The sequence below is a fragment of the Salmo salar genome, chromosome 11, assembly GCF_965601325.2.
Source record: "Salmo salar chromosome 11, fSalSal1, whole genome shotgun sequence".
NCBI lineage: Eukaryota > Metazoa > Chordata > Actinopteri > Salmoniformes > Salmonidae > Salmo > Salmo salar.
In genome coordinates this window covers 107,530,513-107,584,360 of record NC_138301.1, presented here as the reverse complement: position 1 = coordinate 107,584,360, position 53,848 = coordinate 107,530,513, and the positions used below count along the sequence as shown (strand labels likewise).

Here is a 53,848-nt window from a genome sequence, read left to right as displayed (position 1 = left end):
AGAGTCTTGGTGGTTCCAAACTTCTTCCATTTAAGAATGATGGAGGCCACTGTGTTCTTGGGGACCTTCAATGCTGCAGAAATATTTTGGCACCCTTCCCCAGATCTGTGCCTTCGACACAATCCTGTGTTGGAGCTCTACGGACAATTCCGTCGACCTGATGGCTTGGTTTTTGCTCTGACATGCATTGTCAACTGTGGGACCTTATATAGACATTTGTGTGCCTTTCCAAATCATGTGCAATCATTTGAATTTATCCCAGGTGGACTCCAATCAAGTTGTAGAAACATCTCAAGGATGATCAATGGAAACCAGATGCACCTAAGCTCAATTTTGAGTCTTATAGCAAAGAGTCTGAAAACTTATGTAAATAAGGTATTTCTGTGTTTTATTTTTAATGCATTTGCAAAAATGTAAAAAAAACTGTTTTTGCTCTCTCATTATGGGGTATTGTGTGTAGATTGATCAGGATTTTTATTTATTTAATCCATTTTAGAATAAGGCTGTAAAAATGTGGGAAAAGGGAAGGGGTCTGAATACTTTCCAAATGCACTGTATATCAACGAACTGGCGAGAGCACTAGAACAGTGTGCAGCACCCGGCCTCACCTTACTAGAATCTGACGTCAAATGTCTATTGTTTGAAAATTATCTGGTGCTTCTGTCCCCAACCAAGGAGGGCCTACCGCAGCATCTAGATCATCTGCACAGATTCTGTAAGACCTGGGCCCTGACAGTAAATCTCAGTAAGACAAAAATAATGGTGTTCCAAAAAAGGTCCAGTTGCCAGGACCACAAATACAAATTCCATCTAGACACCGTTGCCCTAGAGCACACAAAAAACTATACATACCTCAGCCTAAACATCAGCACCACAGGTAACTTCCACAAAGCTGTGAACGATCTGAGAGACAAGGCAAGAAGGGACTTCTTTTTATTTATTTTTCCTTTATTTAACTAGGCAAGTCAGTTAAGAGCAAATACTTATTTTCAATGATGGCCTATGAACAGTGGGTTAACTGCCTTGTTCAAGGGCAGAATGACAGATTTTTACCTTGTCAGCTCAGGGATTCGATCTTGCAACCATTCGGTTACAAGTCCAACGCTCTAACCACTAGGCTACCTGCCCCCCTATGCCATCCAAAGGAACATAAAATTCGACATACCAATTAGGATCTGGCTAAAAATACTTGAATCAGTTATAGAACCCATTGCCCATTACGGTTGTGAGGTCTGGGGTCCGCTCACCAACCAAGAATTCACAAAATGAGACAAACACCAAATTGAGACACTGCACACAGAATTCTGCAAAAATATCCTCCGTGTACAACGTAAAACACCGAATAATGCATGCAGAGCAGAATTAGGCAGATACCCGCTAATTATCAATATCCTGAAAAGAGCCATTAAATTCTACAACCACCTAAAAGGAAGAGAGTCCCAAACCTTCCATAATAAAGCCATCACCTACAGAGAGATGAACCTGGAGAAGAGTCCCCTAAGCAAACTGGTCCTGGGGCTCTGTTCATAAACACAAACAGACCCCACAGAGCCCTAGGATAGCAACACAATTAGACCCAACCAAATCATGAGAAAACACAATGATAATTACTTGACACATTGGAAAGAATTAACAAAAAAGTGAGCCAACTAGAATGCCATTTGGCCCTGAACAGAGAGTACACAGTGGCAGAATACTTGACCACTGTGACTGACCCAAAATTAAGGAAAGCTTTGACTATGTACAGACTCAGTGAGCATAGCCTTGCTTTGAGAAAGGTCACCGTAGGTAGACCTGGCTCTCAAGAGCAGACAGGCCATGTGCACACTGACCACAAAATGAGGTGGAAACTGAGCTGCACTTCCTAACCTCCTGCCAAATGTATGACCATATTAGAGACACATATTTCCCTCGGAATACACAGACACACAACGAATTTGAAAATAAATCAAATTTTGATAAACTCACATATCATTGGGTGAAATACCACATTGTGCAATCACTGTTCACTTTGTTTATCCATTTCCACTTGCTTTGGCAATGTAAACATATGCTTCCCGTGCCAATAAAGCCCCTTCAATTGAAATTAAATTGCTGTCACATATGCTATAATGGCACAGATATAATGATGAGTCCTCTATCCATCTCTATATATGAAACCAATCAGTATGTCAAACAAAGCTCTTAACTCTGCCTGAAAATATTGAATGCCATGCGGTACACAGGACGCACCGCAGCCTAGTGCGGCTCCCCTAAGGTAGCGTTGCTAACTGCTCCATTGACAACAAATGAGTTCCACTGGAAGGCAAAGACGTTGATGTATCGATCGGGTGGACATGAGACGTTCATTTCTATTCAGTTGACTCGCCATAAATTCGGCGTCTGAACTGTGCGTACATAGGCTAACCTCTCCCGTCGTATATAAATATAATATGCTCTCTCTTTCCCATTGTGTCATATGTGGGTATTTGATCTACTAGGCTACACAACTTCATCTGTCAGAGTGACTGTGCACGTTCCTTTGTTTGCAAAAGTAGCCAATAAGGTTGACTTTCCTCTAACTAAACATTATCTTCTCCCAGATCAGCGTAGGCTACACGTCAGCCCACTACAACCACGGTGCGATTAATTACATGATTTAAATAGTTAGGCTACTTTAACTATTTACTTTACAAAAATAAAGTTTTGGAGAGCGAATGAAATGTCGAAAAAAGTGGCAGTAGTTACCGGTGCCAATAAAGGCACAGGATTTGCGATTGTGAGGGAGCTTTGCAAGGCAAAATTTACCGGGGATGTTATTCTTACTGCTCGAAATGAGAAACTTGGAAATGAGGCAGTGAAGATGCTAAAGTCCGAAGGATTTGAAGTTGCTTACCACCACCTTGATATCTGCGACCAGGGCAGCGCCAAGCAACTGAGTAACTTTCTGCAGAAGACGTATGGCGGATTGGATGTGCTTATTAACAACGCGGGAATGTCCTTTAAAAGTTCAGTACGGTAGCCTATTCTACTATTTTGGCGCAACATGCTATGCAATTTTGTTTGGCGGCTTTGCTAGGATAGCCGATTGTAACATTGAGGGGATTAGATTAATCTTGCCCGGGCGCCCGTTTAGGCGTACAGCGGGGTAAACTTGATTGCGTTCTATTTGGAACCAGGCTGCCTCCCAGACGTGAGCCAGTTGCCCCGCTCTATCCAACAGCGAAGTCTGCTCATAACAAAAGTTATGTAATTTAAACACATGTCATAATTAGTAGAATTCGGTGTTTTCACATTTAAAATTGATTCATTTTGATATAAACGCTTTATCTGCCTTCGCAATGAAAACGAGTTAGAACATTCAAACATTTTATTTTATGGAAAAGAGATGTTTCTGGATGACACAATGACCAAGCAGCACAGATTGCTGTTAATTTGAGAAGGGCGCTATTCCTTTCCTGCTTTCGCCCGAGGCCGTGACTGGTTTTTGACGGGTTCAATCCGGGCAAGTTTAAAAGATCTCCCTCACTCCAGATAGCGAGAGGTTTGTGGGCGGATCTTGTGCCACAGCTTGGTCTCATAGGCTAGACGTAACATAGTATGATATGTTACTTTTGGTATGGTTACATGAGACAGATAGGCCGCTGTGCCCCTCGGGAGCTAAGGCACTGCATCTCAGTGCAAGAGGCGTCACCACAGTCCCTGGGCTGGCGTGGTTACAAGTGGTCTGGGGTTGTGAGACCGGTTGGACATACTGCCAAATTCTCTAAAATGTCATTGGCTTATGGTAGATAAATTCATATACAATTATCTGGCAACAGCTCTGGTGGACATTCCTGCAGTCCGCATGCCAATTGCACACTCCCTTAAAATTTGAGACGTCTGTGGCATTGTGTTGTGTGACAAAACTGCACATTTTAAAGTGGCCTTTTATTGTCGCCAGCACAAGGTGCACCTGTAATGACCATGCTGTTTAATCAGATTCTTGGTATGCCACACCTGTCAGGTGGACGGACTATCTTGGCAAAGGATAAATAGTCACTAACAAGGATGTAAACACATTTGTGCACAACATTTTAGAGAAATAAGCTTTTTGTGGATATGGAACATTTCTGGGATTTTTTATTTCACCTTTATTTAACCGGCAAGTTGAGAACAGGTTCTCATTTACAACTGCGACCTGGCCAAGATAAAGCAAAGCAGTTCGACACATATAACAACACAGAGTTACACATGGAGTAAAATAAACATAGTCAATAATACAGTAGAAAAATAAGTCTATATACAATGTGAGCAAATTAGGTGAGATATGGGGTGCTCTGGCACCCCAATGGTGGAACAAGCTCCCTCACGACGCCAGGACAGCGGAGTCAATCACCACCTTCCGGAGACACCTGAAACCCCACCTCTTTAAGGAATACCTAGGATAGGATAAAGTAATCCTTCTAACCCCCCCCCCCCCCCCCCTTAAAAGATTTAGATGCACTATTGTAAAGTGGTTGTTCCACTGGATATCATAAGGTGAATCCACCAATTTGTAAGTCGCTCTGGATAAGAGCATCTGGTAAATGACTTAAATGTAAAGGCAATAAATAGGCCATGGTGGCGATGTAAATACAATATAGCAATTAAAACACTGGAATGGTACATTTGACAGTAGATGAGTGTGCAAAGTAGAAATACTGGGGTGCAAAGGAGCAAAATAAATACAGTAGGGGAAGAGGTAGTTGTCTGGGCTATTTATAGATGGGCTATGTACAGGTGCAGTGATCTGTGAGCTGCTCTGACAGCTGGTGCTTAAAGCTAGTGAGGGAGGTAAGTGTTTCCAGTTTCAGAGATTTTTGTAGTTCGTTCCAGTCGTTGGCAGCCGAGAACTGGAAGGAGAGGCGGCCAAAGGAGGAATTGGCTTTGGGGGTGACAAGGGAGATATACCCGCTGGAACGCATGCTACGGGTGGGTGCAGCTATGGTGACCAGCGAGCAGAGATAAGGTGGGACTTTACCTAGCATGGTCTTGTAGATGACCTGGAGCCAGTGGGTTTGGCGATGAGTATGAAGCGAGGGCCAGCCAACGAGAGCGTACAGGTCGCAGTGGTGGGTAGTATATGGGGCTTTGGTGACAAAACGGATGGCACTGTGATAGACTGCATCCAATTTGTTGAGTAGGGTGTTGGAGGCTATTTTGTAAATTACATCGCCAAAGTCGAGGATCGGTAAGATGGTCAGTTTTACGAGGGTATGTTTGGCAGCATGAGTGAAGGATGCTTTGTTGCGAAATAGAAAGCCAATTCTATATTTAACTTTGGATTGGAGATGTTTTATGCGAGTCTGGAAGGAGAGTTTACAGTCTAACCAGACACCTAGGTATTTGTAGTTGTCCACATATTCTAAGTCAGAACCATCCAGAGTAGTGATGCTGGATGGGCGGGCAGATGCAGGCAGCGATCGGTTGAAGAGCATGCATTTAGTTTTACTTGTATTTAAGAGCAGTTGGAGGCCACGGAAGGAGAGTTGTATGGCATTGAAGCTTGTCTGGAGGGTTGTTAACACAGTGTCCAAAGAAGGGCCAGAAGTAAACAGAATGGTGTCGTCTGCGTAGAGGTGGATCAGAGAATCACCAGCAGCAAGAGCAACATCATTGATATATGCAGAGAAGAGAGTCGGCCCAAAAATTGAACCCTGTGGCACCCCCATAGATACTGCCAGAGGCCCGGACAACAGGCCCTCAGATTTGACACACAGAACTCTGTCGGAGAAGTAGTTGGTGAACCAGTCGAGGCAATCATTTGAGAAACCAAGGCTGTTGAGTCTGCCGATGAGGATGTGGTGATTGACAGAGTCGAAAGCCTTGGCCAGGTCAATGAATACGGCTGCACAGTACTGTTTCTTAATGATGGCGGTTAAGATATCGTTTAGGACCTTGAGTGTGGCTGAGGTGCACCCATGACCAGCTCTGAAACCAGATTGCATAACGGAGAAGGTACGGTGGGATTCGAAATGGCCGGTGATCTGTTTGTTAACTTGGCTTTCGAAGACCTTAGAAAGGCAGGGTTGGATAGATATAGGTCTGTAGCATTTAGGGTCAAGAGTGTCCCCCCCTTTGAAGAGGGGGATGACCGCAGCTGCGTAGAAAAATGCTTATTGAAATTCTCAATTATAGTGGATTTATTGGTGGTGACAGAGTTTCCTATCCTCAGTGCAGTGGGCAGCCGGGAGGAGGTGCTCTTATTCTCCATGGACTTTACAGTGTCCCATAACTTTTTTGAGTTTGTGTTGCAGGAAGCAAATTTCTGCTTGAAAAAGCTAGCCTTGGCTTTTCTAACTGCCTGTGTATATTGGTTTCTAACTTCCCTAAAAAGTTGCATTTCACGGGGGCTGTTCGATGCTAGAACGCCACATGATGTTTTTGTGTTGGTTAAGGGCAGTCAGGTCTGGAGAGAACCAAGGGCTATATCTGTTCCTGGTTCTAAATTTCTTGAATGGGGCATGCTTATTTTAGATGGTGAGGAAGGCATTTAAAAAAAATAGCCAGGCATCCTCTACTGACGGGATGAGGTCGATATCCTTCCAGGATACCCGGGCCAGGTCGATTAGAAAGGCCTGCTCGCTGAAGTGTTTCAGGGAGTGTTTGATTGTGATGAGTGGAGGTCGTTTGACCGCTGACCCATTACGGATGCAGGCATTGAGGCAGTGATCGCTGAGATCTTGGTTGAAAACAGCAGAGGTGTATTTAGAGGGCAGGTTGGTTAGGATGATATCTATGAGGGTGCCCGTGTTTACGGCATTGGGGTTGTACCTGGTAGGTTCATTGATAATTTGTGTGAGATTGAGGGCATCAAGCTTAGATTGTAGGATGGCCGGGGTGTTAAGTATGTCACAGTTTAGGTCACCTAGCAGCACGAGCTCTGAAGATAGATGGGGGGCAATCAGTTGACATATGGTATCCAGAGCACAGCTGGGGGCAGAGGGTGGTCTATAACAGGCGGCAACAGTGAGAGACTTGTTTTTAGAGAGGTGGATTTTTAAAAGTATAAGTTGAAATTGTTTGGGTGTAGACCTGGATAGTAGGACAGAACTCTGCAGCCTCTCTGCGGTAGATTGCAACACCGCCCCCTTTGGCCATTCTATCTTGTCTGAAAATGTTGTAGTGTGGTTTTCCACTTTAATTTTGAGTGTGACTCCAAATCCAGACCTCCATGGGTTGATAACTTGGATTTCCATTGATTATTTTTGTGTGATTTTGTTGTCAGCACATTCAAATATGTAAAGAAAAAAGTATTTAATAAGATTATTTCTTTCATTCAGATCTAGGATGTGTTGTTTAAGTGTTCCCTTTATTTTTTTGAGCAGTGTATTTTTGTTCACTATAAATGGGGTGTCGCGGATTTACGTACAGAATAATACAAAATGCTCTGAGGCCAGGTTGTGTACAATGTTTAGCAACAATCAGCCAGCCTACTGTTCAGTTTAAACTGCCTAGCAACAATAGTAGGGCTAGTTGATTGCAACTTATGTGTAACATGAATGATAGTCATATGTATCAGTGTGATTGCATTGGAAAAATGATGCTCGGCAAATATGATGGGTGAGGGTGACGCTATATTGACACAGCCTCCCCCCCATCCCCCACTCTCTTTCTCTCCCTCTCTTGTACAAAGCAATAATTGATCATCACATTTTTTCCCTAGATGATGCGACTGAGCCTTTTGGGGAACAGGCTGAGGTGACCATGCGCACCAACTTTTGGGGCACCCTGTGGGTGTGCCATGCTCTCCTACCCCTCCTCAGACCAAATGCCAGAGTGGTGAATGTCTCCAGCTTTGTTAGCAAGAAGGCTCTTGATACATGCAGCCCTCAACTACAAGCCAAGTAAGATCTTCATTCTGTATCGAAAACCTCATTCATCCTTAACTTAATTCTGAATTGTGATCTACGGAGGGAGAAATATACACTGATGTCATTATATATCCATCTAGCCGCAAACCTGACCAACTTGAACAAAAGCCCTATTCATCCCTTCAATAGCAGCTGATGCATTAGCAGATATGAAGAACATTTTGCTGTTGTGGCCTTAATCATAATTGGACAATCAAATCAGTTTATTGTCAGTTGCTACTACAGATCATAGGCAATATTTAGAAATGAAACCATTACTGTGATCATCACATGCAGTCATAAACTACTGTATTACAAGGTCTTTTTTCTGTGGTGTCTTGAAGGTTCCGTGATACTGAGCTCTCTGAGGAGGAGCTGTGCTTGCTGATGGGGCAGTTTGTTATTGCTGCTCAGCAGGGAAACCATCAGGCCCAGGGGTGGCCAAACACAGCCTATGGCACAACAAAGGTAGGGTTCTGTCTGTCCACACAACTATTAAGGGGAAAGGGCAAATGTGACCCACCGCCTCAATTTGGTCTTATGTAGCGAAATTGTGTTTTTGGATAAAAGTAGAGACTCGGAGCTCCAAAATGGTATGTCATACACTGCAGTTGAGGAAAAATTGGGAAAGTAATTCTGCTTCGAAAGTTGATAGACTTGTAACCTCACTTTTGAGAAAATGGCCCTTGAATGTGTTGGTTAACCTACTGGAGAGCTCTTCTTTGTCTACACCTATTCAGCATCATTCACACCCACTTAAGCCTTAGCCTCACCCATCTCTTTAAGGATTCACATGGGAGGCCATGTGCTAAACAGAGTGAGTTAGGTAGTGTAGTAAACAACCAAAGATTTCATGACTAAAAGTGGTGAAAGTAGTAGCCTACAATATGAAAAAACTCCAGGTAAAAATGCACTTGATCTTGGCCTATATTCTCATCTGACTTTGAAAGTGTCCAGATAAAGTATTGTATAAATATTGTTAGATGATGTTCACCCCCCCCCCCCCCCCCCCCCCCCAGCCACATCTAGCTAAGTGGATGGGTCACTATTGTTAGACATGTACACATGTTCGTGAAATACAATAAACGGCCGTAATTACACCCAGACACACCTGGCTAACTGGATGGGTCAGGTAATCATTCTCTTATGAAGTGGAGTCTTTTGTTTAGACATGTAGCTAGCTAGCTAAACAATGAACCATAATCCCAACCCATAGCTGCAGTACAGATGGATTGTCATAGCTAGCCACTATGCATGAAATACTGGAGTATGAATCTGCAGGTAGCTAAAGCTAACCAACTAGGTTCAATGGTAGCTAGCTAACATTACGCTATAACTAACAATGCAATATAACTAACAATGGCTTTCTGTGATACGAATAATATTACTATACAGATCATACACGTAAAGTTAGCTAGCAAGCAAGCAAGTTAACATTCGCAAGTTAGTCAACAGTACACTTTAACTTGCAATGAAAACGACTTTGACAAAATGAGAAACATCTAATATCTGAAAATATAGCTAGACTCTTACCATATACATGGATGAACGCTTCACGGCAGTGTCTTTTCCGTTTGGTTTGTAGCTAGCTACAGCTTGTTTTGCCCGTTGTTGTGTCAAGTCATTCCGGTTCACACTGACCTTTTGCAGAAAAGTAGTCCATCACAACTTATCCCACTAATCTTTGTCGATAGCTCCTGCTAAATCCTGGGCAGTGACGTTATTGAGAGCAGTAGCAACACTTTTGCAGGTCTCCATGGCTAACGTTGTATCTTTCAAAAACGCAGTGGTAGCAAGGATTATCTACACGTACTGAGAAGCTCATGTTATAGACAGAAGCATGCTACATGGCAGACCAATCAGAACTCAAATCTCGGCATGTCCAGCCCATCCATTATCTCAGCTAATCATGGCTAGCGGGAAGGTTCCTGTATTTTTCCATGGCTCAACCAACAAGGCTCATAATTAAAAATGTGTATTCAAATTTACAGATGGCATACACGTTTCTTATTAAGGCACATGAAAGTTCACATATTCCAAAAAGGCATAAAAAAATAATTTTTATTTGATTTATTTTTTATCTCGAATGCCTCTCCTGTGAAGTAGTGACTTGTGACATACACCTAGCTTCTTGAAACAGGTCACAAATGGCAGATTTATCATACTGTTTTTTTCACCTCTGTTTAGATTGGAGTGACTGTGCTGTCCAGGATTCAGGCTCATATTCTGACTAAGACCCGGGCAGCTGATGGAATCCTGCTCAACGCCTGCTGCCCTGGCTGGGTCCGCACTGACATGGCAGGCCCCAAGGCCCTCAAGAGCCCTGAGGAAGGAGCACAGACTCCTATCTATCTGGCACTTCTTCCTGAAGGGGCGAAGGAGCCACATGGACAGTTGGTGTGGGACAAGACCGTTCAGGAATGGTAGAGTGGAGGCAGCAGGAAGTTTACCTCATCTCAATCAGAGACTTGAGGAAAATTGCACAAAAAGGTTCCGCCAAATTCACATGACAAAAAACACATTGCAACAGAGGGTTGTGGAGATATCTTTGCTTTTTTTTCTTTATATGATTTAATGTGATTAATTTACATAAATAACGCTCTGGAGTACTTTGATTGTATTGAAGGCCTGTTATTCTTTCAAAAAGTTCAATGATGTAAAGAAATAAAATAGATTGATAATAATGTCTGAGACAGTGATTTACTGGAAACTCTTGTTCAAAGTTGGAACTTGGTTTATTGAATTGAGCCTCTAGGGCATAGTTCCCCAACTGGCGGCCTGATTTTTATTTGGCCCCAACAGTTTTATTTGTTATTGCACTGAGAAGAGGGAAATGTGAAAAGAAGTGTGGCGCAGGTGTCTGCAAGCACAAAGACTCTCACATGCACTCAACCTTGAGTGAGAGCCAACCCTATCACATTGACCTGACATAGCATAACAATTTCATTCAAGCTGCCTGTTGAGATGGTGACATATTCAGAGTGTGAATTAAGGCATGAGCCCCCCTAAATGCAACAAAAACAAACTTAATAATGCTAATTTAACCATTATCCTATTGGTATTAAATGCAATGTGCACTGCTACAGTGGTAAATATTAAAATAAAAACATATTCCAAATTAAACAAACACCCCCACCTCTGTGTCCATAGCCGCAGGAAGTAGGGGTGCTGTAGCACCCCGTGATAAATTTCAATAATATAGCCAAAATGAGGCTATTAAAAAATAATTTCCCCCTACATTAAATTACTCCTGTCCGAACAGACATAAATAAAATATTTTGAAATACTACACCAGAGAGCATAATTTTGCTGGAGGATCAATAGCTTCTAAAAAATTGCTGTGGATTAAGTTTCATCACAACCACTTGCAGTCGGGAAGGATGCAATTTGGGCAGCATGCGTGCCAAATATAGAACAGCTTGTTAAATTGTGGCCATTGATATAATCCATAGAAGGACTTCAGAACCTCTAACCCTGGCACTTTGACTGTTAAATTCATGGGTTCACTAGCAATGGCTGCCAGTCCTGACTTGAATGGGAACTGCCTATCTATGGGATATACAGTATTCTACTGTACAGTCGTGGCCAAAAGTTTTGAGAATGACACAAATATTAATTTTCACAAAGTTTACTGCTTCAGTGTCTTTAGATATTTTTGTCAGATGTTACTATGGAATACTGAAGTATAATTACAAGCTTTTCATTAGTGTCAAAGGCTTTTATTGACAATTACATGAAGTTGATGCAAAGAGTCACTATTTTCAGTGTTAACCCTTCTTTTTCAAGACCTCTGCAATCCGCCCTGGCATGCTGTCAATTAACTTCTGGGCCACATCCTGACTGATGGCAGCCCATTCTTGCATAATCAATGCTTGGAGTTTGTCAGAATTTGTGGGTTTTTGTTTGTCCACCTGCCTCTTGAGGATTGACCACAAGTTCTCAATGGGATTAAGGTCTGGGGAGTTTCCTGGCCATGGACCAAAAATATCGATGTTTTGTTCCCCGAGCCACTTTGGAAAGGTGCTCCATCATGCTGGAAAAGACATTGTTCGTCACCAACTGTTCCTGGATGGTTGGGAGAAGTTGCTCTTCGAGGATGTGTTGGTACCATTCTTTATTCATGGCTGTGTTCTTAGGCAAAATTGGGAGTGAGCCCACTCCCTTGGCTGAGAAGCAACCCCACACATGAATGGTCTCAGGATTCTTTACTGTTGGCATGACACAGGACTGATGGTAGCGCTCACCTTGTCTTCTCCGGACAAGCTTTTTTCCAGATGCCCCAAACAATCGGAAAGGGGATTCATCAGAGAAAATGACTTTACCCCAGTCCTCAGCAGTCCAATCCCTGTACCTTTTGCAGAATATCAGTCTGTCCCTGATGTTTTTCCTGGAGAGAAGTGGCTTCTTTGCTGCCCTTCTTGACACCAGGCCATCCTCCAAAAGTCTTCGCCTCACTGTGCGTGCAGATGCACTCACACCTGCTTGCTGCCATTCCTGAGCAAGCTCTGTACTGGTGGTGCCCCGATCCCGCAGCTGAATCAACTTTAGGAGACGGTCCTGGCGCTTGCTGGACTTTCTTGGGCACCCTGAAGCCTTCTTCATAAAAATGTAACTGCTCTCCTTGAAGTTCTTCATGATCTGATAAATGGTTGATTTAGGTGCAATCTTACTGGCAGCAATATCCTTGCCGGTGAAGCCCTTTTTGTGCAAAGCAATGATGACGGCACGTGTTTCCTTGCAGGTAACCATGATTGACAGAGTAAGAACAATGATTCCAAGTACCACCATCCTTTGGAAGCTTCCAGTCTGTTATTCGAACTCAATCAGCATGACAGAGTGATCTCCAGCCTTGTCCTTGTCAACACTCACACCTGTGTTAACAAGAGAATCGCTGACATGATGTCAGCTGGTCCTTTTGTGGCAGGGCTGAAATGCAGTGGAAATGTTTTTTGGGGGATTCAGTTCATTTGCATGGCAAATAAGGACTTTGCAATGAATTGCAATTCATCTGATCACTCTTCATAACATTCTGGAGTATATGCAAATTGCCATCATACAAACTGAGGCAGCAGACTTTGTGAAAATTAATATTTGTGTCATTCTCAAATCTTTTGGCCAACGCTGTATTCTAGTCAATGCCACGCCGACATTGCTCATCCTAATATTTATATATTTCTTAATTCAATTTTTTTACTTTTAGATGTGTTAGATACCACTGCACTGTTGGAGCTAGGAACAAGCATTTCGCTACACCCTTTGATGGCACCCTGGAGAAGTGTGCCCTTCACTGATGAATCCCGGTTTCAACTGTACCGGGCAGATGGCAGACAGTGTGTATGGTGTCATGTGGGCAGGCAGTTTGATGATGTCAACGATGTGAACAGAGTGCCACATGGTGGCAGTGCGGTTATGGTATGGGCAGGCATAAGCTACGGACAACGAGCACAATAGTATTTTATCGATGGCAATTGGAATGCACAGAGATACAGTGACGAGATCCTGAGGCCCAATGTCATGCCATTCATCCACCGCCATCACCTCATGTTTCCGCGTGATTATGGATGGCCCCATGTCGCAAGGATCTGTATACAATTACTGAAAGCTGAAAATGTCCCAGTTCTTCCATGGCCTGCATACTCACCAGACAAGTCACCCATTGTGCATGTTTAGGATGCTCTGGATCGACGTGTACGACAGTGTGTTCCAGTTCCCGCCAATATCCAGCAATTTCGCACAGCCATTGAAAAGGAGTGGGACAACATGCATGAAACAAAATGTTGGTTACACCATATACTGACTGGTTTTCTGATCCACGCCCCTACTTGTGTTTTAAGGTATCTTTGACCAACAGATGCATATCTATATTCCCAGTCACGAGAAATCTATAGATTAGGGCCTAATGAATTGACATTTTTTTTTAAATAATTTAAATTTACTGATTTCCTTATGTGAACTGTAACTTAGTCAAATATAAAAAATTGTTATATGTTACGTTTATATTTTTGTTTGGTGTAATTCTAAATATAGCATCAACATTTTGAAAATCTGATTTCCACCTGATTGTCTGCAGCCGGCTCTGATCGTAGGGTAGGTCTAATGAAACAGGCAGGGAGAGCTGTTAGCTCATCCGTGGTGTTCGGCAAACCCTCAATTTGCTAGCCCTTAGCTCTACGTGACATCGACTGTGCCAAAAATTCATGCTGAAGTAGCAAAGTTGATATCCATATTTAAAAACACAGGGTAGCTACAGTTATTGTTATGTGGTCTTAAACATTATTTTGAGTTAATAGGGGGAGTACAAGGGGAGGGTCCTGTGAAAATATTTTTAACGTTGGGGGGTTTAATGACACCAAGAGTTGGGCCAGCCCCCCTTCCCCAAGTAAATGTTGAATTGTCCCTAATTGTCGGCTGTCGGAGATTTTAGCACTAAATTACTCATGGCATTGCATGCATAGGCCTATAGGCTTAGGCGTCCACTGTATGATAATATAAAAAATATATATTTAGATATGTCGGCGGCATGTTACAACACACCAACATGCATTTCTTTATCCTTGTAAGACAGGATACTGCGTCTGCTATACAAATATACACGTACAGAAGGAGGCTAATTCATTTTTTTTATTATCAGAATTTAAAAAAATAAAGATTAGCATTATATTGTTTGATTATAGGAGTAACTCTGGTAAGCCTAAAACATTCTTCCTCACCTCAGGTTCAACTGCAAAAGGCCAATAATCAAATCAAATTTTATTTGTCATATACACGTTTAGCAGATGTTATTGCGGGTGTAGCAAAATGCTTGTGTTTCTAGCTCCAACACTGCAGTAATATCTAACAATTCACAACAATACACACAACCTAAAAGTAAAATTATGGAATTAAGGAATAAATATTAGGATAGGCAATGTCGGAGTAGCATAGACTAAATACAGTAGAATATTATACAGTATATACATATGAGATGAGTAAAGCAAAAATATGTAAACATTATTAGTGACTAGTGTTCCATTATTAAAGTGGCCAGTGATTTCAAGTCTATGTATATGGGGCAGCAGCCACTAAATAGCCGCCTAGCTATTTAACACTCTGATGGCCTTGAGATAGAAGCTGTTTTTCAGTCTCTCGGTGCCAGCTTTGATGCACCTGTACTGACCTCACCTTCTGGATGATAGTGGGGTGAACAGGCAGTGGCTCGAGTGGTTGTTGTCCTTGATTATCTTTTTGGCCTTCCTGTGTTATCAGGTGCTGTAGGTGTCCTGGAGAGCAGGTAGTTTGCCCCCGGTGATGCGTTGGGCAGACTGCACCACCCTCTGGAGAACCCTGCAGTTTCGGGTGGTGCAGTTGCCGTACCAGGCGGTGATACAGCCCGACAAGATGCTCTCAATTGTGCATCTGTAAAAGTTTGAGGGTTTTAGGTGCCAAGCTGTTGCACTGTTGCGCCTTCTTCACTGTCTGTGTGGACCATTTCAGATCGTCAGTGATGTGTGCGCCAAGGAACTTGAAGCTTTTCACCTGCTCCACTGCAGTCCCTTCGACGTGGATAGGGGCGTGCACCCTCTGCTGTTTCCTGAAGTCCACGATCAGCTCCTTTGTTTTATTGACATTGAGTAAGAGGTCATTTTCCTGGCAGCACACTCCCAGGGCTATCACCTCCTCTCTGATGGCTGTCTCGTTATTGTTGGTAATCAGGCTGTGTTGTGTTGTCTGTGGATCTATTGGGGCGGTAAGCAAATTGAAGTGCGTCTAGGGTGTCAGGCAAGGTAGAGGTGATATGATCCTTAACTAGCCTCTCAAAGCATTTCATGATGAAGTCATGAAGACCTTTGCTTTCTTGGGTACAGGAACAATGGTGGACATCTTGAAGAAAGTGGGGACAGCAGACAGGGATAAGGAGAGATTGAATATGTGCGTAAACCCTCCAGCCAGCTGGTCTGCGCATGCTCTGAGGACGCAGCTAGGGATGCCGTCTGGACCGGCAGCATTGCGAGGGTTAACACGCTTAAATGTCTTACTCACGTCGGCCACGGAGAAGGAGAGCCCACAGTCTTTGGTGGCGGCCTGCGTCGGTGGCACTGTGCTATTCTCAAAGCGGGTGAAGAAGGTGTTTAGCTTGTACGGAAGCAAGACGTCGGTGTCCACGATGTGGCTGGTTTTCCCTTTGTAGTCTGTGATTGTCTGTATACCCTGCCACATACGTCGTGTCTGAGCCGTTGAATTGGGACTCCACTTTGTCTCTATACTGACGTTTTGCCTTTTTGATTGCCTTACAGAGGGAATAACTACACTGTTTGTATTCGGTCATGTTTCCAGTCGCCTTGCCATGATTAAATGTGGTGGTACGTGCTTTCAGTTTTGCGCAAATTCTGCCATCAATCCACAGTTTCTGGTTAGGGAAGGTTTTAATAGTCACAGTGAGTACAACATCTCCTATTCACTTCCTTATAAACTCGTTCATCGAGTCAGTGTATACGTCAATGTTATTGTCTGAGGCTATCCGGAACATATCCCAGTCCACGTGATCGAAGCAATCTTGAAGCGTGGAATCCGATTGGTCAGACCAGCATTGGATAGATCTAAGCACGGGCGCTTCCTGTTTTAGTTTCTGCCTATAAGAGGGGAACAACAAGATGGAGTCATGGTCAGATTTGCCAAAAGGAGGGCCGGGGAGGGCCTTGTATGCATCGCGGAAGTTCGAGTAACAGTGGTCGAGTGTGTTACTCGCTCGTGTACTGCAACCGATATGCTGATAGAATTTAGGTAGCCTTGTTCTCAGATTAGCTTTGTTAAAATCCCCAGCTACAATAAATGCAGCCTCAGGATATATGGTTTCTAGTTTGCGTAAAGTCCAGTGAAGTTCCTTGATGGCCGTCTTGGTATCCGCTTGCGCGGGGATATACACGGCTGTGACAATAACCGAGGAGAGTTCTCTTGGGAGATAATAGGGTCGGCATTTGATTGTGAGGAATTCTAGGTCAGGTGAACAAAAGGATTTGAGTTCTTGTATGTTGTTACAATTACTTCATGAGTCGTTAATCATGAAACATACACCCCCGCCCTTCTTCTTACCAGAGAGATGTTTGTTCCTGTCAGCGTGATGCACTGAAAATCCCGTTGGCTATAAAGACTCCAACAGCATGTCCCCAGCTAGCGATGTCTCTGTGAAACAGAGTATGTTATAATCCTGGATATCTCTTTGGAAAGAAACTCTTGACCTAATTTCGTCGACTTTGTTAACTAGGGACTGGACATTAGCGAGTAATATACTCGGAAGCGGTGGGTGGTGTGCGCGCATCCGAAGCCTCACTAGAAGACCGCTCCGGCACCCTCTCCTCCAACGGCGTTGTTTTGGGTCGGCCTCTGGAATCAGTTCAAATACCCTGGGAGGTGCAGACAAAGGATCCGCTTTGGGAAAGTTGTATTCCTGGTCGCAGTGCTGGTTGTCCTGGTAACTTGACGTCTCTCTGATATCCAATAGTTCTTCCCGGCTATACGTAATAACACTTAAGGTTTTCTGGGCTAACAATGTAAGAAATAATACATTAAAAAAACTAAATACTGCACAGTTTCCTAAGGGCTTGAAGCGAAGCTGCCATCTCTATCGGCCCCATCTTGTCAAAGACTTGATAAGTGGTGTGATGCAGATACATTTATTCAAAAGAGAATAATGACAAAAATATTGAGAGGACATTGATGCTATTGAACATTCATTATTTTAAGTAGTAAACCCAAACTAATCCCGTCTTAGCCTCTCTCTTTCCTCTATATTTACCAGGGAGCACAAATACTGCAACACAGTGACAATTAGTCAAGACTATTGACACACCCAGGACATGTCTAAACAACATTTTTTTAAACTCCATAAAGCACTACATATATTTTAAATAAAATAAGAAAACATTAACAAATCACTAAACATAAACAAATTCTCTGCTGGGAAAAGCTAAATGAAAAATGCAGACTTGAGACACCACCCAAACACAATTATAATAGTACCCTTCGTAAATGAATGTCTTGACTACATCCTGATTTCCAAGGGACAAGCATTTTACACTAAACCAGCGGCATCAAAAAGGATCAGCCCCCATTTTGTATCTCTATGAGTACAAGGAAATACAATGGACAAGAAAATAGAGAGACGTGCAGTAATTCTAGCTACACTTGCAGGACTTAACAATCATATTGGACAACTGCTCCACCTGTGAAAAAAAAGTACATTCAATGGATTGACATTATAAATAAGTATTCAAACCCAGCAGCTGTGTTGACTATGATTTCAATTCGGTGAGGATGTTATGAGAGTTTAATTTGATACTTCTAACTATACAGTATTCACTAACCTTGTGTTGTCTCCCCACATAATAGATAATGGGTAGGGGCTCCAAGACCTGTGGAACACAGCAGGGTTGGGCAGAGGCTCCGGGGTTGTGGTGCTTATACAGAGCCAGTACCTGTGGTTGGGTAAACAACACTAGATATCTCACTGAACAGACCATCTCCCCCCGTGGCTATACAGCTTCTGAATACTGAACACCCCAACTGTACAGATTCTTTAAAGACAGTTAACAATAGGGACGTCTATAGAAACATGACTGGTAGCATTACCTGGGAATACTTGTTTTCTGTGTTCCATATATAGGTGCAGGGGCCGATGCAGTAGTTAGCAAAGTAGCCAGTGGGTTCATGGATCCACTTCCAGCCCAGGTCCTTACGGAAGTCAATGTAAAGTCTTCGCACACAGCAACTCTCCGATTTGCTGGGGGGATACACACATCTAGGAGTTATACACCTTATTTCTTACAAACAGGGAGTTAACAGGGCGCTAACAGGGAGCTAACAGGGCGTTAAGAGGGTGTTAACAGGGCCTCTAAGTAGGTCTAGGGTTCGGGTTAGTATATCTATCTGGCAAAAGAGATTAACTTTGTTGGTACACATTTAAGAGACATGAATTGATCGTTCTAAATGTGCTCTTGGGCCGTTGGAATAAAGGATAGTCTCACTCTGAGCAGATCTCTTCAGTAGTGGTTTGTCGTTTCTTCCGAGAGCTAAGCTGGCTGTGGCGTTCCACAGGAAGTGACATCAGTAAAATGTGAGGCTTTGATGGCATTTTCATGGCTAGTGTTTCTGTATCTCCCCTCAGCTTGTTCATCCCTATCATATAAAACATTGACACCTGTCAGGCAAGAGATTCATAGTGGAGGTTTTGGCAGAAAACGTATGGCTTGAGTTGATTTCAATACAGTGAATGGAGTAAACTGCAAATACCTGATATTTCGAAGAGGAATTCCTCCATTTGTTTCCCACAATCACAAGGCAACTTCAATTGGAATCCCTGCTCCTCTCCTGTAAAGTGTTGCAAAAATACTAATATAATGGTGTATCAAACTTATTTTTAAACCTGAAGGAATAGGTATACTGTTTTAGGTGTAAAAGTCTGTTGGACAGTTCTTTCACATGCTTTGTCACTTCAATCAGACACAGATTTGTAACAGGATATGATTGTCTGTATTGCAACATACTGTTTGTGTTATGTAATTATATCTACAACCCTAAAGGAAATTGTAACTTACCAGCCCCTTGCAGCCACTCATTCAGAGTCTGTGTAACATCAAAGGACACCCAGCGATTGGCCCATTCCTTGGAGACAAAATGGGACTTCAGGTAACGTGCCTTATCTCCAACTCCTCTGTAGAGTTCCAGCCTCTGCTCGTTGTCTTCGATCTTGCCACGGTTCTTGATGAGGAGACGGAGCTCAGCTTGAGAGAGCAGTCGATCAGTCCCCAATACTGACCGCATCTCAGACATGTTGAAGAGCATCTGGTGCTTACTGGTGTTCTCACCTTGGAAAGGAGAGTCAATATGATTTTTTGTACTTTCTACTACTGGACCGGTCAGTGCGGGAGAGGGGGTATAGAGAAAGAAAGAGAAACCGAAAGAGAAGCTGCATTTTACCATAGTACTGGTAATAAAACTATTGTGGATAGATTCTGTCATATAAAGGCACTCTCAGAGAGAGGCGAATGCAGTTTCAGGTTTGGCCTCAAATGCTATCTGCCGGAGCCAAAATGACCCCTGTGAGTCTGTAACAATAATTACACATTGACAGGGACGCTGAGGAAGTGAGGCTCTGCTCTGGAAGCTAGATCACACCATGCTGCTGTATTACAATAAACCAATGGCATCAAAAAGGATCTAATCAGAGGGCACGGTCCTGAGAGCTTCTGGCGCAAACCTAACCTGCTCAGAGTTACTGCCTGAACAACAAGTTTACACTGTAGCGATGTATACTGTCTTTTAGACAAAAAGGGGGAAGGACCCAGCAAAGGGAAGGAAACATCTGGTAGGGAGAGGTAAAAGGTTGACGCAGGCCGTGGTTTTACATACAGCAGACAGGGCCATTGCAGTCAGTTCAGTAAACCAATGGAAGAAACACCCATTTTCAGTCAACAACCTTATCTAAAGGACATAATTATACAAATGTACATCCTAAAAATGATCCACCAACTGCAGTTTATGCATTTGCTCAGTCATAAACTACAGCACCACTTCAAATGTATCTTATTCACGACATGCGACAAGGTTGAAATAGCCTTAATAATAATTTGCATGTCTACCAAAGCTCTCTGCATCATCCTGCGCTCCTCAATCCAGGGTGGTGAAAAGTTAGACAGATGCTACATGGTATACAGAGATAGCAGACCTTTTATTTTCGAGGGCAGAACCTGAGTCATTTAACAGCACGTACTAAGTCAAGTGTTCCTTCCTGCCAGCTATTCAGATAACCAGAATAAGCACACAGTAATCAGTCAGAGGAAACCACTGGCCCCATCCATCTGTCTTACCCTCCACATTGTAAGTGACAATATGGTCTAATGTTATTACACTCCAAATATGGGTGCGATGATCAAAGATTATGACAACAAGCAAAATATACACAATGCCTACTTTTTTGCATTGCTATGCAATTACCATGGTGAAGGCCTGTGGTTAGCTAGCTTGTTTATATCTTAAATCTACCTTTGAAGATCCCCCTACACACATCAACCATTTAACACGCCTATACTTGACTGAAGTGAGGCTAGAGAAGCATCCACTTTAACTTGACAAGCCAGAGCCTGTGTAAGCAGCAGGATGTGTGTGCATGTAGACAGCATGCATGGATATATCTACTCACTTTGTTTCATGTTGAACTTGTGGACCTCCTTTGCAAAGTATGCCTCCTCCTCTGCATCCGGATTAGGCGGTATGTACGTTTGCACCTGCTCCTCACTCAGCTCCACTGTGCTGTTGTAGATGGACATCAGGGAAGCTGGGACCTTCTCGGTGTCTCCCTCCTGGTCAATCTCTGGCTCCTTGGGCATCCGCAGCTTGCTCAGTATCTGTCCACGGATGGCCTCAATACGTTTCCTCTTCACCAGCTCCAAGTCCAGAGACTTACAGGTGGACATGGTGTCACTCCGGCACACATATTCCAGCATCAATAAGGCAGTCAGCATCAAACACACTGCCCTCATTGCACACTTTAAAGAGGAACAATGTCTATGACAGCAGGCTTTCAGAGTTGACTATTATGTGGATTTACCGTCCTGTTTGAGCCTGTTGCATGAGCTGATTTCAATGTACTTCTCCTGCTGCTGTCACAACAACCCAGGAGGCTTCAGTATCTCAAGTTGAGTTCCTCAGAGACTGGTGCTAGCTCTGGAGCCGAGGTCAGATCCCAGACGAGAACCACATAGAGTTCACCACCAAAAGAGCTCAGCCTAAACTGAGTCACTGTCTCGCTGGCATGGTGCCTCACAGACTCTCACAGTGCTCCCTAGAGGCAGTCTCAATTCATGAATGAATGAACTACAGCACATCACCACATTACTCCCCGTCCCTGGGACCCAATTTAAAATAACAAACAAGCTCTTAGGAGACCCTGTGTAAACTGAGATTTGGAAAGTAACAGAGGAATATCTCAATGAAAATTGTCAAGTTGTCTCAACTGTCTTCCCAACTCTCTATAAAAATGTATTTATGTTCAAATCAGTTAACAAATTGTTTTGGCAAATGTGACAGTCTCTTCCTACACCGTTATTGAATATAAGTTTTAGTCAGCTGACTCACTTCCTTCATCAGATAAACTGCTTCAGACTAAGCCAAAGCAAAGGGCCATATCATTAGTCTAGAAGAGCACAATATTGACAAATGTAAATGTCTAAACCAGTTCTACATAAATACATGCACACAACATACCGTATTGCATAAAGCACAAGAAATGTTGTAAAAAAAACAACTTCCTTGCTTTAATTACTTAACCATTTCAAATGTTCCAAGACCGATGCTGTGTCATTCACTAGATGCACTTTCCCATGCTAAACTTGAGAGAACACCCAAGACAGAGATCCACCACAAAAAAATGAAAGAGCAGAGTAGACATCATAACAGCGTCATCTAACTCACCCACAGTTACAGCTCAGGCCCGCCTCCTTCTCTTTCTCTAGTCTACTATATCCAGATCCAGTCAATCAAAACGTTTCAGACTAAAACAAAGAAATAAGAAAAAAACAACACACCGTAGAAAACCATCTACCCTATTAGACCCTAGAGTTGTTAGTTTCAGCAGCCATCATCAGCCACTGATCTTTTCATTCCAGTTCCTGTTGCTTTTCTGTCTAGTTCCTGTCCTCTTGCACAAAAACAGTAGGAAGCTCTAAGTCCAGGAAGTGTGCAGCATTGTGAAACATCTGCCATTTCAAAGTATAGGGTTGCTGTTTCACATGGAAGAACCTAAATCAAATTGTATTTGTCACATGCGCCGAATACAATAGGTGTAGTCCTTACAGTGAAATGCTTACTTACAAGCCCTTAACCAACAATGCAGTTAAGAAAAATACCTAAAAAAAAAGTAACAAATAATTAAAGAGCAGCAGTAAAATAACAATAGTGAGGCTATATATAAGGGGTACCGGTACAGAGTTAATGTGCAGAGGCACCGGTTAGTCGAGGTCATTTAGGTAATATGTACATGGAGGTGGAGTTAAAGTGACTATGCATAGATAATAAACAGAGCGTAGCAGCAATGTAAAAGAGGGGGGTCAATGCAAATAGTCTGAGTAGCCATTTGATTAGATGTTCAGGAGTCTTATGGTTTGGGGGTAGAAACTGTTTATAAGCCTTTTGGACCTAGACTTGGCGCTCCGAGGATCACCGTGGCGGATGTGTTGTTACCTACCCTTACCCCCTGGGCGCGGCCCGTCAGGAAGTCCAGGATCCAGTTGCAGAGGGAGGTGTTTAGTCCCAGGGTCCTTAGCTTAGTGATGAGCTTTGAGGGCACTATGGTGTTGAACGCTGAGCTGTAGTCAATGAAGAACATTTTCACATAGGTGTTCCTTTTGTCCAGGTGTGAAAGGGCGTAGAAGAATAAACCCTGTCTATTACAGACAGAAGCAACAATGCTAGGACCAATATGTACAGACAATAGTATAAAGATATATATCCCCAGATGGTGCAATAGAGATTGCATCATCTGTGGATCTGTTGGAGCGGTATACAAATTGGAGTGGATCAAGGGTTTCTGGGATAATGGTGTTGATGTGAGCCATGACCAGCCTTTCAAAGCACTTCATGGCTACAGATGTGTGCTACCGGTCGGTAGTCATTTAGGCAGATTACCTTAGTGTTCTTGGGCACAGCGACTACGGTGGTCTGCTTGAAACATGTTGGTATTACAGACTCAGACAAGGAGAGGTTGAAAATGTCAGTGAAGACACTTGCCAGTTGGTCAGCGCATGTTCGGAGTACACGTCCTGGTAATCCGTCCAGCCCTGCGGCCTTGTGAATGTTGACCTGTTTAAAGGTCTTACTCACATCAGCTACAGAGAGCGAGATCACAGTCGTCCGCAGCAGATGATGCTCTCATGCATGTTTCAGTGTTACTTGCCTCAAAGCGAGCATAGAAGTAATTTAGCTTTTCTGGTTGGCTTGTGTTAACTGGTTGATATGCTAAATTCAATAGACTTTCAAGTGCTAAAAACAGAGTATCATCCAAATAGACTGACATGGATACAATATATTCGTAGTTAATATATTTTGTCTCAACTCTGTGTTTACCTACTATCAAACATTAATAATAAGTACTTCATAATATTACAGAAAATATTGATGAGTGCATTAATTGTGCCTATCAGTAATGGCACTTGCAAGCCTAACTTTGAGTGAATATTTGTACAGCAAAAAGATGTAAGTTATGTTAAAGATCAAAGGCATCAGGTTTGGTACATTGTATTGATTTATTTACATAATTCTACTATATAAAACACAAGGAATTCATAGAAAAGTATCAAACTGAAATTGTTCGCATTGTTTAAAATACAACCTCGATGATATGAAATGTTCTAAAAAATATTGACAATCGGGAAGGCAGATGGTGTTGAAAGGTTCTTCTCAGCATGTATGCCACATCAACGCATCTCACAAGGCAAAATATCTCATCTGACCTTCTTTTATGTACCCCGGTGCAGATATGGTCCAAATCCACACCGCCCCCACCCACTAACAATACAGTGCTCCATTCAGGCTTCCCTCCATTCACCCTTTGCTGTCCCATCTCTACATTTCAGCTCTCTACACCATATCTGTCAAAATGTCGCATGATGATGCCGAGCTCCAGCTCCACAGTGCCCATAGCAACTGTGTGCAGCCTATATCTGTCCGCCCCACTGTATACGAGGTCTGGGGAGCGCAGCTGGGGACCTCCACCCACAAAGGTTTGAGCTATCTGCTCTTGCCAGGATCCCAGTGGTCTCCAGGTCACACAGCGTACATGGTGGTGCCCTGGGCTGGAGGGCACATGGCAATATCCATAACCATACAGCTGACAGCGCCCAAATGAATCCTGGTGCCAAACCTGCAGGTGAAGCTTGGGCCAACCTGAAGGGGAATAAAAGACAAACGAGTCTTACCCTGAAAACTAGGCTTGGTAGATGTGACTATGTATATACTGTAACTAGCTTTCGATTTACGTCTGTGATGAACTGTTACTTTGAAATTGACAGGAACCTAGTTTGTTACCTTGCAGTCCTTTAGTGGTGTAGTGCAGATCAATGGGATGACTCCAGTATGCCATATCCCCCGTCTGAGGCAAATCCACCTGGGTCTGCCCCTCCTTCAGGCCAGAGAGAAGTCTCCATGCACCTCCTTACATAACGAGATAAGTGTTGTTGGAAACTGAGAATCACAACCATAACGGATAAGGTCAAGTATACATCATACTCAATAAAATAATCTGATTATAACGAAAAACACCTGTATGAATTCCCCATTTACAGAAGAGACTGCTCTGAGGGAAGCCGCTAGCCCCAACGATCTGACCGATAATGTGCAGCTCTGCCATTACCGGTATCTGTGCAGCTTCTTTGCCTGCAGGTAGAGAACATAATAACGTTGAATTGGTGGAAATCTCTGTTTACAGTCACTAGTTAGCTGGGATTAACGTTAGTTAAGAGTAACGTTAGCTAGCCTCGTAGGGTCAAAAGATACATTCGTCAACATAGCTGGCCTGCAAAATGGTTGTTGGTTAGCTAGCAAGCTAGCACGTTTGATTAACTAACGTTTCAACAATTTATATAAAAGATTGACAGTGAAAAACAATAATAATGTAAAAAAAACATACCCCAAGGATTCACTCAGATGAAAATACCGAAGCCACCATGATCCTAATTTCCTTGGAAACCAAACAGGAAACTACGGAAGCTGACGATAGAAAGCAGGCAAAGCGCGCATTCAAAATCCACAGATAGAAGATTTGACTGCTCTGTTCCCTTCTTTCGACAGTCAGTATGGATTCTTGGATGACCTTGTAGGAAACTAGGGAAATGAATTGTCCACTAGTTTATTGCTATGGAAGTGTTTTCTTACACATACACTGCACAATAGTATAGCTGGCTGTGTATATTTCTATCAATAAAATATATGTAACGTAGGGGAGAGTGGTGTCAGTTGAGCCAAATGGTCTATGCGTGCGCCACCCTTGTTTCTAGGAAACAACGCACAAAATTCATATTTTGACCAAATATTTAGGATGAGGTCATCATTTCATGTAGTCTGTGAAGGAAGAAACCACGTGGGAAAAAAGTGGTAAGCAAGTTATGTCCAAATAATGGATTTTCACCAAGTCAAATTAATATATTGTGTTAGAGATTTGATTATGCTTGCTTGTATCTAATCCAAAATAGATCATTTTAGGATTGTTTTATACACCAGTTGGGGTCTCTATAAGCTTCAATATGTTGCACTAAACCTAGCATCAGTGGTGGAAAAAGTTTCCAAATGTTATACTTGAGTAAAACTATGTATATCTTAATAGAAAATTACTCAAGTAAAAGTGAAAGTCACCCAGAAAAATACTACTTGAGTAAAAGTTTGAAAGTATTTGGTTTTAAATATACTTATGTTTCAAAAGTAAATGTAATTGATAAAATATACTTAAGTATCAAAAGTAAAAGTATAAATAATTTCAAATTCCTTATAGTAAGCAAACCAGCACCATTTTTTTTATTTTTTAAATTTACAGATAGCCAGGGGCACACTCCAACACTCAGACATAATTTACAAGTGAAGAATTTGTGTTTAGTGAGTCTGCCAGATCAGAGGCAGCAGGGATGACCAGGGATGTTCACTTGATAAGTGCGTGAAATTGACAGTAAAAGTAAAAGTTGTCAAAAATATAAATAGTAATGTACAGATACCCCCAAAAACGACTTAAGTATTACTTTAAAGTATTTTTACGTAAGTATTTCATACCACTGCCTAGCAGGAAGTGCATCCTTGTAGCTGTGTGGGCTAATATAGTCAAAATGTTTGCCTTGGGTAAGTTTAGCCAATGGCTATGGGGTAAGATGAGCCAATATGTTTGAGCCAATGGCAAGTTGAGCAAATGTCAGTGTTTCTTCCCAGACGTAATGCAAAGTATTATCGCTGGGATATGAGGTAACAACAGGGCCTGGCATATGTCACAAGTGTAAAAAAAAAAGTACAATGTTTTTTTTTTAGGTGATAAGCCTGTATTGAAATATGCTTAAAGATGCACTATGCAGAAATCGCTCCAACATTTCCTGGTTGCTAAAACTCTAATAGACGCCTAATTTCTATTTATTTGACAAAATAACTATAGTATGTATGGAGAATCATTGTAACATCTAAACCACTGTGAAATATATTTTCCATAACCAAAAATATTGTTGTTTCAGATGTTTGAAGCTGGTGTTCAAAAACGAAATTAATAGAGCAAAACCAAAACTTAAGAACAGGAAGCATAGAAATAGCACACATAGAACAGATCTACCACTTCTTAGACTTTCTTTCAAGTAGGATGATAGATCTATAACTCACATTTATATGTGGATTTGGTCGGGTCGCCCAAAAAGTTACATATTGCCACTTTAAAATGATTGAAAGACAAGAAAGTGATTGTTATTGTGTTGAATTGTGTTTGTGAAATAAAGATAGACAGGGTTTTAAAAAGGTAGTGGTAATATTTCATTCAGTACAGTCATTTGTAGGCGGCTAAATCTACCCCATACCTAGGTAAGTTGTGCCAAGAGACCACTTTTTCTGTACAAGCTATGTTTTCAAAATTGTAATGTTTACATGAATTGTGATTATTTCCAGGTATACACAACATTCATAAATATATGTAGATATTTTTTAAATAAATAATACTATATTTCCCTTGACAGAGTGACGCTGAATGTAAAAAATTGCTCCACTTACCCCACTCACCCCTAATGTCATGATGCATTAATGTGTGCTAGGCTACACAAGGCTGCGTATTGCTCGCTATGGGTATGAAAGAGACAAGAAAGCACCAAACATTTTCTATCGAACCCTGGCATTTATTTAAGCAACATATAAATAAGGAAACGAAACAATGACAATGAACTTAGCTAACACATGGCAGAGCAAAAGTTAAGGAGATAGGTGTGGGGCAAATAGTTATAAAGACAAGGTATGCTTACATTACATTATTTAAAACAGCATCAAGAAATCCACGCTCTCTCCATAGCCAGAGGATGACAGTAGACAGGTTGTAACCAAATAAATTATATCAAAGATAAGATAAAATAGCTCAAATGTTTTGCATCAGTGCATATCACTTACAAAGGGTGGCAACAATAAGAGGCAATTATTGCCCTTGTATTTTCATAAAGGATGAACAGGAGGATTGAAAGTCTTGACGTTAGGTAAATCATAATTTCCCCCCTAGAATGAAAATCCCCCACAGTCAAAGGCATCAAAGTCTGAGTCTGCCCCCTCAAAGTCAAAGCTGTGGAAGTGAGGAGAGTCAACAACAGTCTGGTTGCAGGAGTGGTATGCCCCTGCTGAGCCCAGGTTAGAGAAGTCTGTGGTGGGCGGCAGGTCAGGAGGCCTTACGTCAGGATTAGCAGGAGAGCATGCACCCAGGTAACCCATGGCAGAGGAAGCAGCGGCCCCTCCCATTAGCAGATACACAGCCCTCACTGCCTGGGCATCATGGCTGGTGCCATGGCGCAGACAGCCCACTGAACGACTAGTCCCTTTGTCCCTCTTCATGTGGGGAGATTTCTGGCCTGTGGTGGAGGGTGGAGAGAGAGTGTCATGCACATCCTTAGTTGCTGTCTACGGCTTTTTTTTCTACAGACTCATCCAAAGAAAAACTTAAACAGTCACGTAGACAGTGGGTAAATTAATTCAGAGACAAAATTGCATAAACAAGTTTGTATAGCGATGTCCGTACGTCCCGTATTTCTCACCATTTTCCTTTTGTTGATTGTCGCCTGTGGTTGGCCCAGGAGAATTTGGCCCAACAGAGATTAAGCCAGGAGATCTTGGCCCAGGAGATCTCGGCCCAGGAGATCTTGGCCCAGAAGATCTTGGCCCAGGGTATCTTGGCCCAGGAGATAAGATCTCCATATCACTGAGCGGTGGAGTTGGGGGATCTTTGTCAGAAATGGGGTCTGGAAGCGGGTCTCTGTCAGTGATGCATCGTGTCGAAGCATTATGGCGTCTACAGGAGGACATTGGTGACGATACACTCTGTAGAGTAGAAAAGTGTATAGCTGTGATATCAAATCATTGAGGAAGAATACCCTTCATCTTGCAATGCTATCGCTCACAGTCACATCACTGACAATATTCCCAGTTTGTTCAAATGAGGAGGGCGAATTAAGATTCAAATTAAGGAGGCATAGACTCACCTCTCGCACTTTCCTCAGCATGTTGACCCATTGACTGAGGAGAAAATATGACACATTATTACTTCAGTAGTACTCAGAACATAGTTTCATCAACGAGAGATGAAAGAAAGTAAATCGCTGACACTGCACAATGCTGCCAACTCCAGTAATCCCATCCCACCCCAGCCTCTATCTCACATTGCTCTGCCAACTGACCTGCAGTCTTCTGCATTGTCAGCCAGTAGCAGCAGGAACTTCTCCTGAGGCAGGATCAGAGCAAAGCAGCAGTCCCTGCTTCCTCCAGAGGGCAGCTTGGGCAGGTCCAGGATCTCCCTGCCCTCCACGATGGCCTCACAGCCCCCCTGCAATGCCACCATCTGGTCAGGAGGGGACACTGCATCGCGACTCACCAACACACAGCCGTCAGCTGTCAATATGAGGTACCTCTCCTTCCATTGTTTGAACATAAAGCCACCTGGAAGTGAGAGGTGAAGGTTGGTAGAGCAGGGGACAGGAAGCAGGAAGAGTGCATGATGGATGGTGAGAGAGCGGAACAAACAAAGACGAAGCTCTTTAGAGGCACTTAGGACTACATACATTTTTCAGAACAGAAATATTTAACACCCAAAGCACGATGGCAGGATTAACCATGTGTGTTAGGTGTATACTTTTGTTTCAAAGTAGATTTGTTTAAGACTACTAAGAAACACTCTGTGGGACCCTGATTTAGCCCACTGCAGTACCAGGTTAAACTAACTTTTTCACAATGATGATGATAATGATGGAAGCAGTGTGCCAGTGGTTTCAAACATGTCCACTCTCTGCTTCCTATTCTCTCCTCCTTTAGGATTAAAACAAGTCACATGGTTGGAGGATCAAGGGGGGGCTGGACCAAGCAGATAATACTGCCTATAGCGTGCACTTGAACTAGAATAAACAGTGCCACACATCTGGATCCACTCACTACATCTGCAAACCAAAGTGATGCACTTCATCAGAGCATATAGGACAATCAGTCCAGGACAGGAGACAGTCTGAACAGCTGTTAGCCCACTAGCATATGGCATTTGACTGCATCATATGACCATGTCCTAGTTAATTGATACAAATGAGTTTGAACACCCTCTGATGTGGTCTGATCTAGTAATCTATTCTTGATCTATTCCTGCCCTAGATTGTCTGTGCCAGAACTCCAAAGCACTATTTTTCTCTGCATTTGCCCAACTAATTCCACGTTATGCAATGCATGGTATGTTGATGGAACATGCCCCACTTATTTTACATCAACAGAGTTTTTCCCCACCTAGTCAGCTCTGAGATTCAAACCAGCAACCTTTCGGTTACTGGCCCAAAGAGTTTAACCACTAGGTGTCCTGTATTTAGTCAATTTATACATGCTGTATTGATGCCCGTAAAGCTCAATAGATCTAGCTTAGCATCGGACATAGACTGTAAAACATTTCCCCGTTGTCATAATGCAAAAGAAGCTTGTCTGTTTATGCTAGCCATCATCTAATAAATATTTCTATGGATTTTACATAGGCTTCAGTTTTGTACCAAAACACACAACTAAAGATAATCATTATTTTACAGAAATTAATACATTTAAAAAAAACATCAATAAATGTACATTACAATAATAATTAAAGTAACAACCTACCAATTATTACTACCTAACAAAAATAACGAAAGTAAAAGAGAGGAGACCTAGTGTCTTACCATACTTCCTGAGAAATCCACGGTGAATCCCTGCAACACTCATATTTAAAGGTTAGCCTCCATGAGAGACAAGGCGCAAGAGATGGAGAGAGCAATGGCTGTATTTAGGAAGGATGCAAAGTGGGCTAGTGAGCATGCCTGTGTGTGTTTGGTATGTTTTAGTGCCGAGGCATAATCCCCATTCAGCTGGAGCATCCCACACAGGGGCAGTTCAGAAGCTTGGAATGAGATTGGGTTTACTGTCCTTAGGCAAGCCAAGTACAATCACATAAAAAACACATGCCAGTGCAAATCAAAAGTATAATACTGAAGTATGAATGGTCAAATCTAATGCAAAATTCCTAACCTACAAAATGACTTATAGCCTAACCATTTGTGCAACATTTTCACTCATGCATATAGAATTAGAGAAAGCACTCATTCACTGGGTAAAGCACATATAATCTGTACTGTCTATTGTGCTATTACTGACATGATGCATAACCACCAGCTTCTCTCTTCTCTTGAGCCACTTGATAGTATTTCCTATCGATACTTGCATGCACTAAAATCACTAAAACTTGCACTATGACTCAGTGATTTAAGGCCTCAATCACTAAAACATGCACTATGACTCAGTGATTTAAGTCCTCAATCACTAAAACTTGCACTATGACTCAGTGATTTAAGGCCTCAATCACTAAAACATGCACTATGACTCAGTGATTTAAGTCCTCAATCACTAAAACTTGCACTACGACTCAGTGATTTAAGTCCTCAATCACTAAAACATGCACTATGACTCAGTGATTTAAGTCCTCAATCACTAAAACATGCACTATGACTCAGTGATTTAAGGCCTCAATCACTAAAACATGCACTATGACCTTAGTGATTTATGTTCTCAATCAATAAAACGTGTATTATGACTCAGTGATATAAGTTCTCAATCAATAAAACATGCACTATGACTCAGTGATTTAAATCCTCAATAATTGGTGTATTTCTTAATCTTAATCCCATTAACACTTTTATGTGAAGTCAACAACAACCCCCTGTGGTGGGGTGCGATGAGATCACACTGACAATCCCTCACTGTCTTTTGACCCCAGATTATGGCGGCCGCTAGGGATTGCTATATCTCTCCACAGATGGTTTGTGGGAAATGGGAATGGACAAACTGATACCATGTTAATCTTTAATAACCTATGTGAATGTTGCAGCATAAATCCCATATGGTTTTAAAATATCATACATGGAACAGACATTAAGCATTTTGCTGCAGGATAACAGTCATTCACATCTCTGCAGATAAACACTTTATTTGTTTGTTTTTCATAACAACTTTAACAATGAAAACTGACATTAAGTTTTCTCATACGCGCATCCATCCTTTATCATATGCTAGCATATTCTTTCAGATCATGTATAACATCTTGTTTTTCAAGCCTGGCTGTGAGGACCAACAGGGTGTGTAGGCTTTTGCTCCGGCCCAGCACCGTCAAACAAGGTTAATTTTAGGCTTCATAATTATTAGTTGATTATTTGAATCAGGTAGTATTAGCCATCGATGAACCGCTAGGACTATGATTGAAGAGCACTGCTATGGCATGAGATTATGCTGTTCTGGCCTAGGACATTTTATTGCAGTGTTGTGATTCTAAGAACATCCACAAGGGCGCAGCAATGCCCCATGTACTGTATGTTGTATGTTTTTTATGTTGCCATGAAATAGGGTTGTGACTAGATGGAGTACAGCTACGACCGAAAGTGACTTTTCGTAGCAGGTTATGAGAACGTTTTAGCTAACCTTAACCGGTTTCCTAACCTACTACGTTAATTCTCCTAAACTGCTGCGTAAATTCTATTAACTACTAAATCCGCTGTTTCCTCATTTTAGAAACACATCCGGCTAGTTTTGAGGAGTGAAATTTGCCACTCAAATTAGATTGATTTTATTGACATAACTTTAATGATAAAAAAGTAGTCTTATACATTTGTTTTTGCATGTGTAAAGTCTGCTGTCTCTAAGATAATAATCTTGGCAAAAACAAATGTAGACATTTCACTGTTTTCTCAACTGACTGGGATAACATGTTATGACAGTGGATTTAGATGTGGAAAAATTGTTGATTCAACCTTTTTTTGCCCAGTGGTTAATGTCTACATTTGTTTTTGCCACGTTTATTCTGTGACAGACACCTTAATGCATACTTTTACATTATATGATGTGAGCTAAACATACAAAATATTTTTTTCCTTTAAATATTTAATTGAAATACTATAGAATCCCATTCATTATGGAGCAGGCTTTCCCATATTCGGTCCTGGGCCGAGGAGTGTTTCTTCAACGGTTGGGTGTGCATGAAGGTCAATAAAGTAAGTGAAGAGAGGGGAGGGAGGAGTAATGGAGGGAAAACATGTCAATAGCTAAAGTTTGCCCATAGAGTAATTCAACCGATATTGAGAGACTGTCTAATACTCGCGCACTATTTGATTACTAAAAACTAAATTCAGTATCGAAAATAGACCAACTAGCTGGATTTGGTGTATCCTATTTTCTGAATTCGACTCCTCGAAGGAGCAAAACTATTTCAAGAATTCCCATGGCATAGTCTAAAGTATACTTTTTGGAAAGCAGCTGAAACCTTCAAGAAATAAAGTCTAACATCTGGATACTGTGCGAGGAAGATGACTCATTCTTGCCAGGAATCGTGTAAATATATCTGAGAGCGATCTTATTCTTCAAGAGCAAACCTAACGAGGATGAACGGCGGCGGAGGGTGTGTGCCGTTATTTGTTCTTCTGTTGATGGATATAGCTACAATGCTAGGCCTACCTGTGCCAGGTGAGTCAGCATGGACGATAACGGAGGCACTGTCATAACGCATATTTTATTATTTGAAAAACCTTTTAAAAAGTATATGCTTTTCCTTCATTATGGTTTATCTTACTTACGAAGGTTTTAGACTGATATAGTTACAGATGTAGTTTGCTACAGCAGGAAAGAATCCTGCAGCAACAGAAAATGTTAATTATTACGTGGATTATAATTAATGAATATTTTTGTAGGGTTTGATACATTTTTCGTAAGGGAAAATCAAGTCTGATATTTCAGAGTGGAAATTACAAACTTCAGAAGCCTTTTTAAACCTCAAATACATTGCAAGTTCTATAGTTCCTGCAGTGCAGTAAAGTTCTCTTGCAAGAGGGCGATCAAATTAAGATCCTACATCAGGCCCTACACCCAAACAAGGGCACTGCGTTCATCCACCTACCTCTGTGGAAGCACAGTTCCTGCTCAGCCCAGTCAAAACTGTTCGCTGCTCTGGCACCCCAATGGTGGAACAAGCTCCCTCACGACGCCAGGACAGCGGAGTCAATCACCACCTTCCGGAGACACCTGAAACCCCACCTCTTTAAGGAATACCTGGGATAGGACAAAGCAATCCTTCTAACCCCCCCCCCCCCCCCCTCCAAAAAAAAGATATAGATGCACTATTGTAAGTGGTTGTTCCACTGGATATCATAAGGTGAATCCAACAATTTGTAAGTCGCTCTGGATAAGAGCATCTGCTAAATGACGTAAATGTAAAATGTAAAAATGTAGGCTACTATTAAAGGGAATTGACAATACAATTTTACTCTCTATTTAATGTTAAACTACGCTTAACTCATGCTTCCCCTAGTGAACTTTGGTATTTATTAATCTATGAATTAATTAAAGAGCAATAGTCACTGAATATCAGTTTAACATTCAGAGGTGTTGTGGGTGTCCCACCTGTTTCTTTTTATGAAGCGTTTCAGTTTTTGAAGAGCCCGGCCAACGTAACGTTATCCCTGGGTAAGCCGGTACAGGTGGTCTGTTCTCTCCAGGGAGATGGGGGTGGAGAGGAGCCTCCGGATGTGGTGTGGTTGAGGGACGGTCAATCCCTGGATTACGCTGACACCAATCAAGTGCAAGTGCCTGTCACTGAAGGAGGTTGGCTGACCATCAGTGAACTCAGGTCTTTCCTTAGTATGACTCTCTCTCTGTGTTTACGTTATGTCAGTCGGAAACAACAAGGCATCTTATTTTTAGTTATATGTCTGTCTGTCTGTCCTCAGAATTGATCATGTGAAGCTGTCAGACATTGGGAGATACTGTTGTATGGCAACAGTGGGGAGGAAGGACTTGATGTCTCAGGAGGGGCACATTCAGCTGGAGGGTAAAGTGTCCCTTTTCTCATTTTAATAATATGTCTGTCTATATTCTACAATATTTTACTGAAATTTCATCATCTTCTCAAGGAATCCCACATTTCTCAGTGAAGCCTCATGACGTGACAGTGGTCGCCACTGCTAGCCTCAGCCTGCAGTGTTTGGCCCATGGGCCTCCAGAACCTGTCAGGATCATCTGGCTGCAGAACGGAGGACCACTCAACACGCTACAGGACCCGGTGTCCCATTCTCCCTCTACTCTCAATATCACAGGCAAAGACTGTCTTATTTGCATGCACACGTAGAACGAATCAAAATCAAATCAAATTGTATTTGTCACATACTTTGTAAACAACAGGTGTAGACTAACGGTGAAATGCTGATTTAATGGTCCTTTTCCAACAATGCAGAGTTAAAGATAAAAAAGAAAACATTTACATAGTGACAAGAGGAAAAAACATTTATATTGTTATGTATTGTGTGATGTAAAACATATTTTCAGAGGCAATTCTTTCATAAAAGAGTGTTGATAAAATCAAAAGCATTCATTATCTCACTGACCACCTCTCTGACTGTCACCATTTAGGCCTCAACCATACCAGCAGCTTCTCCTGTGAAGCACATAACAGTAAAGGTGTGGCTACCTCAGCCTCTGGAACTGTGACAGGTCCGTACCAACAGGGCAGGGGTGCAACAGACATTACCTAACATGCTGATTGGATTGGTTTTATCCATGACTATCTCTCTTTCTGTCTTGGAATAGTGGTTCCCTCCCAGGCACAGAAAGTCCAAGTTGTAGAGGTCACCAACTCTTCCCTACACATCTCCTGGGAGCCTGGCTTTGGAGGGGTATATCCTGTCTCTGTGTGTTCTATACAGGTAAGACTAATCCAAGAAACTGGTGTGACTGACTATAGAATAGTCTAGACACAGAGCCAATCTAAAAGTAACTGCTCATGAGTTATACACAGTGTATAAAACATTATGAACACCTGCTCTTTCCATGACATAGAATGACCAGGTGAATCCAGGTGAAGGTGTTGTTAATGTTTTATGCACTCAGTGTACCATGGTTGATATTTCAGGCAGCTCTGTCTGGTCCTGACCTCAACACGTTGCATAATCTCCTGATCCATAATCAGAATGTCAATGTACCACCTGCTCAACACCTGATCCCTGAACTCAAGCCCTACACCTTCTATGACGTGAGGGTGGCTTGCCGTAGTAGTCAAGGTGCTTCCCCGTGGACACCATGGGTAACACTGCGCACCGCTGAAGGAGGTAAGCTGTACGCCACGATCTTCTACCCACAACCCATCAGTGTTTGTAAAATGCTATTACTGATAATGTTTTTCGTTATTATAACGTAGATGCAGGGAATCAGGAAGCAGGTGCAGTTAGTGAGTTTAATAACAACGAACATGGAGCAATACAAAACACAAGAAGCGTCTGACATGGAAACAAAAACAATACTACCTGACGACTAATAACAAAAGAGTGCTATATAAAGGATAAGTAATCAAGGGATTAATGAAGTTCAAGTGTGACTGATGATGAGACGAGGTGTGCGTAAAGATGGGTTGCCAGGTATGCGTAAAGATGGGTTGCCAGGTATGCGTAAAGATGGGTTGCTAGGTATGCGTAAAGTTGGGTTGCCAGGACGAGTGGTTAGTAGACCGGTGACGTTGAGCGCTGGAGCGGGAGTCGACGTGATAGCTATTTGTATTCACCTCTACATTTCTTAGTCATTTTGGCAGATGATTTCATCCTGAGTGACTTTTAATGAGGGAATTCAACAAGTTTGGATTCATTTGATTTGATTAACTACACGATGTTGACTGTGTGGAGGAGAAAAAAAAGACATCGTATTGGTTCATTCCGTACGTTTGTTGTTGCATGCAGTGGAAGACTCATGAATCTGAGGTCTTTGTGCAACCTAACCATTTAGACTCTTTACTCTGTCTCTTTATCTGAAGATAGCATGCACGCGCATGAGGTGGCACAGATCTTTAAGGTGTGTGTGTGTGTGTGTGTGTGTGTGTGTGTGTGTGTGTGTGTGTGTGTGTGTGTGTGTGTGTGTGTGGTGTGTGTGTGTGTGTGTGTGTGTGTGTTATACTTTGTGTTGTAAATAGAGCACATGTTCCCGACCTCCCCACAAAGATGTACAGGAATATTTTGGAAAGATATCTTATCCCTCTCACCTACAGTACATCTCTCAACAGGAGTCAGAGGGGTGTAGGCAGAGGGAGAGACAGACAGAGGGTTGGAGGGATAGAGGGAGAGGGAGAGACAGACAGAAGGTTGGAGGGATAGAGGGAGAGACAGACAGAGGGTTGGAGGGATAGAGGCAGAGGGAGAGACAGACAGAGGGTTGGAGGGATAGAGGGAGAGGGAGAGACAGACAGAGGGTTGGAGGGATAGAGGCAGAGGGAGAGAAAGACGGAGGGTTGGAGGGATAGAGGCAGAGGGAGAGACAGACAGAGGGTTGGAGGGATAGAGGCAGAGGGAGAGACAGACAGAGGGTTGGAGGGATAGAGGCAGAGGGAGAGAAAGACGGAGGGTTGGAGGGATAGAGGCAGAGGGAGAGACAGACAGAGGGTTGGAGGGATAGAGGCAGAGGGAGAGACAGACAGAGGGTTGGAGGGATAGAGGCAGAGGGAGAGACAGACAGAGGGTTGGAGGGATAGAGGGAGAGACAGACAGAGGGTTGGAGGGATAGAGGCAGAGGGAGAGAAAGACGGAGGGTTGGAGGGATAGAGGCAGAGGGAGAGACAGACAGAGGGTTGGAGGGATAGAGGCAGAGGGAGAGACAGACAGAGGGTTGGAGGGATAGAGGCAGAGGGAGAGACAGACAGAGGGTTGGAGGGATAGAGGCAGAGGGAGAGACAGACAGAGGGTTGGAGGGATAGAGGCAGAGGGAGAGAAAGACGGAGGGTTGGAGGGATAGAGGCAGAGGGAGAGACAGACAGAGGGTTGGAGGGATAGAGGGAGAGGGAGAGACAGACAGAAGGTTGGAGGGATAGAGGGAGAGGGAGAGACAGACAGAAGGTTGGAGGGATAGAGGGAGAGACAGACAGAGGGTTGGAGGGATAGAGGGAGAGGGAGAGACAGACAGAGGGTTGGAGGGATAGAGGCAGAGGGAGAGAAAGACGGAGGGTTGGAGGGATAGAGGCAGAGGGAGAGACAGACAGAGGGTTGGAGGGATAGAGGCAGAGGGAGAGACAGACAGAGGGTTGGAGGGATAGAGGCAGAGGGAGAGACAGACAGAGGGTTGGAGGGATAGAGGCAGAGGGAGAGACAGACAGAGGGTTGGAGGGATAGAGGGAGAGGGAGAGACAGACAGAGGGTTGGAGGGATAGAGGCAGAGGGAGAGAAAGACGGAGGGTTGGAGGGATAGAGGCAGAGGGAGAGACAGACAGAGGGTTGGAGGGATAGAGGGAGAGGGAGAGACAGACAGAAGGTTGGAGGGATAGAGGCAGAGGGAGAGAAAGACGGAGGGTTGGAGGGATAGAGGCAGAGGGAGAGACAGACAGACGGTTGGAGGGATAGAGGCAGAGGGAGAGACAGACAGAGGGTTGGAGGGATAGAGTCAGAGGGAGAGAAAGACGGAGGGTTGGAGGGATAGAGGGAGAGGGAGAGACAGACAGAGGGTTGGAGGGATAGAGGCAGAGGGAGAGACAGACAGAGGGTTGGAGGGATAGAGGGAGAGGGAGAGACAGACAGAGGGTTGGAGGGATAGAGGGAGAGAAAGACGGAGGGTTGGAGGGATAGAGGGAGAGAAAGACAGAAGGTTGGAGGGATAGAGGGAGAGACAGACAGAAGGTTGGAGGGATAGAGGCAGAGGGAGAGAAAGACAGAGGGTTGGAGGGATAGAGGCAGAGGGAAAGACAGGCAGGGGGTTGGAGGGATAGAGGGAGAGGGAGAGAAAGACGGAGGGTTGGAGGGATAGAGGCAGAGGGAGAGACAGGCAGGGGGTTGGAGGGATAGAGGGAGAGGGAGAGAAAGATGGAGGGTTGGAGGGATAGAGGGAGAGAAAGACGGAGGGTTGGAGGGATAGAGGGAGAGGGAGAGAAAGACGGAGGGTTGGAGGGATAGAGGCAGAGGGAGAGAAAGACGGAGGGTTGGAGGGATAGAGGCAGAGGGAGAGAAAGACGGAGGGTTGGAGGGATAGAGGCAGAGGGAGAGACAGACAGAGGGTTGGAGGGATAGAGGGAGAGGGAGAGACAGACAGAGGGTTGGAGGGATAGAGGCAGAGGGAGAGACAGACAGAAGGTTGGAGGGATAGAGGCAGAGGGAGAGAAAGACGGAGGGTTGGAGGGATAGAGGAAGAGGGAGAGACAGGCAGACGGTTGGAGGGATAGAGGCAGAGGGAGAGACAGACAGAGGGTTGGAGGGATAGAGTCAGAGGGAGAGAAAGACGGAGGGTTGGAGGGATAGAGGCAGAGGGAGAGACAGACAGAGGGTTGGAGGGATAGAGGCAGAGGGAGAGACAGACAGAGGGTTGGAGGGATAGAGGGAGAGGGAGAGACAGGCGGAGGGTTGGAGGGAGAGACAGGCGGAGGGTTGGAGGGACAGAGGCAGAGGGAGAGACAGACAGAGGGTTGGAGGGATAGAGGCAGAGGGAGAGACAGACAGAGGGTTGGAGGGATAGAGGCAGAGGGAGAGAAAGACGGAGGGTTGGAGGGATAGAGGCAGAGGGAAAGACAGGCAGGGGGTTGGAGGGATAGAGGCAGAGGGAGAGAAAGACGGAGGGTTGGAGGGATAGAGGCAGAGGGAAAGACAGGCAGGGGGTTGGAGGGATAGAGGCAGAGGGAGAGAAAGACGGAGGGTTGGAGGGATAGAGGCAGAGGGAGAGACAGACAGAGGGTTGGAGGGATAGAGGCAGAGGGAAAGACAGGCAGGGGGTTGGAGGGATAGAGGCAGAGGGAAAGACAGGAGGGATAGAGGCAGAGGGAGAGACACACAGAAGGTTGGAGGGATAGAGGGAGAGAAAGACAGAGGGTTGGAGGGATAGAGGGAGAGGGAAAAACAGGCAGGGGGTTGGAGGGATAGAGGGAAAAACAGGCAGGGGGTTGGAGGGATAGAGGCAGAGGGAGAGACAGACAGAGGGTTGGAGGGATAGAGGGAGAGGGAGAGAAAGACGGAGGGTTGGAGGGATAGAGGCAGAGGGAGAGACAGACAGAGGGTTGGAGGGATAGAGGGAGAGGGAGAGAAAGACGGAGGGTTGGAGGGATAGAGGCAGAGGGAGAGACAGACAGAGGGTTGGAGGGATAGAGGGAGAGGGAAAAACAGGCAGGGGGTTGGAGGGATAGAGGCAGAGGGAGAGACAGACAGAGGGTTGGAGGGATAGAGGGAGAGGGAGAGAAAGACGGAGGGTTGGAGGGATAGAGGCAGAGGGAGAGAAAGACGGAGGGTTGGAGGGATAGAGGGAGAGGGAGAGACAGACAGAGGGTTGGAGGGATAGAGGGAGAGGGAGAGAAAGACGGAGGGTTGGAGGGATAGAGGCAGAGGGAGAGAAAGACGGAGGGTTGGAGGGATAGAGGCAGAGGGAGAGACAGACAGAGGGTTGGAGGGATAGAGGGAGAGGGAGAGAAAGACGGAGGGTTGGAGGGATAGAGGGAGAGACAGACAGAGGGTTGGAGGGATAGAGGCAGAGGGAGAGACAGACAGAGGGTTGGAGGGATAGAGGGAGAGGGAAAAACAGGCAGGGGGTTGGAGGGATAGAGGGAGAAGTGCTTTTGTTTTTGTTGGCCGAGGTAGAGCCACATCTTGAAACAATCAGCAGTGGAATGCTCAGGGATGACATCCCCGGAGAGGGTCCAGTACAGGATCCTACCACCGCCCACGCTATGACTCACAACGTGATAGACAAATATGTCTTTATTTACATTGTTGTCTTAATAAGATAAATAGTATTTATTCACATAACTTTTCTTTAAATTCACACTGGTTTTAACACCATGAGTCCAGTAGTGTATATTACAGATCATTTAATATGTTGTACACATTATTCCTTTTTGTGTGTATCTGACAGTGCCAGAGGCAGCACCAGACAACGTGAGTGGACTGTTTAATGGAACAGATGTTATTGCCAGCTGGTCCAAGCCACCAGGCAGATTAAATGGCCAAATACTGGGCTACAGAGTGGAATACCTCACTGCTAACATGTCCCAGGTAACACACACACACACACACACACACACACACACACACACACACACACACACACACACACACACACACACACACACACACACACACACACACACACACACACACACACACACACACACGCACACACACACACACACACATACACAGTGTAATGGGTATCTTTGCTGTTGTTCTGTTTCCCTGTCTCAGGCTGTTATGGAGTCAGTTCAGTCCTCTGAGCTAGCTATCCCTCTCTCCAGCCTCCTGGACAGTGTGTCCCTGAGTGTGAGTGCCTGTACTGTTGCAGGTTGCGGCCCCTGGAGCCCAGTCCAATCCTTCAAACAGAAACAGCCTGGTGAGTCTGGACAGAACCGAGGGAGACAACAGGATGGCTGTGATGGGTCAAGGAGAAGGGAAAACAGCAGGAGATTGAAAATGAATATTTGAGGGGCTGTGTTTTCTAGGTTGATTTAATCGGTAGCACATTATGGTGTCTGACATACTAGCTGACATACCTGTCTTTCCTCTGTTTTAGATGTGTCCCTCCATCAGGCATTCTCCTGGCATTGGTGGTATGTGGTCATGGGGATTTCTGTCAGTCTGGCCTTGATAGGGTTCATCCTATATGCAATTATATTGCGACAAAGAGAGACATGCTTTGGGTATGTACCTATTGTTCTCCCTGTACAGTGGTGGAAAAAGTACCCAATTGTCATACTTGAGTAAAAGTAAAGATACCTTAATAGAAAATGACTCAAGTAAAAGTAAAAGTCATCCAGTAAAATACTACTTCAGTAAAGTCAAAAATTATTTGGTTTTAAATATACTTAAGTATCAAAAGTAAATGTAATAGCAAAAATATACTTAAGTATCAAAAGTAAAAGTGTAAATAATTTCAAATTGCTTATATTAAGCAATATACATTTACGGATAGCCAGGGACACATAACACACAGACATAATTTACAAATGAAGCATGTGTGTTTAGTGAGTCCACCAGATCAGAGGCAGTAGCGATGACCAGGGATGTTCTCTTGATAAGTATGTGAATTGGGCCATTTTCCTGTTCTACTAAATATTCAAAATGTAACGGGTACTTCTGGGTGTAAGCGAAAATGTATGGAGTGAAAAGTACATTATTTTCTTTAGGAATGAAGGGAAGTAAAATAAAAAGTTGTCAAAAATATAAATAGTAAAGTACAGATACCCCAAAAAACGACTTAAGTAGTACTTTAAAGTATTTTTACTTAAGTGCTTTACACCACTGTCCCTGTATCACTTTGTTCCATTGTTTTTCATTACTGTCAGATGATTCATTTAAACCATCTGTGTGTGCAACAGGAAGGCCTTTTACCCAATGAGGAACGCTGGTGGGGATTTTGTGGTGAGATACAGTGCAGGACGCACCTACAATCGGCAGTCAAATGAAGCCACATGTGAGTTGCCATGCCAGTGACATAAGAGAAACAGTGCAGGGTGAGCGGATATATGAGTTATTTAAGTGAATGACTTGGAATCAAATGATGTGTCATGCAGGGTGAGAGTTCAGGAACATATGTTGAGGCTTGGATTTCATCCTGTTGCTCAATGTTGTTCTGTGCCAGATGTGGAGAAGCAGAGTAGTGTCACGATCTGGCTGTTAACACAACCCTTTGGATTTAATTGAGAACAGAGTACAAGTCTTGGTAGAGTCATACTGCTAGTGTTTTTAGGGGTCAAGGCACCTATACCTTTTAATTGATTTATTCCAATAAAAATGGAAATCGGTCTAAATCAGGGGATCCCAAACTTTTTCAGGCAGGCCCACCTTCCAGCAGTCGGGAACATTCTCCCCTGCATGCATGCCACGTCTATTTCTATGGGTACAAGCACTGTTCATGACACAAACTGTTCACACCCCTCTTGTTGGTGGAGAGAACATTTAGCAGGTTTAAAGCGTATTTCCTGCAATTCTACACATTTTGTCATGTCTAATGTGTATTGATGTGATATTTGAGTGACTTGAACATTACAACAAAATCTTAAGGGCTTAAAAACCTAGCTAAATAAATATGGGCTAGTTGATCTGGACATTTCTGACAATTTATAAGTAGCTCTCTAAGGTATGCAATGACTGACATGACAAGAGGAACTGATGATGCACTTCCCAATATAGAAATGTCACCTTGTGCATTCTACTATTACAACTTCCACGAGTAAGCTGGACTGAGTTCCCCCCTGCCGACCCCTCGCAGGCGCCCCCCACAGTTTGGGAACCACTGGTTTAAATCATAGTTTTGGGGTGTGTTTGTTGATAGTGTGAATATAGAGTTGTTATGGTGAGGTAAACAGGAAGGGAAAATATATACTGTAAGCCTGGAGCAGCTTAACAATAATGGCTTCATGATCTGGGTTGTTTTTCAAAACCGCAGCAGAAGAATGATATCATGTGTTGCTGAGCCGGGATTTCACAAGAACAACATCCCCTGTAAGGGATCACTCTGATATGTTTTGCCAGTTGTTTAAGGACAGTGGGGGAGGATTCATGCTAAAGTTATTTTCCAAGATGTCATGTTTTCAGAAATCCCTGTTTCAGTGTAAGGGAGTATTATCTATCCCTTTCCACAGTGAGCAGCCTGGTGATTAGTGATGAATTGAAGCAGAAGTTGCAGGACGTGATGGTGGACAGTCACAAGCTGACCCTGGGCAAGACCCTTGGAGAGGGTGAGTGAGCTCTGACTGAAGCCTTTATCATACATGATGTAACCTAGACATGAACTACTCAGGCTATGAGTAAACATCCCAGGCCCTTAAGAGACTTAGATCCCCAGATACACCCACCTGACTAACAACACGTCCATGTCTTCCTCTGCAGGGGAGTTTGGCTCTGTCCTGGAAGGGCTTCTGGTGCACCAACAGACTGTCCTCAAAGTAGCTGTGAAGACCATGAAGAGTGAGTGATCAGACAGTGTCAGTTGCCGCCATGTCTCTCCCATATTTTACCTGAGTCACCTTTTCCTCCCTCTCACCTTCCCTTAGTTTCCATCTGCACTCGCACTGAGATGGAGGACTTCCTCGGGGAGGCTGCTTGTATGAAGGAGTTTGACCACCCCAACATCATGAGACTCCTTGGTGAGACAGACTGGGTCCCTTGTCACATCTTTCTCCATCTACTATTAAAATGTGGTCAATAACCAAGTGTCTGGTAAGGTTGTGTTATAAACTCCTAACCATCTGACTGGATTCCTTCTTTAATTCCCCGTCCTCCCTGTAGGGGTGTGTCTGCAGGCAGCAGAGAGAGGAGGCTACCCCTCCCCCATAGTCCTCTTGCCCTATATGAAGCATGGGGACCTGCACAGTTTCCTGCTCTACTCTCGACTTGGGGACAATCCTTTGGTCAGTTCCCTTCCCTCCCACACAGATCGGAAAGTTTTTGTTACACAAATACATTTTAGTGTTGTGGCCTTTCTCCTTTTATGCATTTTCCATTTGTGCTGCTGTATAGCACTCCCTGTTGGAGAAGACTGCCTTATCTAATCCTCTCCGTCTCCTCTCCATCCGTCAGTCCCTGCCTTCTCAGATGCTGGTGAAGTTCATGACAGACATCGCACGGGGAATGGAATACCTGAGCAACAAGAGGTTCATCCATAGAGACCTGGCAGCGCGAAACTGCATGTGAGGATTCTCACCTCTGTTCTGTCAATGTGTTCCACTCCTTCTCACACATACTCTTCAATATTTTTCTGTGAAAGTCTAGCATGTTGAGTGATACAAATAACAGTACAGTGTTTATTATGTTGTACATATCTGTCCTGCAGGCTGAATGAGAATATGACTGTCTGTGTGGCTGATTTTGGCCTTTCCAAGAAGATCTATAACGGGGACTACTATAGACAAGGACGCATTTCAAAGATGCCAGTGAAATGGATCGCCATTGAGAGCCTGGCAGACAGAGTTTACACCACCAAGAGTGATGTGGTGAGAAATCCTTCCTGACTTGGTCTGGCTACATGATGTGCTCCGTGTACGCCTCTGTATTCGTGTTTTAAAATCCTGCAACATTCAGAAAGTATTAAGACCCTTCTGGGAAAAAAGGTTTTTAGGCATTTTTGCAAAACAGAAATACCTTATTTACATAAGTAATCAAGCTAGTATTAAGTAAGTACGTAAGTATTTAAGTAATAAGGACTAAATACAAGTACAACATTTGTGACAGTTGCTTATTATCTCTATCTCTCTCTGAGTGGTCGTTTGGAGTGACTACGTGGGAGATAGCCACTCGGGGGCAGACGCCCTACCCTGGAGTGGAAAACAGTGAGATGTACGACTACCTTAGACAGGGAAACCGCCTCAAACAGCCCCCTGGCTGCCTGGACATCATGTGAGTTTCTAGTTCTGGATCTGTACATATAAATACTTCAATAGTATGAGTTGGCTCACTGAATTATCATTATTTGCTGGTATACAGTAGAGGCAACGTAACGTTCGTGGAGTACCTGAAGTTGTGTTTATTTCTACTCATGTTGTATAAACCTCAGTCGTCCCCTCCTCTCCTTCATACTGTAGCTACTTCCTGATGTTCTCCTGCTGGCTGCTGAGTCCTAAGGACCGCCCAGGGTTCCCCTCTCTGCGCTGTGACCTGGAGAAAGCCCTGGAGGAGATGCCTGAGCAGGAGGAGGCAGATGACCTGCTCTATGTCAACATGGAAGAGCCCTCAGGCTCTCTGTTAGGGGCCATTGGGGGCTGGGAGCCCTTTGGACAGCCTCACCCGTCCTACTGGAAGAACATGGGCAATCTGGAAACAATCCAGGTGCATCATCATAATCATCATGATCATGCAGAACGCTATGTTCTCTGCCCTCAGCACGAGGCCCAGCCCTATCTCAATGACTCTATGGACAACACTCAGCACGAGGCCCAGCCCTATCTCAATGACTCTGTGGACAGCCCTCAGCACAAGGCCCAGCCCTATCTCAATGACTCTGTGGACAGCCCTCGGCACGAGGCCCAGCCCTATCTCAATGACTCTATGGACAACCCTCAGCACGAGGCCCAGCCCTATCTCAATGACTCTGTGGACAGCCCTCAGCACGAGGCCCAACCCTATCTCAATGACAGTGTGGACAGCCCTCAGCACAAGGCCCAGCCCTATCTCGATGACTCTGTGGACAGCCCTCAGCACAAGGCCCAGCCCTATCTCAATGACTCTGTGGACAGCCCTCAGCACAAGGCCCAGCCCTATCTCAATGACTCTGTGGACAGACAGCCCTCAGCACAAGGCCCAGCCCTATCTCAATGACTCTGTGGACAGACAGCCCTCAGCACAAGGCCCAGCCCTATCTCAATGACTCTGTGGACAGACAGCCCTCAGCACAAGGCCCAGCCCTATCTCAATGACTCTGTGGACAGCCCTCAGCACGAGGCCCAACCCTATCTCAATGACTCTGTGGACAGCCCTCAGCACAAGGCCCAGCCCTATCTCAATGACTCTGTGGACAGCCCTCAGCACAAGGCCCAGCCCTATCTCGATGACTCTGTGGACAGCCCTCAGCACGAGGCCCAACCCTATCTCAATGACTGTGTGGATAGCCCTCAGCACAAGGCCCAGCCCTATCTCGATGACTCTGTGGACAGCCCTCAGCACAAGGCCCAGCCCTATCTCAATGACTCTGTGGACAGCCCTCAGCACAAGGCCCAGCCCTATCTCAATGACTCTGTGGACAGACAGCCCTCAGCACAAGGCCCAGCCCTATCTCAATGACTCTGTGGACAGCCCTCAGCACGAGGTTCAACCCTATCTCAATGACTCTGTGGACAGCCCTCAGCACAAGGCCCAGCCCTATCTCAATGACTCTGTGGACAGCCCTCAGCACAAGGCCCAGCCCTATCTCGATGACTCTGTGGACAGCCCTCAGCACAAGGCCCAGCCCTATCTCAATGACTCTGTGGACAGCCCTCAGCACAAGGCCCAGCCCTATCTCAATGACTCTGTGGACAGCCCTCAGCACAAGGCCCAGCCCTGTATCAATGTCTCTATGGACAGCATGAGCTGGATGGCCTCCTCTTCGAGCCCCACTTTGCAGCTCCAGGCATCCCGCTCCTCCTCTCTCCTGCTGGACGGACAGGTCAAGAATGGGACCGGAGGGTGTTCAGGCAGTGAGGCTTAGAGAAAATACACAGTGACTACCAGTGGTTGTTTAGAAATACTGAAAAATGTGGACTCAAATTCACTTTTTATTGAAATACTGTTGTGTAGTCAAATGAACATGCTCTAAAGAAATCATTGATTTGTTGTTCCCAATATTAAGTTAAGAAATCAAATCACCTAATTCATTGGCAGTGACTGTGTGTTATAAATTGGTATAATCTTCTACTGAAAGAAAGCTACATCAAACTGCAAGTGCATCAATACCTTTATTTAATAAACCAATGAACAAACTCATTAATAAACCATTCTTTGTTTTAAGAACACAAAGTTGTGAGTTCTCTTAAACTAAACAATGTATTGGATACAATAATGCATTCATAGTGTTCACAGACTAGAGTCAGCATTCAAAAAACATTGAATAAACTAAAAACGAAAAAATACACAAACCCTAGTTACTACGTTAACAGCACAGTAACCATAATTAGTTCTATTGAGAAAAATAAGAATAATCAACATTATTATTAAGGTTTCAGGACAAGCTGTAGTGTATGCAACACAAATGTTGTCAGTTGAAAAGTAGCAGTTGAAGAGCATTTAAAGAAGTACGGCAGTCAACACATTCAATGTACTGTATGAGTGGTTATAGAGCTGTTCCAGTGGGATGGAAATTCAAGCGGAATAGTCAAATATTATCAAAGAGATTGTTGTGTCATTAGTCTCAGAGTGCATTGTTTTAAAGGAAAAATCAATGTAATCTGTGACTATCTCCCACGTAGTCACTCCAAACGATCACTCAGAGAGAGAGAGAGAGAGAGAAAATAAGCAACTGTCACAAATGTGGTACTTGTATTTAGTCCTTGTTACTTAAATAGTTACTTAATACTTATGTCAATGAGGTATTTCTGTTTTACATTTTTTATAAAAGTACCAGCCACTATACTCTAGTTGGGCTTATAGTACAAAGTAGTACAACAATGCAACTAATAAAGTTTGTTCAAACGATTTAGGCACTGAAATTTGACAGAAATGTACATTCGTATTGTCTACAAACACAGACAAACAATGTGCACTGTGTGTGAGAGATGACATTGATTGAAATATGTAATTGTTATTGCTACATATGCACTTCATTATTGTGCATATTTGTGTGTGCTGGCAATAGGGAGTATTTCCCACATTCATTCACACATTTCAAGAATTGACATGGTAACAAACACATATTCTAAATGCAGTCATTTAGTTTGCATGTGTTTGGTCTATTCGAACGAGAGGGACAAAAGCCCTCTTTTGGTCTAGCACTATAAATGTGCCTTCACCCTGGTCCGTACAGTATAGTACAGCTATTTCAATCTGGTTTAGTATGGTTACAGCATAGTACAGCTATTTCAGTCTGGTTTAGTATGGTTACAGTACAGTACAGCTATTTCAGTCTGGTTTAGTATGGTTACAGTATAGTACAGCTATTTCAGTCTGGTTTAGTATGGTTACAGTATAGTACAGCTATTTCAGTCTGGTTTAGTATGGTTACAGTATAGTACAGCTATTTCAGTCTGGTTTAGTATGGTTACAGTATAGTACAGCTATTTCAGTCTGGTTTAGTATGGTTACAGTGTAGTACAGCTATTTCAGTCTGGTTTAGTATGGTTACAGTATAGTACAGCTATTTCAGTCTGGTTTAGTATGGTTACAGTATAGTACAGCTATTTCAGTCTGGTTTAGTATGGTTACGGTATAGTACAGCTATTTCAGTCTGGTTTAGTATGGTTACGGTATTGTACAGCTATTTCAGTCTGGTTTAGTATGGTTACAGTATAGTACAGCTATTTCAGTCTGGTTTAGTATGGTTACAGTATAGTACAGCTATTTCAGTCTGGTTTAGTATGGTTACAGTATAGTACAGCTATTTCAGTCTGGTTTAGTATGGTTACAGTATTGTACAGCTATTTCAGTCTGGTTTAGTATGGTTACAGTATAGTACAGCTATTTCAGTCTGGTTTAGTATGTTATTAAACCTACTAATTGGAGTAGTACGTTACAGTATGTTATTAACCTTACTAATTGTAGTAGTACGTTACAGTATGGTTATTAAACCTACTAATTGTAGTAGTACGTTACAGTATGGTTATTAAATCTACTAATTGTAGTAGTACGTTACAGTATGGTAATTAAATCTACTAATTGTAGTAGTACGTTACAGTATGTTATTAAATCTACTAATTGTAGTAGTACGTTACAGTATGGTTATTAAATCTACTAATTGTAGTAGTACGTTACAGTATGGTTATTAAATCTACTAATTGTAGTAGTACGTTACAGTATGTTATTAAATCTACTAATTGTAGTAGTACGTTACAGTATGTAATTAAACCTACTAATTGTAGTAGTACGTTACAGTATGTTATTAAACCTACTAATTGTAGTAGTACGTTACAGTATGTTATTAAACCTACCAATCGTAACAGTACATTACCGTATGTTATTAAACTTACTAATTGTAGTAGTACGTTACAGTATGTTATTAAACCTACTAATTGGAGTAGTACGTTACAGTATGTTATTAAACTTACTAATTGTAGTAGTACGTTACAGTATGTTATTAAACCTACTAATTGGAGTAGTACGTTACAGTATGTTATTAAACTTACTAATTGTAGTAGTACGTTACAGTATGGTTATGCAAGCTGATCCTCATATTGCTTTCTGAAACAGTCGCCAGCAGGGAAGAAGTCCCACGCTCGCTCCTGGTACATCTTCCACACATACGACTCCTGCAACAGAGGACAGTAGGATAGAGGGAGAAAAGAAGAGACAGCCAATTGAAATTAATGGCGAGGAATTTGGTGTCACAAACAGAAAGACTGACTGACAGACAGACAGACTCACCTGGCCAGTGTGCTCCGTCTCATCTTTGTTGATGAGGTACATTAAGAAGAACCTGCAGAGGACAGACAGGCAGGTCATTGTGATGGCTGATGGACATGGACACACACTGTTGACTGCCTGACAGGGAGAACACTCACATGTAGTTGGCCAAGTTGTGTTCCTCCAGGGTGTGGGTCTCGAAGCCGTGCGGCGTCGTATCAAAGTAGTCGCTTCCAATTCCACAGATGAAGCACTTGGTCTACAAGAATCAAATAAACAGAAACGGTAGACAAGATGCTGGTATGTGCATAACTATCTGACTCACTCACCTAAAACTGAGGAAAGCAATAAAATAAAAGATTTCTACCTCCATGTCTTCCTTAACCTGCTCCTGTTGGTCTCTGAGCTCTCCGAAGGCATCAATGATCAGACCTGTAGGTAGCACACAAGCTCACAGCCTCACTGGAGAATGGAATTATGACTAGATATCTCCTTCCATCCATTCAGTATGCCCAGACAGAAATTGGCCTTGCTTGAGGTATACTGTACAGTAGTTGGGTAGTGTTTTGGACTGCATAAGAGGGACGGGTGCCTTACCCTGGATGATGGCCAACAGGATGACAATGACAAAGAAGAAGAAGGTGATGTCAAAGACGACCCGGTAGAGCTCGTACACGTCTCCTGCCGGGTCCTCGATCTCGTCCCCTATGCCACCGCCAGCACGCACGCCCACGTACATATGGAAGAGGTAGCACTGATGAAAAGTGGAGGGAAGAGAGCACATTGAATATAGGGCAGGAGTAAGTAGACTGTACTATACAACATACTGTATACCACACAGAGCAGACCAGAGACAGAAACCCTGACTCACAGTCATCATGTCGTCACATTTCATATCCGGCTCATCCTCATCTTCACTCTTGTTGTAAAACTTGCGGAAAAAGATAAAGGCCACTACAGTGTAGAGATACACCACCACTGCCAACAAGCCCAATGTCATCATGAGCTAGGAGGGAAACAGGGAATGAGTAGAATCAGCCACACATTCACTACACATGGAGGCTGGAAGAGTCTTCCTGGTCAGCTCTTACTTGTTTCCCATTGTGGGTGACAGAGGACAGGATAGTACGCAGATCCTTCACACCGATGGCTATGTCCAGCAAGTGACAGGCATAGAAGAAGTTGTTGTAATGTCCAAGAAAGGACATGATCGTGTACCAACACAGATAGAGAAAAGTCTGGGGGGAATAAGATTGAAATAATATACAGTTTATTGTCTGCTCAAAAAAATAAAGGGAACACTAAAATAACACATCCTAGATCTGAATGAATGAAATAATCTTATTAAATACTTTTTTCTTTACATAGTTGAATGTGCTGACAACAAAATCACACAAAAATAATCAATGGAAATCCAATTTATCAACCCATGGAGGTCTGGATTTGGAGTCACACTCAAAATTAAAGTGGAAAACCACACTACAGGCTGATCCAACTTTGATGTAATGTCCTTAAAACAAGTCAAAATTAGGCTCAGTAGTGTGTGTGGCCTCCACGTGCCTGTATGACCTCCCTACAACGCCTGGGCATGCTCCTGATGAGGTGGCGGATGGTCTCCTGAGGGATCTCCTCCCAGACCTGGACTAAAGCATCCGCCAACTCCTGGACAGTCTGTGGTGCAACGTGGCATTGGTGGATGGAGCGAGACATGATGTCCCAGATGTGCTCAATTGGATTCAGGTCTGGGAAACGGGCGGGCCAGTCCATAGCATCAATGCCTTCCTCTTGCAGGAACTGCTGACGCACTCCAGCCACATGAGGTCTTGCATTAGGAGGAACCCAGGGCCAACCGCACAAGCATATGGTCTCACAAGGGGTCTGAGGATCTCATCTCGGTACCTAATGGCAGTCAGGCTACCTCTGGCGAGCACATGGAGGGGTGTGCGGCCCCCCAAAGAAATGCCACCCCACACCATGACTGACCCACCACCAAACCGGTCATGCTGGAGGATGTTGCAGGCAGCAGAACGTTCTCCACGGCGTCTCCAGACTCTGTCACGTCTGTCACATGTGCTCAGTGTGAACCTGCTTTCATCTGTGAAGAGCACAGGGCGCCAGAGGCAAATTTGCCAATCTTGGTGTTCTCTGGCAAATGCCAAACGTCCTGCACGGTGTTGGGCTGTAAGCACAACCCCCACCTGTGGACGTCGGGCCCTCATACCACCCTCATGGAGTCTGTTTCTGACCGTTTGAGCAGACACATGCACATTTGTGGCCTGCTGGAGGTCATTTTGCAGGGCTCTGGCAGTGCTCCTCCAGCTCCTCCTTGCACAAAGGCGGAGGTAGCGGTCCTGCTGCTGGGTTGTTGCCCTCCTACGGCCTCCTCCACATCTCCTGATGTACTGGCCTGTCTCCTGGTAGCGCCTCCATGCTCTGGACACTACGCTGACAGACACAGCAAACCTTCTTGCCACAGCTCGCATTGATGTGCCATCATGGATGAGCTGCACTACCTGAGCCACTTGTGTGGGTTGTAGACTTCGTCTCATGCTACCACTAGAGTGAAAGCACCACCAGCATTCAAAAGTGACCAAAACATCAGCCAGGAAGCACATTTAGGAACTGAGAAGTGGTCTGTGGTCACCACCTGCAGAACCACTCCTTTATTGGGGGTGTCTTGCTAATTGCCTATAATTTCCACCTGTTGTCTATTCCATTTGCACAACAGCATGTGACATTTATTGTCAATCAGTGTTGCTTCCTAAGTGGACAGTTTGATTTCACAGAAGTGTGATTGACTTGGAGTTACATTGTGTTGTTTAAGTGTTCCCTTTATTTTTTTTGAGCAGTGTAGTATGAAGACATACAGTGCATTTGGAAAATATTCAGACCCCTTGACTTTTTCCACATTTTGTTGCGTTACAGCCTTATTCTACATTTACATAAGTATTCAGACCCTTTACTTAGTACTTTGTTGAAGCACCTTTGGGAGCATTTACAGCATCGAGTCTTCTTGGATATGACACTACAAGCTTGGCACACCTGTATTTGGGGAGTTTCCCCCAGTCTTCTCTGCAGATCCTCTCAAGTTCTGTCAGGTTGGATGGGGACAGCTATTTTCAGGTCTCTCCAGAGATGATCGATCGGGTTCAAGTCTGTGCTCTGGCTGGGCCACTCAAGGACATTCAGAAGCCACTGCTGCATTTTCTTGCCTGTGTGGTTAGGGTCGTTGTCCTGTTTGAAGGTGAACCTTCACCTCAGTCTGAGGTCTTGAGTGCTCTGGAGCAGGTTTTCATCAAGGATCTCGCTGTACTTTACTCCATTCATCTTTCTCTCGACCCTGACTAGCCTCCCAGTCCCTAACGCTGAAAAACATCCCCACAGCATGATGCTGCCACCACCATGCTTCACCGTAGCGATGGTGCCAGGTTTCCTCCAGACGTGAAGCTTGGCAATTCAGGCCAAAGAGTTCAATCTTGGTTTCATCAGACCAGAGAATTTTGTTTCTCATGGTCTGATAGTCCTTTAGGTGCCTTTTGTGGTGCCTTTTCTTTCGGGGGCTGTCATGTGCCTTTTACTGAGGAGTGGCTTCTGTCTGGCCACTCTACCATAAAGGCCTAATTGGGGAAGTGCTGCAGAGATGTTTGTCCTTCTGGACGGTTCTTCCATCACCACAGAAGAACTCTGGAGCTCTGTCAATGACCATCAGGTTCTTGGTCACCTCCCTGACCAAGGCCCTTCTCCCCCGATTGCTCAGTT

At 43.7% G+C, this 53,848-nt stretch overlaps 6 protein-coding genes across 6 annotated transcripts in view; 2 read left to right on the top strand and 4 right to left on the bottom strand.

Annotated features, from left to right (window-relative positions):
* The first annotated feature begins 2,567 nt into the window (after positions 1-2,567).
* LOC106563564 (carbonyl reductase [NADPH] 1) lies at positions 2,568-10,537 on the top strand. The gene is made up of 4 exons (XM_014129262.3): positions 2,568-2,987; positions 7,667-7,847; positions 8,198-8,321; positions 10,041-10,537. Exons 1-4 carry the CDS (start codon positions 2,702-2,704, stop codon positions 10,278-10,280), a joined length of 831 nt encoding a protein of 276 aa, XP_013984737.1. The 5' UTR covers positions 2,568-2,701; the 3' UTR covers positions 10,281-10,537.
* Positions 10,538-17,487: 6,950 nt separating this feature from the next.
* On the bottom strand, positions 17,488-22,512 carry LOC106563563 (transforming growth factor beta-1 proprotein). Its single transcript, XM_014129261.3, has 8 exons — positions 22,299-22,512; positions 21,028-21,783; positions 19,424-19,693; positions 19,119-19,196; positions 18,854-19,004; positions 18,459-18,609; positions 18,194-18,304; positions 17,488-18,052 (listed from the first exon to the last, which is right to left on the bottom strand). Exons 2-8 carry the CDS (start codon positions 21,365-21,367, stop codon positions 18,005-18,007), a joined length of 1,149 nt encoding a protein of 382 aa, XP_013984736.1. The 5' UTR covers positions 21,368-21,783; positions 22,299-22,512; the 3' UTR covers positions 17,488-18,004.
* A 1,596-nt stretch (positions 22,513-24,108) lies between these two features.
* LOC106563631 (B9 domain-containing protein 2) lies at positions 24,109-25,616 on the bottom strand. Its single transcript, XM_014129386.3, has 4 exons — positions 25,510-25,616; positions 25,143-25,256; positions 24,909-25,034; positions 24,109-24,767 (listed from the first exon to the last, which is right to left on the bottom strand). Exons 2-4 carry the CDS (start codon positions 25,228-25,230, stop codon positions 24,454-24,456), a joined length of 528 nt encoding a protein of 175 aa, XP_013984861.1. The 5' UTR covers positions 25,231-25,256; positions 25,510-25,616; the 3' UTR covers positions 24,109-24,453.
* A 2,111-nt stretch (positions 25,617-27,727) lies between these two features.
* Positions 27,728-29,817, bottom strand: LOC106563630 (uncharacterized). Its single transcript, XM_014129385.3, has 4 exons — positions 29,267-29,817; positions 29,072-29,105; positions 28,628-28,910; positions 27,728-28,444 (listed from the first exon to the last, which is right to left on the bottom strand). Exons 1-4 carry the CDS (start codon positions 29,647-29,649, stop codon positions 28,098-28,100), a joined length of 1,047 nt encoding a protein of 348 aa, XP_013984860.2. The 5' UTR covers positions 29,650-29,817; the 3' UTR covers positions 27,728-28,097.
* Positions 29,818-33,109: 3,292 nt separating this feature from the next.
* Positions 33,110-48,077, top strand: LOC106563561 (tyrosine-protein kinase receptor UFO). Its single transcript, XM_082957576.1, has 19 exons — positions 33,110-33,596; positions 34,548-34,755; positions 34,856-34,956; positions 35,039-35,249; positions 35,491-35,615; positions 35,712-35,827; positions 36,034-36,229; positions 40,983-41,122; positions 41,312-41,456; positions 41,637-41,763; positions 42,442-42,536; positions 43,708-43,803; positions 43,955-44,032; positions 44,119-44,211; positions 44,354-44,475; positions 44,645-44,754; positions 44,898-45,057; positions 45,324-45,460; positions 45,646-48,077. Exons 1-19 carry the CDS (start codon positions 33,515-33,517, stop codon positions 46,376-46,378), a joined length of 3,075 nt encoding a protein of 1,024 aa, XP_082813702.1. The 5' UTR covers positions 33,110-33,514; the 3' UTR covers positions 46,379-48,077.
* The window catches only part of LOC106563560 (ryanodine receptor 1), a 129,275-nt gene continuing 122,901 nt past the window's right edge, over positions 47,475-53,848 (bottom strand). The window contains exons 74-81 of the mRNA XM_082958247.1: positions 51,181-51,327; positions 50,961-51,095; positions 50,687-50,843; positions 50,457-50,521; positions 50,248-50,348; positions 50,111-50,162; positions 49,873-49,995; positions 47,475-48,019 (exon numbers count right to left, since the gene is read on the bottom strand). Coding sequence (XP_082814373.1) covers positions 49,900-49,995; positions 50,111-50,162; positions 50,248-50,348; positions 50,457-50,521; positions 50,687-50,843; positions 50,961-51,095; positions 51,181-51,327 — 753 coding nt within the window. The 3' untranslated portion in view covers positions 47,475-48,019; positions 49,873-49,899. The remainder of the gene's footprint in view (positions 48,020-49,872; positions 49,996-50,110; positions 50,163-50,247; positions 50,349-50,456; positions 50,522-50,686; positions 50,844-50,960; positions 51,096-51,180; positions 51,328-53,848) is intronic.

Bases quoted from the DNA above. Each gene is read 5' to 3' on its own strand.
- LOC106563564 (XM_014129262.3), top strand. From the start codon at position 2,702: ATGTCGAAAAAAGTGGCAGTAGTTACCGGTGCCAATAAAGGCACAGGA. The intron at 2,988-7,666 runs GTTCAGTACGGT...TTTTTTCCCTAG, and splicing joins CGCGGGAATGTCCTTTAAAA to ATGATGCGACTGAGCCTTTT. The intron at 7,848-8,197 runs GTAAGATCTTCA...GGTGTCTTGAAG, and splicing joins AGCCCTCAACTACAAGCCAA to GTTCCGTGATACTGAGCTCT.
- LOC106563563 (XM_014129261.3), bottom strand. From the start codon at position 21,367: ATGAGGGCAGTGTGTTTGATGCTGACTGCCTTATTGATGCTGGAATAT. The intron at 18,305-18,458 runs GTAATGCTACCA...ACCCAACCACAG, and splicing joins CAGAAAACAAGTATTCCCAG to GTACTGGCTCTGTATAAGCA. The intron at 18,053-18,193 runs GTTAGTGAATAC...TTTTTTTCACAG, and splicing joins ATGTGGGGAGACAACACAAG to GTGGAGCAGTTGTCCAATAT.
- LOC106563631 (XM_014129386.3), bottom strand. From the start codon at position 25,230: ATGGCAGAGCTGCACATTATCGGTCAGATCGTTGGGGCTAGCGGCTTC. The intron at 25,035-25,142 runs GTGTTTTTCGTT...TCGTTATGTAAG, and splicing joins TAAATGGGGAATTCATACAG to GAGGTGCATGGAGACTTCTC. The intron at 24,768-24,908 runs GTAACAAACTAG...ATTCCCCTTCAG, and splicing joins CACCACTAAAGGACTGCAAG to GTTGGCCCAAGCTTCACCTG.
- LOC106563630 (XM_014129385.3), bottom strand. From the start codon at position 29,649: ATGTATGTAGTCCTAAGTGCCTCTAAAGAGCTTCGTCTTTGTTTGTTC. The intron at 29,106-29,266 runs GTCAGTTGGCAG...TTTTCTCCTCAG, and splicing joins GACAATGCAGAAGACTGCAG to TCAATGGGTCAACATGCTGA. The intron at 28,445-28,627 runs GTGAGAAATACG...CCTCCACCACAG, and splicing joins CAATCAACAAAAGGAAAATG to GCCAGAAATCTCCCCACATG.
- LOC106563561 (XM_082957576.1), top strand. From the start codon at position 33,515: ATGAACGGCGGCGGAGGGTGTGTGCCGTTATTTGTTCTTCTGTTGATG. The intron at 44,476-44,644 runs GTCAGTTCCCTT...TCCATCCGTCAG, and splicing joins GACTTGGGGACAATCCTTTG to TCCCTGCCTTCTCAGATGCT. The intron at 45,058-45,323 runs GTGAGAAATCCT...TCTCTCTCTGAG, and splicing joins ACACCACCAAGAGTGATGTG to TGGTCGTTTGGAGTGACTAC.